Here is a 72,089-nt window from a genome sequence, read left to right as displayed (position 1 = left end):
ATGCACTTTATTCTTTATAAGTTTCTAGCCCATTTTCTGCCCTTTGTTCCCTTCTATACTCTCTCCCTCTATTCCTCTCATTCTCCATCTTTTCTCTTCTCTTCTTTTCTCTTTCTTCTTTACTCTGTACTATTTCTCTCTCTCTCTCTCTCTCTCGCAGATGAATTTCGTTTCGAGCAGGATTTTTATCTTCATCTTACGCTCTTTAATCTGACATAAAGTTAACATATTTCTCTGTTGCATTATGGTGTGTTTTTACATTAGAACCAATAAAATTTGTTATGTTGGATTAATCCCAATTGATATACTTTCTTATCTAATGAAATAATGCATAGAATGTATAAATAAAATAACTATAGCTGAAATGAAAAAACAAAAAAATAAAATTTCAAAAATTGTAAAAACATATTACAGAAATAATAATCCATTTGAAATCTTTTAATTAAGCCACGATAAGTATTTATCCGTCACAAGACTTTAGCGCACATCCGATTGCTACGTGGACAAACTCTATTGGCAAATGCCTTTTTTCCCCCTCACTCCATTGACGCATTCTTCTCATGTATTCTCTATGACCATTAGGCTTAAAGAACCGGCATCACCAGATGAAGTGGCGTTTACGAGTTTGTGCTATTAGTAAGCTATCTGGATAAAGATATTGTCGTTACTAAGGTTAAAGTAATACTAGACAGTAGTATTGTAGCTATATTTAGTGTGAAAAAGACTGAATACTTACCCCTTATGGGGACTCCTTGCCGCTCCAGCCTGCCGGGTGTACTCCTGTGAACAGCGGCAGCCCAGAGAGAAGGAAGCGGCTGCGCTTTCGCGTAGTCCCCGTCCTCTGCGTGACCTAGTGCACCGTCCACACCCAGCACATCATGGGAGAGCTCCTGGGCTGATCATGCGCACTGCAACTGGATACTTGCAGCACAGATGAAGCGAATGGCAGGAGCTTGTGCAATTTCTCTTGCGTAGCGTACTACACTCAGCAATTTGCCTTGCGCAGATCAGAAAATCGAATCTACTACTACTACTCCTCTCTCTATCTCTCTCTCTCTCTCTCTCTCTCTCTCTCTCTCTCTCTCTCTCTCTCTCTCCCTCCCTTCCTCTCTCTCCCTCTCTCTGTCGTTCAAGATTTGGGAAGGTGATCGCCAATGTTCTTTTCTCTCATTAAAATCCCTCCACTGATAATTTAGCTACCTGTTTAAGTGTCTCGCTTACTTTTGGTAGCAACCATTTCTTTTCTTTCTGTTCCTTTCGGTTTTCCCCCCTCCCCCTTGCTCGAGGGCTTTGCCCTTTGGTCTTTCGACTACCAACACGTGTAGGGGCCTTGGGGTCGTTTTTTGTCAATGTCCTTCAGAAAACCTGGAGTCTTCACATCCCTGACTCCTACTGTCATGCCCTCCAGCCAAGCCTTGCCAATGCTGCAGTGCGCTTTTGTCGTGTGTTGTTCGCTCTCTCTCTCTCTCTCTCTCTCTCTCTCTCTCTCTCTCTCTCTCTTTCTCTCTCTCTCTCTCTCTCTCTCTCCCAAGAGAGGATATGCTTTGCGGAGAGCCCCTGATGTGGGCTGTGCCCGGGTCTCAAGCAGTGATGCTTATTGGAGAAATGGGAACGCTCCCATCTTGGACTACGGGGAGGATATATGCTGGTCGAAACTGTCGAAAAAGGATGACATAAAAGGCTTAGACCGGTTTTGAATGAGGAGTACAAAATATGGAGGTGATAGTGTACGATATTCGAGAGGAAGGATACAAAAGGAAGACTCTCTTTCCCTCCTCTCTTCTCCCCCCCCCCAGGTTCTGCATTTACAAGTGTATCATGTCTTCTCTTTTAAAGCAAGCTCTTTTGAGGTGAAATGAGATAAAATGTCTCGTCAGGCGCATATAGCGAACAATGAACTTAATGTCATAAAACAGGTGCGATAAATAACGAATGCCACAATAAATGGATTTGCTAAAATTAGCGATAGTAAAATAGCAATAAAATAATAGAACGTAGCTGACTACAGATTTATGCTTTGCATTCTTTTGTTAATTATCTAGCCATATTTTGAGAATGTTGGTGTTTTTTTTAAATACATAGGTGTGTGTGTGTGTGTGTGTGTGTGTGTGTGTGTGTGTGTGTGTGTGTGTGTGTGTGTGTGTGTGTGTGTGTGTGTGTGTGTGTGTGTGTGTGTGTGTGTGTGTGTGTGTGTGTGTGTGTGTGTGTGTGTGTGTGTGTGTGTGTGTGTGTGTGTGTGTGTGTGTGTGTGTGCAGGAAATGAGGATGAATCGATTTTTTTCAGTTCAAATGGCTATTCGAACATCTTTATCCGTTGCAAGCTATACGATGCACCTTTCTCTTCTACTACGTACGTATGGGTCTTCTTTCGATTGATCACTGATTCATTGTAGAAATTTCTTCTCGTAAAGGCGCAAATGTCAGCGGTTCGTTGGCTTCTCTGTGTCGCAGCCTGGTAGTGTGCCTAAATGGAAGCGTCGATGTTTCTGTATTAATTGAAATCGGTCTCTCTGTATGCTTACTCGAGTGTCTAATCTGCTTTGATCAATTGAGAGACAAAATCAAAACTTAGAATAGTTTCAATTTTAATTCTCTCGTTCACAGAAGGTCAGTTAATGTACACATTATCCATAGTTCCTTGCCATCGTTGCGTTTAAGTTATTGCGAGCTCACCAACCCCTGTAAATGGTGCCGCAGTGCAAGACATCAGGTATTGCGTGTAAGCTACAGTACGGTACTCTGTCATTATATATTTGAAAGCAACCTAGAAAAAGAGCTCCCGGGGAGGGAGAAAATGAAAGAATTATCTGATATGGTATTTCTAGCAAAATAAAAGGACATTAATTAAATAAATGTGTACATGTCTATATTGTGAATAGTGCATTAGTGGACATAACTACCTGTTCTGTCACTTATTTTTCTTGTAAATGAAGTATTATTACAATATTTATTTTGATGACTGTTCAGCTTACCTTTTTGCTGTCGAAGCATTTCATTTCGCATATTAATTTACGTTTTCTGTTAATGAAAAATTGAAACAATGATGCATTCATGTCATTATGGAAGTATATGAAACATGGTAATGTCAAACACGCTATACCCTAGCGTATCGCATAACACGCCATTCCAATTACACTGATTCTAGTGTAGTTCGGTTTTTTTTTTTGTTCCTCTCATCAATGGTATTGTACTTTCTATTATATGAAATATTTCTTCAATGATATATATACATCAACGATATTTTGGAACTTTTTCTCGCATTAGAAGGACATTTTTGAATTTCTTTATGTGTATTTAACAAAAACTGAATTCAAGATAATTTTACACCTAGCTCAAAGAATTTTTATTTTTTTTTATTTTTACGAAACTGAATTTTATTATTGAGATAGTTACATATGTTGGTTTAAGAATTAGTCAAAATTCTAGCTTCTGAATTGGTGTTATTTCATTTCTTTGAATATAAAGCAATAAAGACACACGTACATGCACAAAAGAACGAGTTAGGAGGAGAAAGATAAAAAAAAAGAAACAAATTGATAAGTACAGAGAGAACGAAAGAGAAAAGGAGGTTGTGTGTGAGTGAGAGAGAGAGAGAGAGAGAGAGTTTAAAGATTTTAATATTGAGAGAGATAGAGAGAGAGAGAGAGAGAGAGAGAGAGAGAGAGAGGGTGGGAAAGAGAGATTAAGTGAGTGATTGGTATTAATAAAGAAGGAGAGATTGAGTGAAAATTAAAGAGAGATTTAAGGAAGGAAAGAGAAAGAGAGAGAGGGAAAGGAGAGATTTTTGCAAAATTGTGTTTGAGAAAGAAAAGATAGAGAATGGTTGAGTGAAATTTGGAGAGAGAAAGAGAGATGTTGAAAGATTGTATTTGAGAGAGAAAATAGATTGCATGATTGAAAGATTGAGATTAAAAGAGAGAAAGAGAGAGAGAGAGAGAGGGCATATATGAAAATCTTGTCAAATAGAGACGGCATAGAAAACTTAATAAATTTGGAAGATATTGAAATAAATGACAGAAAAAAATGACAGATCTCTCTCTCTCTCTGTATATATATATATATATATATAGAGAGAGAGAGAGAGAGAGAGAGAGAGATGTGGTTCCAGCTATAATATTTTGCAGCAAAAACCTGATTAAAAAATCTTATGCTTTTCTGTTTTCTTTAAATGAATGGAATTATCCTTGTATCCCTCACTCCAAAAAAAAATAAAGAAACCGCATGAAACATAAGATAGCAAGAACAATAAGAAAGGAGTGCATCCAAAAGGAAAATGGTGCAAATGTGCGCGCGCGCACCTCCACTCTCTCTCTCTCTCTCTCACACACACCCTTAATAATGCCTATCGTAGACAAAAGATAAATATGAACAGCTCGTAAGGACAGCCATATGACAGAAACAGAATAGTATCAAATGCAAGAACTACTAGACGAAATTAGAACAGTCTGCTGTTTTTTTTCTTTCAGACTAGATTCAGCAGCCACACAACATCTTTATCACTGCCCAAACAACTCCCTTGAGATCCATTCTTCTTCCACTTCTAGATCGTCGTCAACTTAGTTGCTCCCAAAGGAACTGTTTCTCCCTGTCTTCATTCATCTGATCGCTGCAAGATGCGGGCCTTACTCTACGATAAAGATATACAACGTTTACATATTTTTGAGATCACTGCTTCGTTTCTCTTGCTATTTATGTGTTTTAGTTACAAATATTTAAAAATATCTGATCAGTAAAAATAGTCCGTGTGTTTGAAAATATACTGAGATACCCTGCATCAAAAAAAAAAAAAAAAATTAAAATCAGTCTGGGTATCTATTAATGATAACCACCAGCGGAGTGAAGCCACGATTAGATCACATTAGATCATATGCTATTTTGCCTAATTGTTAAAGAAGATACACACAAGGTCTGTTCAAAAGATTATCTGTATTGATATAAGTCATAAAGGATAAGTGGCTTACGGGATTAAGCCATTAAAATAAACTCTTCTGTAAAAATTTGTTTTGGGGGCTGTCTGATTCTGTCTTTAGTTTTCTTTGAAGTTCTTGATCTCATCAAATCCGTAGCGTTTCAAAACCTATATGAGCGAGGAACAAATTAGGAGTCACAGGAAGCCAAACACGATGGATATAGAGGTTGCTATACTTGTGGAAGAGAACATAAGGGAAAGTTTGATTTGTTTAACCGAAAATGCTCGATGGGTGACTACTTCAACTCTTTTCATGATTAGATCATATATTTTCATTTTCATACATATACTCTAAGAATATAATAAAAATTTGCAACCTATCTAACCCTTTGTTTAAGAGTGATCTTGACTTAAGTAGAAATAAAATTTCTTGGAATAGCGAATAATACTCGTCATAAATCCTATGAAGTGTATATTGCTCTGCATTATGACAGCCATATTCATACTGATTTCGATCTTTGTTAAGGTGTCATCATGGAAAGCTAATTCTATAAAGATATTAAGAGCTACCTCAATGGGCGTTTTTTATGTGATTCCCATCTAAAAAATGTTATAAACCTGTAGTACATTAGTACCATGTTTGGACAAATGATTTTTTCTGTTTTATTAAATTTATGTTATTTTTAATTTATTTTTTCTTAATCCGAAACCCCTGCTCTAGAGGCCCACCATGGAACTTTTTCAAGTCAAATTAAACCTCCAATAAGCAGGGAGGTGATCTCACAATGGAAATGAAATTCATCTCCCACCTGAGGAGAGTCACAAACATTCATGCCAATGATGAGATTCGAAACCGCAGCCTGTTGTTTGGAGAACAGGTACGCTAACCACTCGGCCATCCAAATGAATAAAATAACGCTTTCCATATAGATATTGTAAAATGTGTATAATAATGTATTGCATTTTCTGAAGTAGGATACCTTTAATCTGATACTTAGCTCACCACAGTTCTAATTTGTTATATATTTATAAAATTTCGTGGATGAGATTATTATTAAAACAAAGTAGGGAGAAAAGCTGCTCATGTGGACATTGCAATTTAAACCGGAAGTTTTTATGTTTTTTACATTTGGTTACACAAGAATTCCTTGTATAACCAAGTGGAAAAAAATATAAAAACTTTCAACACCTTTCTCTAATTGGAGGATTTTAATAATAAGGTGAGTCACCTTTTGGTAACTCATATAAGAAAGTATGACTTCTGCATTACTTCAAACTAGACACCTCTGAGTCTAGCTACTACTGAAGAGACCTCAATAAAGGTCGAAACCGGTTTGGGTAGTGACCCTTCCCATAATGCATAGCATTATACATGTCCGCAAGGAGATGTGCTTTGCATTATGGGATACTAAGGAAAGTGATCAGAACTCAGTCCACCTTTGCCACGAGTTGCTCCAGTCCTGAAAATACTTCAGGTGCATAATTTGTATGCTTACGCTTGGATAAAGGATTAACTGTATGCAATTTAAACTGTTAAGGGTGAAACATTGATGATGTATAACCTCATGTTTTACATCATGTTCTAGTTAAGTTTATTGACGTCTTCATAACTCTGTTTTAAGAAATCCATTTCCTTTGGACTGAAAAGATTAAAGTTTGAATTCCATCTAGGATTCTAGAAAGAGTTATAATGATTTTTCAACTGAAAGTGGCTTGTATCCAACGATTACTAAGATTTTTCTTCCTAAAGCAGCTAGCAAACACGCAGTTATTTATCAGATGTGCTATACTCAACTCATAGGTTTAGTTGCTTTTTCTTCATTCATCGTAAATAACGGCTACTCAAGACTTAACAATTTTATTGCTAATTATTTGAAATTTGGGTTAAATTGCATAAAGATAATGCAGTATATACAGTTATCAAAGTACTTTAATTTAGTTTCCATATTTCATAGACTACTACTATAACCCACCTTTTCGTTAAGAAGCGATATTCAAACTGCACCGAATTTGAAAGTTATTGTTTAGTAATTGCACCCAAAAATGTTTTTGGGTACAATTACTGTGATAATAAATAACTAATTACACGATATTGTTATATTACGCATTGAATTCTCTGTGAATATACAATATTAACTTTTTACTTGAAAAGCAAATCCTGGATGTTGTATATTCATAAAGGATTTTAACATATACTCGAGAGTTGCCATAACTCCTGCCTTGATCACCACATGCGTATGTTATCGACCATATAAAGCCGATTCGATAGCTGAATGCAATTTGTGTTTGGTGTTTTGTACTCTTCCCACCCCCCCCCAGTACTTTCATTTTCGAGTGATATTCAACAGCAGAACTTAACCGATATTATCTCATTTTCCCATTATTTCGAAGATTTAGTGGAGCACTGCTATGGCGTCTTTTTGGATGGGACCATTACTTAATTGATTGATTGTATTGAAATATACGATATTTATCTTTTCTTCAGGCAATAATAAATAAATACGATGGGCTTTGGATTTCTAAAATGCTGTCTGATGCATATTTCAGTCCGTTTCATTTAACACTGTTCATTTAATAACATTTGCTTTTATTTATTATATATCTATGACTCATAAACTAGTTATATATTTAACTATCTAAAATAACTAGTTAGATTTATGCACTTTTGACATTTGGGTTCAAATTTACAAATGATCAATTTCTGAACAAGAAAGCCTGAAATATTTCTGTTCATTTAAGTTAGAGACAAAATGAGCGTGTAATTCGACTATTTAACGATCACAAATAAATATTTGGTATTCAACTAAATTCATCACCATTTACACATATTCAGAATTGACCTCTCCTCTTTTTGATGGTACTACTTCAGATAGCAGCTACAAAGAATCCGGTGCGTCTTAACTATCCATGCTACACCTTATGATTCTTTCCGCCAGTGGGAGTGGCGCGTGTCGTTTTGAGATTTACCATTCCACGCTAGAGCTTCCTTGACTTAAGATTTCTTGTATATTCTATAGTCTAACTATTTAGTTTAAGATTTCTTGTACTATTCTACAACATTCCTTTGCCATCTTTATCATTCTCTAAATTCTGAAAAATCGTCCGATTCTCTTCAACGTCTTAATTGAAAAGCCTGACTTTCTATAGTCTAATTATTCAGTCAGTGCAGTCATCTTTCTCGACGTCAATGTCCATAATTGCTTTTCCGTTTCTGATCATGGTCGAAGAGATGTCGAAGTATCTACTGTAAGCGGTGTTCTTATGCGAATTGTTCATGTTCTGTTTGGTACATGAACACTTTTGTTCATGTTCGCTTTAGTATATGAAAGTAGAGACAGATAACTGTCTCTACTTTCCTATCGTAACCGGTTATTCATCCAAGTACATTGTAAAAGTTTAAAGTTACCTTTCCTCTCGGTAACTTAGAACAATCTTAAATAACTTAATGTCTTCTGTTATTGATAGTAAATTCGTAACTATAATTAAAAACTGTACTCTGGAATCATCACTCGGCCTGTATCGTCTATACAAACATTTTCATTCATTTCTAATTTATTCCACGATATGGTAAAGTTTGGAGAAACGTGTGCTATTCCTTTTGACATTCCCAGGATATTTGATTGGATTTAGAAAAGAGGCAGTTTGCTCAACAACCTTCCGTTGAATTCCTTCAACGGAATTCATATAACTTCAATAACTTCAAACCTAATATATAACATTAACAATGCGTTTTCTCTTACATTTCACCAAACTTATAGGTCAAATACCCTATATCCTAAGCTTCAAAATCTTATAGAATTAATGCCTTAAACATTTATCGTCGTTCTATTCTCTGATGAAGGTGCGAGAAAATCACCTTCAATGCAATAAAAACACAGTCCAGCTTTCTTTCTTTTCAAATAGATTCTCTCATTCCTCCTCTCCTTACCTTTGAATTAATATTAAAATTGCTAGATAAAATTAAAAAAGGATTTTTCTCCATCAAAACGGTTAAGTAGCCTTTGTGAATTCTCGACATTAAAAAAAAAAATCTTTCATGGTCTTAAATATCTCGATGCTTGTTTTATTTCCATTCTGTTTTACATAAACTTTTCAACCAATTGTGCAGTTTTTGCCAAGAAGTTGGCAGAAATTAAGCATTAAAAAAGATAAATTGCTAGTCAAAGCACTTTTAATAAATAATAATGCAAAATACTAATTCAACAATCCAGTGATTAGTCGTTTATGCCCGATGCTTTCTCGGAGATAAAAATCTTAAAAATGAGGAGTGAGGTCGGTATAAAAATATAAATCCTCTTCACAAAAAAAAATAAGTGGAAATAAATGAAGAAAGAAAGGAAAAGAAAAGAAAAGAAAAGAAAAGAAAAGAAAAGAAAAGAAAGTTGTGAAATAGCAGTATAATCACAATTTTGATTTTCAACATTCTTATTTATTATTATGATGGATCACGCATTTATTTATGTTGAAGCAGTCATTCCTATTAGTGGTTTTCAAGAATTCTGCAGGTTATTTAAATTTCTTCTCTAAGTATCTAAAATAATGTCAAAATTAATGAATATTAATCTTGACATGAATATATTTAAAACATTAAAATGAATATATTTTAAAGACGTACATCTTCCCTTTAATAATATATTAACAGATGAATTTTTCATCAAAATGGAATCCTAGTAGCCACTATGATTCAGTTTTTTCTTTATTATTTGTAATAATTTGACATTCTTGGAAATGACTTTGAAATTTATCTTGAAGGTCATTAGGATGAGTTGGTTTTGGTGGCTTCCTTTCCATGCTAAAAGTTTGCTCTCGTCTTACGCATAGCCTATCTTCTTTGTACAAAGTAGGAGGCAAAAGGTTTTTGAGATCCTTCGACTTCAATGAAAAATGGGAAAAAAATGTAGAATGTAAAAATGAGCACTTTTTATTTCCTTTCTTTAAATGTCGATTTTTTCATTGTAAGCCTTGCTACCAGAATATCAAAAACTCTCTACACATGCAAATTCTAGATATCTTCCTCTCTGGAGGAAGAGATCTAGAGTTTTTTTGTTTCATCTTCCAGGCATTTCAGGCCATTTCTTCTTTCTTATTCTCGTATGGAGCAAACTTCATACAGCCGCTCTTATCCGGTTTTGTCTGCCACTGTTAGAATGCCAAGTTTGGAATGTCTTCGTACCTCATTTCTATGATGACTGGATTACTGTTTTCAGTCTTTTGATCCAATGATCAAACCATTTGCTGACTGCATCGCTGAAATAATTCTTTTTGTATTGAAGCATTCACTAATTCCACTTTAATTCCTAATCTAAGCAGTGGTTCTCTCCAAAAGTGTGATGTTTCACGAGAATTGGTCATGCTGCAATTGGCATTCATTTAAATTTCAATATTCTTTTCCCATCCATATTAAAGCTGGAAATAGCTGTAAGTAAATTGTCAACAAATCTGAATTTGATTTCGATTTTGGACAAATGCAAAATACATGAATCACGTCCAAATGGTAGTCATGCCATCTGAACGTTCCAAAGATATTGATTATAAATATATCCAACAGTGCTTTCACTTCTTTTGCACTTATAAGGCTTTATTATATCTTTGCAACTAATTCTGGGTACGTCAGATCTCTCTTCGTTTCTGCTTCTTCATTTGACTATAAATTCAAGCCATAGTTTTGCTAATGACAACACATCACATTCCTCTTTCTTATTTGATAAACTTGGCCCTACACAAAGCATCAAAACTTCCAGTATTTTAACTTCTGTAACTGTAAATCTGGATCTCCATGCTATAAACCATTTCACTGGGAGTTCTAATAAACCTTATTAACCACAGTAATTGTAAAGCTCAATCCATATTATTTCTGACAAACAAATCATTTATTCTAGCCTTACCCTCACATCCTCACGATATGATATGGAACGTTTTATGGTATCCGCTTCAGCTTTAGAACTTCTAAAGCTGTATATGTAGACAAGACGATAGTTCTTAGAATAAGTTAATCTTCACTTGACAGAGACATGCTGGAAGTAGTCTCTTTTGTATTCAATAAACCAGGTTTTCTGTTTCACTTCATTACCACTGAATAATTATTAACTTTATACAAATCATCACGCATCCGATCTACCATTGAATACTCTTCTCACATTTAGAATGGTGGCCATAATAGCTTCTTAAAATACTTCACTCGTTACAGAAAAGTATTTTAATACTTCTCTGTATGGCGGTTGAATAATGAGAGGCGTCAAGCCAATTCATTCCAAAGATATTCACTTTTGCTGCTGCTTGCATATTCTACAAATATTTTCATGATCACTGTTCATTAGAAATGGCATCGTCAATTCACTCACTCTCCTTTAAATTCGTTGAAACATGTATAGTATATATTCAACACCCCCTTCATAATTCACCTCCAAACTTACAACAAACATATTACCATTAAATTAAGATTAACAGTTCTGCTTATTAAAGCTATAATTTGTAGAAGACTGCAAGTTCTTTTTTTCTAATTTAATATCATCATAAACCTTATATGGTACAATTAAAAGCATTTATCTGTTCTGATATTTTACTATCTAACTCAACATTTAGAAGAAGAAATCTAACATCAGAAGAACTGAAGATAGGAACCATCAACATAAAGTATATTAATGGAAAGCAAATCGAACTTGCAGAAGAATTGGAAAAGTACTATGTGTACATAGTTAGCATTACTAAGATAAAGAAGATAAGAATAGCTCAGATCTTACTAAATAATAAGTATAGGAGGTTATTTTCAGGCAATAATCATCAAAGAAAGGAAGAAGTAGCGATAGCATTCAACACCGAACATGAAGATAAACTTCTTTATTGAAAGGTAGTTTCAAGCAGAGTTATGTGGACAAACTTCAAAATGGAGACATGGAAAACGAAACTTATTTGTGCCTGTGGTCCAGAAGGTTCTTCTAAGAAAGAAGTGGAGAAATGTTTTGAATAATTAGAACAGGTAGCTGACATAAAAATGAAAAAAGTGGTCCTTGTTGGAGATCTAAACAGCAGGTTAATACAAGTAGTGATAGAAACATACTAGAAATTTTTCAAGAGGAATGTAAAGTGAAGTACATATCAATACTTGAGGTAGAAAAAGCTATTAAAAACTTGAAATGTGGTAAGGCAGCTAGAGTAAAGTATATTACACCAGAAATACTTAAGTATGGAGATATAAAAGTTTTGCAGTGGCTGCACTTTGTAATCCAGAGGGCCTGGTCAGAAGTTCGAATTACCAATGATTGGAGCAGAGCTCTCGGAATACCCATCTGTAAAAAAAGGGAATAAAACTGAATGTGAGAATTAGAGAATTACAGAGGAAATTTCTCTACTAAGTGTTCCAGATATATGCAAGCATACTTGAAAAGAGGTTGAGATAGATCGTGGAAGAGAAATTTGGAGAAGGACAAACTGGGTTCAGGTCAAATAGAGGTTGTCAAGATCAGATTTACACTTTAAGACAAATATTTGAGAAATCATGGAAATATGACAAGAATCTGTACTTAATTTTTGTAGACCTGAAAAAGGCATACGACAAGGTGCCAGAAAAAAGCTTTTCAGAACACTACATTAGGGTGAATGACACGTTATACAGAGCAATACATAGTCTAAGTTGTCAGTCAGCAGTTAGAATTGAAGGAAATACACGAAGACTTTTTGATGTAAAATCAGGGGTGAGACAAGGATGCACATTAACTCCACTCTTATTTATAATCTATATGGGTCACATTATGAAAGAAAGTGGCATTAAGCCTGATATTAGAATTCGAGATGTCAAACTCTTTGATGTTTGCTTTATGCAGATATTGTACTCCTAAACATATCTAGTGCAAGTCTCCAGGATTCACTAACTAAATTTAATAACAGCTGTAACAAATTTGGCATGAAAAACAGCCATAAAGAGACCAAAACTATGAAAATAAGCAACAGCATAGAAAACTTCAGCTGCATTCTGATTGGAGATCCTATAGTACAAGTAAACTATTTCAGCTATTTAGGCACAGTTGTTTTGTGAAGATGGCAAGTTAAATCTGGAAATAGACAGCAGAATAAACAAAGCTGGTATGGTGGGTAGCCAGGTGAATAAATTATGTGGAATAAGAAAGAAATTAGCCAAAACCCCGAACTAGAAGTATACAAGACAGTGTTCAAACCAATTTTAAGTTATGGATCTAAGAGTAGGCTTAGAAATAGAGCAATAGAAATAGAAATAGACTACAGACCACAGATATGAGGATTCTGAAAAAAATTAAGGGTGTGAAGCGATGGCATCAATGACAGCATCATATTAAAAATCAAGATATTATTAGCATTCAAGAATGTGTCAGCAGAGCTAATCTAAAGGTGGTATGGTCACTTAAATAGAATGGGTGAAGAAAGGTTCGCAAAACAAGTGTTTGATGCCAAGATGGTAGGAAAAAGACCAAGAGGAAGACAAGGCCTAGGTGGATGATTCAGTCAGAAGTGCATTAGAAGCACGAAATGTTATATGTGACAATATTGGAGTGTTCACAAGTGATAGATTGATTTGGAGGAAAATTGTTGATAGGAGATTAATAATAATCTAAACTTAATCATATAGTGTTGTCATAGAAACCTAAACACCCTTTGAGGATACATAACAGGAAATTGATAATAATAATAATAATAATAATAATTTTTTTATTGTTTTTATTGTTTTTATTATTATTATTTCTCACATAAATTACACACATTATATGAACACAATTATGCATAACAAATACTTTCTCGTACATAAATAATGTACGAGACGTAACGTACATAATAATGTTTCTTTGCAATTTTACAATACAATATCAATGGATATAATAACTCTATATTGCATACTTTTGTCAGAGTTATTACATATATTTCATTACATTTGATACATTACTTGCATTTGTTTACATATGATACTTATTTTACATACATTTGTTTACATATAATACATACATTAAATACTTAGGTTTACATGTGATACGTACATTACATGCACTTGGTTACATATGATACATCTTGGATGAGAACTAATTTCTCTGCTTTCATCCTCGAAGCTTATATGTAAGCTTATCTGAGGATGACACCAGTTGGTTATTATTATTATTATTATTATTATTATTTTTGCTATTGTTGGGAAGCTACGAAATCTATGATTGAGATAATAATAATAATAATAATAATAATAATAATAATAATAATAATAATAATAATAATACTTTTTTTTTTTTTTTTACATTTTATTATGTCTCAGTATAAGTTACATACAATAATAATATTTACAGTATTTACAATGAGGATTATACAGAATTTTTTTTTTTATGTCTCAGATGAATTGCATACATAGTTGCTGTAGTAATTATATGTATATAATATTTATAACGCATTACAAGTGTGTATAACAGATACACATTACAAGTGTGTATAACAGATAATAATAATAATAATAATAATAATAATAATAATAATAATAATAATAATAATAATAATAATAATAATGTATGTTTTACTTCTAACCGGAATTTATAAAAATGTCATCTCCCTGATATTTTTTTATTATATATTGTTCTAATTAAATGATACACTGATGTTTGCATGTTATTTTTCTGTTTGATATTACCGTTGCAAATATTAATATTTTTTTATTTATTATGTGAGTTTCTATGCCTTAATTATCTAGACTATTCCATTGCAAATATTAAACGTTATATGAGATTAATTTCAAAAAAATTCTGTACGCTGTATTACTGTTGTTAAACCAAGCATTTATTTAGCAAAATGCAGTTACATGCCTTCAATATAGCTCCATATGCTATCACTTCTCATCAATATTTGGGTAAGTCGTGTAAATCCGTCAGCAAAGTTTTTTGTTGATATATCTGATAAGTCTGGTCACTTCAGCAGAATTAGTGGAAGCGCTTCCCACGGAGTAGTTCTTTCAGCTTGTGGAACAGATCGAAGTCTGCAGGATCGCGACTGTACATGGGGCATGGGTAAGCACTTGATGTGGTGATATCACAGCACGATGTACGAACGCTGGTCATTGCATGATATCTGCCCTGAATCGGATGCTTCCACCATTTTGAAATCTTATTTCGCCAAAAAAGAACACCAGAAAGAGAAAATAAACACGCTGCATTTTAATTAGAATTGGCTGATAACTGAACGAGAAAGTGGAAACCTACGTCTACATCTTGTATGAGCTATGCATGCACTGTCTGCAGAACTTTTGAAGTGATACTCGTAATTTTGCTTCGAGAATAAAAATGTATTTTTTCAATAAAGAAAACAAATGTTGAACTGAGTGTCAAGACAACCTACTAAACTGAAGAAATTTTGAAAAATCAGTTTTCGTATAGCTAAAAGTGTTATAAAGAGAGATAAAGCACATAAATTGATAACAGTTGCAATAAGATGGGTCAAATACTACAATGTTTAATCATGGATTTCTTCAGTTTTTGATCTGTCTTCTATTCACAACAGGTTGCAAACCTATAGCACATTAATAGCCTGGGCGGGCTAGGGAATTTTTTAATCAATTTTAATATTTTTTTAAATACTTTTATATAGTCCACAAACCCTGCTCTAGAGACCAAACATGGAACTATTTCAATCTCCTTCAGGTCTCTAATAAACGTGCTGGTAATCTCATACCAAGCGATGAAAATCATCTCTCACCTAAAGACAATCACAAACACTCATGCTCACGACTGGATTCGAACCCAATGCCCGATGAATGTAGAGAAGGCATAATTATCACTCGGCCAACCAACATATTTGATTAGATTTTCTTGACATTTCATTATGCACCTTTGAATTTACATTTTTACATTTTTCTTAAGAAAAAAAATATTTTAACGCAATCTGATGATGTTTACCAATTTCAATAATTTTGAATGATAAATTGGGTCTTTCAAATGAGTTTTTAGATTTTTCAGTGACTTTGAGTATTTCTATGAGCATATCAAATTTAAACTCTTTGCAATGTCATGAAGTGTCTAAAAATTTTATAGCATGCGAAGTTTATTAAGGCTCATTTCCAGATGAGTTAATTTTTATGCAAAGGTCAACTGTCTGTTCAACTAATGCCTCTTTTCCTAATTAGATAAAATACAAATAAAAACAATCCCCTTAACGCAATTGGTTTATTTAGAAAAACATGCACACAAAGTGGCTATAATTTGCCAGTGAATAATACTGCATTTTGATATACTATTTGCAACAGGTATTGCGCATGTGCGATAATGTTGTTCTCATTCTCGCCAACAGTAATTACTTAAAAGCATAATCTCCGACGGTTGTTTTGAGCCATAGGTAATGCATCCTAAAACATGTTACAAAATATCTGTTTACCTCCAAATTGTTCTGTTGTTGTATCAAATGGCTATTTTGACATTTCTAATAAAAGGAAGTCACTTTGACGTGTTGTATGTGTGTTTAAAAAGAAGTTAGCTCGCAATATCTAAATGTTACTATGAGCTTTTGTTTTCCATGCACATTATTTTGAAGAAAATAGACTTAATGCATTCATATTACACACAAAAAAGTCCTGTAAAAAAAGCTAAATACTAAAACTAGTATTTCAAATATACCACGAAAAAAAATAAATATAATAAATATAATGATACATTTGTCTGGAGTTCTCACTGGGGATCTTATACATTTTTAGTGTGCATACATGCGTGGAAACAAAGAATATTTAAAAGAACTTCTTAACAAAAGTGAGTTAGCCAGACTCATATGGAGATTGCAGGGGAAATTATTTGCTTGTTTTGAGCGAAAAAAAACTACAAGGTTTTTGAGAGTTCCACATTCTTCAAAACAGGTAAATTGGCCAGTTAATTGAGCACTAATTCTGGCCTCACTAGCTTTAGTTGCTTCGCACGTAAAGTTAATTAACAACATTTATTCATAACACAACTAAGAAAATGTACAATAATCACTCCATGCATTAAAATGAATACAAAATATTTCGCTTATGAAGTAAGGAACTTTTATTAAAAAATGTAATTGTTAATGACAAGTTCCTTACTTCACTTCCATACTTCAGAAAAGAGTACGTACATATAAAACACAGCAATTTAGGTGAAATAATAAAAATTCACAACAAAAATAAGTATGTAAAATCCAGTCTTCAAAGATATGCAGTCATGGGAAAAAAGTATTTGAAAAATATGAATGCATTTAGTAAAAAGAAAGTTGTCATTACATGTTTGTAATAATGGCAGCACTGGTACTTCTACTAGTACTAATAATAATATGATTAATATGATGAGATATTACTGTTCTTATTATTTGTTTTATTTTATTATTATTAGCTCAACCACGCTACCAAAACCAACAAGGTTCTAGCAGCATGATTAAAATCTAATTAAAAGAGTAATGGGCATTTTTCCTAAAAGCTTTTGAAACAGGCGGTGTTACTAAACTTTGTCAATATTCATAAGTAAAACGTGGTCCTGGCGAACACTGAAGAATAGAAAGAAAAATAGAGATCAAACTTCATAACCAATATGTGCATGTTACATATTGGTGACAAATCACAGACTGTATGTGGTACTGAAGCAAGTTTTATGTATCAATAACATTTATTTTGAGACTGAAATTTATGAGTTAGAAAAAGGACACTTTGTGTCTCTGTGAATTCAGCTGATACTTTTTTATGGGTGTATGTGGAGGGTGTAGAAGAAAATCACCACATGGACACACAAACAAGATAGTAAAACAAACTTATTGTTTGCATTTTGGATGTCATTTGAGAAATAAAGATAGAATTTGTCACTTTGTGTATGTTGTCTACCTAATGAGATATATGAACCTGGTGAAAAGTATAAAATAGAAGAAGAAAGGGATGCTGTTTGTCATTTTAAGTGATGATGTGCAGCCAATCATCGTGAACTCTGATATTTTTGTCTTATAAACCCCAAACTTATTTTGCAATGAGAAGCAAAAGCGTGTCGGTAATGACTCCTTTGTCTCACGGAGATCTTTCTGTTTCTCTTTTATCCTTCTTTCAAAGAAAGTTAAGACTTCGTCATTAAGACTGTTCTTAAAAATAGGAGAACTGTATGGAAGATTCAACAACGTCGTCTGATATAAGTTACATTTTTATAATAATCTCACTCAAGAAAGTTGGAAACGAATAGTACATTCCATGAGTGAAAATCTGGAAGCCCTACTATGGAGAAATAAAAATTGAAATATAACAAACATCCATGTCACAGTCGTATTTGAACTCACAGCCGATTCGTTGGAGAGCAGATACATTATCCACCCGGCCAGTCGAGCAGGAAACCATATTTGCTACCGTAATGTAAACTTATGGCGCCACGATTCTAAATTAATTTATTTTAAAAGGAGTCCATCTCTCCAAGTAAAATGGTGTCTTATAAAAGAAACATTGTTTTCTAGAGTAAAACATGAAAAATAGTTACGTTTTGTAAAGGTAAACGTTGTATCTTTAAGTTAGATTTGCAAGAAAGAAAAATAAAGTTAATATAAATATGATTATTTATTATTAATCTACATTTTTATATAAAATACCAGAAAATAAAATTTGGAAAATTAAAAATTTAGTGAATTTAGAATTATATTATTATATAGAATTAAATTTAGAAATTATATATAATTTTATAAACATTTAAAAGAAAATTTTAAACGGATTGACAATTCAAAAGATGTAAATACTAATGCCATACGTGCCTACAGCTCTCTATAGCTTAAAATCTTGTGGCAGATGAACATGTAGCTCACAAATAAATTCAACCAAGTTTATTAGAAGAAATAGATAATGATAATTTTTTGTATATCTACGTATTCTACACCTATTTACAGTAGTAATTTTTCCCAAACATCTCTTACCATAGAATTAACCCCTTCATCTCCTTTTTTCATTATTTGTTACACAAAATAGCCTGTCACAACTAACTTGGCTATATAGAAACCAAACGAATGCTAAGATGTGGTGGTTAATCTTATCTGCAAAGTCTGTATGTCTGTGAATTACATTTCTGTTTTACGCAATGAAAAACCAGAATTTTCAAGGAAAAAACTTTGCTATCTCCGTATGAGACTGTCTAACTCATATTTAGCTGAAAGGTGACATAGGAGTTAAACGCAGGTTTTTCTAGTCAAGCTTGAAAAATAAATATTATGAATTTTATACACACTTATGAGCCAAAATATTATGATAGCCTATCTAGAAGCGTGTTGGGTTTCCTTTCGCCAAGATAATCGTTTGTACCTGTCTTGACCACGGAAGATATCCTAGAGCAGAGATTCTCAACCTATGGTACGCGTACCACTGGTGGTACGTGAGCCACTGCCTTACTGGTACATCTAATATCTTGAATTAAATATAGTGTTACGCCACTGGAAAAGGTTGAGAACCGCTGTCCTAGAGTATTCTGGACCTACTAGACAGAATAATGTCCGGAGTCACTAGCGTCGACCAGGTGATGCTGCGTTCCACATTATCTCATAACTATTCGATGTCATCCAGAAGAATTAGATGGTAGTGGTACACACGGAATGCTTGGATATGATTGCATTCTTAGAACTATTCTTGCACAATTCCGGCCTTGTCACATGGCGGGTGTTGTCATGATAGAAGGGTCCAGCTCTATTGGCCACAGTATCACTAAATAAGAAATAATCTCCAGGTAAGAATAAAGGGTCAGAGCATATCAGTGTGGATGAGAGAACCAAGTGATATCCATGAGAACAATCACACCAGCATACCGCCAGCACCGGACTGTTTTCTGCCAACCGTATAGTCTGGTAGACCAGAAAGACTTAGGTGGCCATAACGTTTTGGCTCATGAGTGTTCAATGATTTTGTTTCTGCCCAGTATTCAAATGTTGACCGTTTTTGCCATATTTATATTGTAAATGACTTTTCCATTTGATTATGGAAAGGCAATCATCTGCGTTTCAATCCAAAACTTAGAACTCATTGAAGGAGAGTAATCTATTCATTTTATGTGGGTTTAGGCATATTTCGCAAAATGCATTACACTTATTATATTCAAGTTGTTCGTCTTTTGAAAGTTATTCCTCTGCTTTGGCTAAGCGAATTATATTAAAATTTTGTATTTGGATTTTATACATTTATTGAGCTATTTCGAGTTTGTCGCACGTCACAATCATAAATTTAGTGACAGAATTAGGCAAAAGCGACTGGCAAAAAATTGGTTCAGACTGGATGGAATACAACGAAATTTAGTATTTGGAACGTACATTAGAACTGTCGAGACATCAGCGTCAAGATCTGGCAAAATGCCAATATATATTTGTTACGAACGACAATAATTAAACTGGATTATAGCCAAATACAACTCTAAGTTCAGTTGTTTTGAATACGGTCATAACTCTCAGAGAATCCTATTATGAAACTCCTTATTATTATATTATCATTAATTTCAATACTTTTTTATGTTGAATCCATCCACGAGAGATTGGTAAATCTATAATATACTAGTACCGAGGATGGGCAAGAAGGAACTTTTCACATTCATCTTGGAGCCATGGATTGTATTCCTTGGGAAACACATAAGATGACAGATTGTTCCAGAAGGCAGCAGTGGAATGGATAAACGAAGAGAGAGAGAGAGAGACAGAGAGAGAGAGAGAGAGAATAAGAGAAATTTGTTCTGTGAGTTTGGAGAGATGCACTCTGAGGAAGTGTTGATTAGTTGCTGCACAATTTTGAAAGGATTTGACAGAGAGTGTGAAGGAATTATCGATGTTAATTCTGAAGAACAGTGGCCGTATTTTCTTTCCCTATGAGAGAGGGATCATTAATCAGTCTGACCACCCTTTTCTGTAGTGTCAAGTATCTTTAGGGTGCTCTTAGGGAACCATCCCAGATGTGAGAGCAATATTCATTAGTCGGACGGATTTATGATTTGTATAAAGTTAGAATTTGTTTGGAGTTAAACTAACGTCTCGAGCGAAAAAGAAAGTTAATTTTTTTTTGAAGAAGAAGAGAAGGTAATATTTGTGATATGTTTGTGCCAAGAGAGATTTAAGATTTGTATTATCCCAAGAAGATAGATCTTATCTTGCTGATAAATACCATGAAAATTGTTACGGTTGTGGTCACAACAGTGATTTCTAAACAAACCGCTTTCCATCTGCCATCTGTTTAGTGAAACATTTTCATCATAAATCTCCTCTTCTATCCATTAAACAGTTTCAGAAATAACTACTGTAATAAGTATTTTACCTTTTTAAATTTAACAGATTATATACTTAAGAACTAATGTTTTACAAAAACTTATAGAAAAGATTGTTTATATATCACTCCAACACACACACACACACACACACACACACACACACACACACACACACACACACACACACACACACACACACACACACACACACACACACACACACACACACACACACACACACACACACACACACACACACACACACACACACACACACACACACACAGAGGTTATAAGGCGTATAGCAAATAAATGTCGTGTGTGGACGATCAATAGCAAACTAATCTGTTGATATTCTTCTTATGTCTGGAGGTTGTAGTCCTTGTAATACATCGTGGGGAAGATTTTTCCACAGAAAACACTAATTCATACATTTAACACATCGCTTATTTCAAATAAATTTGTATGAGCAAACTATACGAATATTGATTACAATAGATGAGGCTTGTTTTTCCAAGTTCAACTTCTCGTATCGCAGGATTTTGATTTTCAGATTGACAAGCATTATGAAATATTTGAAAGGGTGGAAGGTTCCTGTGTGGTCCTGTAGATGTGATATTTACACCCGAAGTGCAAGGCTGCCCGAAGAAAGACCGTTATAAGTTTGATTCTGGTTGCCATCTACAGGGACTTTCTCTAAGCTTTTTTTCCAGCTGTTCTCTAGTTAGTCGATCTTTGTCACGGCAACAATGTTTTTTCCTTTCGGAAACGTGGATGTTTAACCCCTTATCTCCAACAACGACTGTAGAACTCGTATTATTATAGACAATTATACGACGATTAGGATTTAGGGCCACGAGATGGCTGTAGTTTACCGTACTCTACTCTCTGTCTCTCTCTCTCTCTCTCTCTCTATCGCTAAAAGCATTGACTCACTATCAGTGAAAGCATGAATGAAAGAGAATGACTGCTTATTTATCGTAAAAAAATTAAGATTAGGGCTTTCAGTTTATTCCTTTTGGGAATAAAAAAAGGTTTAGAGCATTTTTTTTGCAATGTTGGAAGTGTAGGATTGGATTGTTTGAAATCAATACTTGCAAACCTAACTTTGATGCTTGTACTTACTGTCTACTAATTGCGAACATTTCTCTGCTCGGTTTTTACCTGTTTTGCTGAATGTAAAACTCTGTGACTCTGCATAAGGCTAACTTGCCTTCAGTTGAAAAGCTCTTATGAAAGTTACTCGTATCCTAGATGGAAGTCGAACCCAGATCTTTCCATCCAAAGGTCTCGACGACCTTCCATGTATTGGAGCCCCAGCAGTAACTATTTACATTAAATAAAAATATAATGCAGTTTACCTTCGATACATTTTGTTTGCTCTACCTTTCATTTATAATTTTCGACATTCAATTCCATTAATATCACAGGTTCCTATCTACCGCTGAAAAACAAAATCAACGAATTTAAAACAGTATGATGTCTGATAGGGGAAACTTAAAAATGTCTTCATAAAAGGCGAATAAGCGTACTCTTCGGAATTCTTATCTTTCATTATTTATTATATTACCACAGTAAATGAGGAAGATCGTAAGCATTCAAGATCTCAAGGTCACAGAGCTACTGCTGTTGCCGTATTTGACTTTACATTTTACGATTGAAGTAAAAACTAAATATATTCATAGAAGATTACAAAATCTTAAATATAACATGTTACGTATAGCACTGGCAATTTATTCATCTGCAAGGAGCATAATTGAAGTTGTTAGTTGGATATCGCCTTTGCCCTCCAGAGTTTTAAAAACATATGGTTTTTGTTTTTTCTATCTCTTTTTTTCTGTGTCGATTTTAAAAAATCGACACAGAAAAAATTAATCAGTTTTTTAAAAAAATGTTTAAAAAAACATTTTTTTAAAATGTTTTAAAATCATTTTTAAAACAGATTTAAGAATTTTAAAATCATTTTTAAATGATTTTAAATCAGTTTTTAAAAAAATCAATCAGTTTTTTTTAAAAAAAATGCTATGACATAATTTTATCCTAAAAGAAGGAAAAAAAAACGAACGTACAATTTTTTCCAGTAAAATTTAAGTCTATTAATCCATAAATGGGTAAATGTGTTTTTTACGAAGCGGAGTTATATTAAAAATTATAGAACTTTCTAATAGCGAATACAAAGATAGAATACGCTTGTTTTTTAGAACCTTTCGTAGGTGTCAAGCAATCAAGCGTTTACTAACTGCAAGAAGGATAAGTCGAAATACTGTCTTTTAGTGCTTAAGAATTCTGCAAATAGCGAGACAACCAAAATAGCTGATAATAAAAAAGAGAGCAAAACCAATCATAGATATTCAAGTGATAGTGATGAGTACGAACATTGAGCTATGGTAAGTTAAGTATAGTGAATCACGTAATACTCTTTTATTACAAGATTCATGAAAGAGAAAATTCGACTTTCTATAACCCTTAAGTTTGAATATGATTTTAAAAAATTAAAGAGCACGTGATACGGGGTTAAATATAAAAATAATAAAATAATGTATTTTAAAAGAAGTACATTGACTAGGAATGATGAATAAATTTATAAATAAGGAAATATATCCATAGAACATGTGGAAACACCTACGTGAGACGATAGGGAAAAGAAGAAGAAGGAAGTTAAACATCATTAAATAACAGGCTACATGTTTTACTGTCGTATGGATATTGATGGTTTTCACTACTACCCAGGAAAAATTGGTAAGCACATTTTGTACCGTAGATTTTGTACCGCTAAGGGTTGAATCATCCCAAAATTCCACTGTAATGGAATTTTGGGATGATGATAGTAGCTTGTAAACTACAATTCCCTTGCAGTTGACAAGCTACTTAGTTCTCCAGTTAGTGGAATGGTGGTCTCATACTGCAAAAGACAAAACTATCTACCTCTCTCTACCAATATGCCGAAAGTTTCTTACATCTCAGACAGAACTTGAATTAAGGTCTTGACAACTGAAAGATAAATGTAAATTTCCTCCCAAAGTGTTACCAAGCACTGACTCAGAAGAATCGAGATGAATTGTAAACGGTTGTTATGATACATTTATTAATTTTAAATTCAGGGATACAATTAGAATAATATTTGATTTTTATGGCCGATATTATTCAAATGCCTTCAGAGTAAACCTTTTTGAAATATGTTTACGTATTAAGCATTTTATCAATGCATACAGACTTGTGTGTTCAAAATAGTTTTAATAAATATTTTCATTTTATTCATGCCGAAGTTTTCTGGAACAAAAAACTACTTAGAACTGGAATGAAAATAAATAATATGCTATATATTTACACCTTAACGCTTCAACGCTCAAACTGTCACTGTCAAAAGTACTTTACTGACACATACACTCAACGAAGTGTCCTTGTTCTCGAGGTGAGTGATATGACCTCGAGAACAAGAACAATCATCGAAGAGGGGGGGGGGGAGTTTGTCGTTCTGAATGTACTTGTTGTGTTCTCTTTTTCAAACTAAAGTAGTCTACCCTGTCTGTCCAAATACTACTGGGTCCTACAATGGCCGAGGATACTGAAGACACCTCGGAAGGAGAGCGAGCGAGCGAGCGAGAGAGAGAGAGCAAAGAGAAGTGGAGGGAATCTTGGACTCCTTGATTTGTCTAAGGATGGTGGAAACATTGTTCAGAGATTTAAACTGTTCTAATTCTATTTTGTTTTAGGAGCAAACTAGCACAACATGTTTGGGATAAATACTATTTTATCAGGTGAAAGAAAGATATGCTACTATACAAATCCCAATTTAAAGCACAGAGAACATCGTAACATCCTTGGAAGCGGTTCAAATCATACAGAATCCTACAAACTACAACAGAACCAGTGGTGTGATTCCACAAATTTTGGAGCACCGCTTTATCTTCCGTCCTCCAATATGCTATATAAGATCTCAGATTACCACGAAGAGCTCCATTGTTGCTTTCATGCTCTTGTTCTCGAAGTCATTTCATTTTCAGTTTTTGTTAAGTGTGTATCTTCAAACTGCTTTTGATAATGCTAGATTGATCTGACGAAATGTCGTCATCTGAATATTCAATGTAATTAGTAAATTAATTATTCAGTTTCTTTTTCAGAAAACTTCGACAACAATAAATGAAACAGCTTAGGAATTTTGAAAATGGAAATAAATGCTATCATAAAAATAGCATTGCTTATGTATTTTGCTATTTTTGTTTAAAAATATGAACAATTTTATGTTTACAAGGGCTGATCAAAAATATCATCATCAGTTTCTGATAGTAACCACTAGGGATCTACCGGATGTTGTGATATTATTATTATTATTATTATTATTATTATTATTATTATTATTATTATTATTATTATTATTATTATTATTATTATTATTATTATTATAACTAGAGCTTATAATATTATTATTATAAGCTCTAGGTACCCTCCCTGGATGAGTCTTTGGACTCATCGAGGAAGAGTACCTAGAGATATTACAAAGCAGTTAACTTTACGTTATTACTGGCTTTTTGTCGGCTGCTTTCAAAGTAATCTGGTAAAACCTCTGTGGTTTTGACGATTCCCTCTAGTTGGAAACATCTGAATTGGAAAATCCTGCCGAGAACACGATAGCAGGGCTTTTTAGATGAAAGTGAGTTAACCGTTCTTACAGGATTACTTGGAAGTGGCAGGATTTTTTGCTCCGGAAAGTTGCGTTTTTTCCGCAAAATAGGCAAACCGACCAAAAGAACACGCACAAATCACAGCTGTAAATACACCACACGAACAGAATTAACCCTAAATATCATTAACCCATGTTGTAAAGAAGCCATGTTACATGGCCACGTCAGGCCATTGAACGTTGCATGTAATAAAAAATAATGGAATTAATATATTGGCAGTCTTCAGTATTGTCAGAACTTACATTTTGACCTTCTAATGCAATATTAACTGCAACAATCCACCTAGATCTTGTTCTTCCTCTGGTTGTTTTTTCCTAATATGAAAATCCTGTTTTGCTAACTTTACCACTCCATTCTGTTTAAGAGATCATACCACCTATCTAAGATTCATACCATCATGGATATTCTGGATGATGTCGATGTTATATATGCGTTGCTGCCTGCCATCAGATTTTATCATAATATAAAAATAAAAATAAAAAAAAAAATAAAAAAACCAGAAGATTGTGAATCTTGATCTTCTTTGGAAGAACGTACTTGTTAAAAATTTAGTTGAATATATAAAATATAAATTACTAAAAAAATTAAATATTATAAATAAAAATAAAGTACAATTCGTGAAAGACTTTCAGGTATTCTTAAGTAAGCAGATTTCAATTTATTTTGATACATTTCAGTATAAAAATAATCATTGTAGTTACTTTTTTTTTTTCAGAAATTAGCGCGTCATAGACAGTAGGGTAGAAATTTTCCCTTCCTTGGAAAATATGCAAACAAATTAGAAAATATAATCTTAATTTAAACATCATCCAAACAACACGACACATCCCTTTGTACTATAGAGAAATAATTCATGTCATTTTATTCTTGTTAAGATAAATAAAAGCCAGTCAAAGCGCTAACCCTACATTACACTTATTCCTAACAATACGATATTACTATAGACAGAACTGTTTTCAACCATCTTCTTGAAGAACTGAATGAATTTATAATTGGGTGTTAAATACATGTAATAAATCGTATAAGTATGCAATTTTGATTAGTTTAAAACAGGGTTTGTTTTTCAAACAAAAACAGCGAAATAAAGTCTTGGTTTCCAGTTAACTTTCTTCTCCAGATAATACTCTGTCGGAGTATTTTTGAATGTGCTTTTTTCCAGCTGTTCCCTAGGGGCTATTATAGTTAGATGATCGGTAGTGAAGAAATCGTAGGACTTACTGACTCCTATAAGTGATTAAAACGTTGCATTGACCAACTGACTAACAAGAACTGAAAGTACAGTAATAATAGAAAACGAACATCTGTGATATCAAGAAGAAAAGCTAGACCGAATCGAGTCCTAAGTATATGAAATCACCGTGTGAGCTCCCTTCGCTTAATGAGCTATTAAGAAATACTGTGCGCTTTGATTCAAGCCTACCGAAGAGACTGCCAAATGTTCGACGAGATCTCATCACGTGATCTCCTCCCCGACCCTCGGTGGTCTGTTATAACAAAAACGCTATTCCGAAGCACTCGAGAATTTTTGGTCTAGTGGAAGGAGAAGCGAATTAATGCAGGATTCGCCAAAGGTCCTTGTCTAGACATAGGGAGAAAGGAACCATAATAAATATAGTTTATGAATTTAATAAACACTAACAAAAGATATGCAATGGAGTGAAAGAAACAGCAGAACAAAGAGAACAATAGTACAAATGGAATCTTAAGTCGAAATCAGAAACGTAACTTTCCGCCACCAGCATTGTTAATATCCGTTCTGTATGATGAATAGCTCAATTTAATATAAGAATTCAAAGCAAAACAGAAGGCCTAAAGAAGAGAAACGATCTATTCGATACAATTGTGCTTTAGGTTGTATTTTTTGAATGAAGATAGACACGAATGCAAGAAATGTCCACAATTAATATTCTCTTTTACTGACATTAAAAAAAATCCTGAGATAAATCAATGAGAAACAAAAAGAGCCAAAAAAAAACATGAATTTTGTTATCTGCTCATTCATATTGAAGCATCCTCTCACTAGCACTAATTCACTAATAGGCCTCATGAAAAACACTATAAACGACTTTGGTCATAAAATACGTGTTTGATTCTGATCAATGACCCGGAAACTATTTTTTCCCAAATAAAGTAGACTTTTAAATGTAAAAAAGGGGCAGAGGATATTTTTTCCATAAACTCGAGTTTTTAATCCAGCAAACAGAAAAATAGGATTGAGGGGGGAAAAAGAGGAAGGATATCGGGATCATTGAAGGGTGCGATCAGTCGAGTGGAAGATGCAAATCTAGGTAATTGTGTGTTTTGAACGATGAAGAAGAATTCTGGATTAGAGTTCTGGAGTCAGAACTGAACCTGAATATGGAAGAGGCTCGAGGATTATACATAATAGTTCGACACTCGTAAGACAGTCACGGATGCAATCCAGCTAAGTTGTCATACTTCAAAAACATCAAATTATCCTTTGATAAATTACTTTCAAAGTTAGCATCGTTTACTTTTGAATCCCCGCACTATTATCAAATCTTTGTCTTTTCAAGTTGTTTATCCCTTTGTAAAATAGCCAAACGTCATTCGTAAGAAAGTTAGGTAAACTAAGATAAGTGATACTTATTTTGGTGCCCAAAGCTTTGAGGCAAATCCATTCCATTGATTCAGTCAAAGTTAAATTTTATTTGAGTCGCACAGAATACTTTACCAGTTCCAAGTTTGTAAATAGTATTCATAAATGCTTCATAAATGATGCATCGATATCAAAGAAATAAAGCATTCTTAATTTTTTTTTACTAAGATCCGTGCTTTTTTCGGAGAAGTATTGAAGAGATTTTGAATCTCTCCACCATGGATTGTCTGTGCGTTTCTGAATCGCTAACAGCACAATTTTCACCAGTGGTGAAAGTTTTCATACAGGCCCAATATTTTGGGCTTTTATGGAAATGATCAGAATTTATAGACGTTCTCTCTTTTTGTTTAGCACTTAATCTTTGTGGCCCAATTACTGTAGAAATTTTTCTCATACCATTTTTCGGATTTCTAGAGCTCTGCTTGCCTTCTCTTCTGTCACAAAGTGACACACAGTATAATATAATATACTATATATGATATACTCTATATATGTCATTTCCGCAGTTTCTCGAATTCGCATAAAATTAAATGTTAATTCTTGGGTCTAAATAACATTTTTTTTTACTTCAGCGCTGTAGAATATGCATTTTTTTATTATGGTTAAGAGACTGACTGATCCAATTCATGGAGATAATTTTTCTAGTACAAATCTGCATATGTTTCAGAACAACACTGGTACTCACAGCGACGAATTGATTCTCTCACGAGAGCTACAATACTTGGTATATACAGCCCACTTATAAACAACATTGGGGGATGTCCATTGTTGGTTTGTTGCTGAGTAAATTTTGCCTGCTTGTTTTCTTTCTTATTACTATTACTGCTCGTATTTTGTTAATATGTTTTGTTTGTTGTTGTTTTTTATATTTCTAATTATTTGTATTTTAACTTTATATTTTATTTCATTATTACATGGTTGTTGGTGCATTTATTTTCATCTATTTACTTACTTGGCTATCTAGAGAATTTATATTTCGAGAGATAGATAAATAGATAGATAGACAGACATACAGAGAGAGAGAGAGAGAGAGAGAGAATAGCAAGTACCTGCCTCATTATTTGTATAGAATTAACATGGCTTGGAATAAATTAGAAGCCTCTTCATCGAGGTGCAAAGTAAATAAAAAGAAAATAATAACAATGATACAAATTAATAAAAATAAATAAAATAAATACAAATATGATCATACTGCAAAATTTGTTGGGAAATAAAACTTCTCGGCTACAGAAACAAAAGCAGCTAGCCTTAAGACAATAAACAGAAGCGCAACAACCCGCTGTCAGAAACGGTACATTATTAGCAGTACAAATTCTATCAGCGGAGCCATAATGATATTAACCACAAGGGGGCGTGGCTGTTGATATTCCGAATAAAAGCCACCTCTACGAATTATCAACGAGAGAGAGAGAGAGAGAGAGGTCGAAATGGATGCTGTTATCGAAATGAGGTAGCTGAATGGCCACGAGACTTGACCTTTAACAAGGGTACGACCGAAGCGACCTCCCAGGAGTGTACAGCGACCGACAACCCAGCACCGCATTAGCCTTGTGACCTCAATGGACACGGTTAATGTTGCGTGTCGGCAGCCACATGCTCTCTCTCTCTCTCTCTCTCTCTCTCTCTCTTCGTTTCCACTAATGCTTAATTAAGTCTACGACTGAATGGAACTGCTATTAATATGAATGATTTTGGCATTGCTATTAATATGAATATTTTGTCACTGCCACAAAAAGGATATTCTACATTCTATCATCATCAAGTGATTGCCGTGGATAAAGGTACTCTGCCCTTTGAACGACAATAATTCAGATAAGAAAAGCTACAAAAATAGTGAATTGACGCCATGAACGTATTATAAATAACAGTGTTTAATCCTGGACTTCACAAAGAATTTCCCAATACAGGAAATCACTTTTCTAGACAATATGATTGATCATTTGCTCACCAGGTGGCGCATTAGCATCGGTGGAGTCATTTGGATAATAGGCTTGTTTTGATAAATGAGCAGACATGAAGAAGTATATTTGGGGACACAAAGTCCCCTTAACTGCCTCGATGCCATCATTCATTCAACGTGGATCTTCATGAAGGTGTTTTTGGCTACGCCCTTTCTGCCACCGGAGCGCTGTGGTCTTCGACATCACTTAGGAAAACATATCTACGGTATGCACACTGGTTACACCCCTTACTTTATTTTGCTAATGGCAATGACACCTTATCATTTTGTTTCTTCTTTTTTTTTTTTTTCAGAGTTCAGCAAATGTTGAATAGAAAGCAGAACAGGAGTTGCTTTATTGTATTTGAAAGCTCTAAATATATAAGCACGACTCCTATGCCAAAAAGTATTATTTTGTTGTTATAAATTATATGTATATACAACACGCTCCTGAAGTAGGTATGGGTCGAATATAATCTATTGATTTATTTCAAAATTATAGCTTGCGGAATGTGATTGTGTGTTATTGTGTAATGCAGTTTTCACTTTTTAAAAAATAGCAGACTTCAAAACCAAAAAAAATACCGTAAATTGTTTTTGAGATGCTAAACTTGAGATGAAGCACTGAGCATAATTTAAATATTTTTATTCATTGTTTAAATTCAAAAGTGGAGTGATTAGACGGAACATCCCAATAGTCTAGCAAAATGGATGAAAATGTGGAGCAGCTTATGGAACTTGACCATGAACACAAATGTGTTATTGTTATTATCGGCCAGTTAGTTGATCAACTGGGAGTCGTATTTAGATCATGCCAAAGGACATGACAAAGCGCTCTCTGCTTCGCGTGTACTAGAATTATAGCCGAAAACGACGCAATTGTGATTCCACACTTGTCTGCCCAAAATCTGAGTCTTCAATTATTTCTTTAAAAAAAATAAATAAATAAATAACATATATATATATATATATATATATGTCAAATCACAAGGGAATAGCATGGAAGAGCATGAAAAATGCTATTCTCTTAAACAAGACAATAAAAACCAGAAATTTCCAATCACACGGCTTTTTTAAGTGAAGGTGAGTTAGCTAGTCTCATGTGGAATGACAGGATTCTTTCTCCCTGAAACTCGGGTTTTTCGTGTAGAAAAAAAAAAGAGAAAAGAGAAAGAAAAAACGGGCCACATGTAACTTGTAGACAGCAGATAGGATTAATCAGCATAAAATGCAGATAGGATTAATCCCCATATACCAAGCAGTAATCAGGCTTCTAACATACCAAATTACTTGACCCTGAACAAGCCAGTGAGCCTAACACGAGATTAAGATGGAATGGGGTGGGATGAGAATTTCTGATCGCACTTCTCAAATCACACCTACAGTCAGATTTTCGATATATGTATACTCGTATATGGTAGCATTATAAATCCTGCCGCTAAAAATAGTTTCGTTCTTCCGTTTCGTTCTACATATCTTATTCAGCATTTATGTTGCCTTTCTCGAAGCCCTTCAATACCATTATCTGATTTTTCCATTCTTGTAGATTAAATACAATTTATAAATATACACCCTATCTAAATAATAGCGTACGTTCATTTTTATAGTAATATCGCCATAAAAATTAAGTACACTAACAGAGTTGCTGAGTCAAAGCCTCAGCAACTCTTTTAAACAACAGTCATTGCAACACCACCACCACCACCACGGGTGGGTAGGTTAGGTAATATCCACCATGATTTATGACTTGGATTTATGACTTTTATGACTTGGAGAATCTATTGAAAGGCATGATGAAGTATAAATAAATTTTGATTTCATTAGTATTTTACTAGCATGTCAAAAAGAGAGAGTCGGGGGGGGGGGGGATTTTGTGGTCGCTGACGCTTCATAAAGCTCTGGGTTACAAAAATGCTTCCTTCCCTATGTTTTAAGTATATTATTGGTTTAATTTTATGACTTTTATGACTTGCAAAGTCTATTGAAAGCCATGATGAAGTATAAATAAATTTTGACTTCTGAAATTTATTCGTATATTTCGAAAAATCAAGATATACAGAGTATAAACAAGGGGGTGTAAAACGTTTTTGCTAAAAGTTATTTTATTAGCGTGTAGGCATACAAACGGGCCCAAGGTGATTTCGCTGCTCCAGTTTTTTATAGTTTTAAAGTGGTTCTAACTCCTGTTTTTAATTTGAAAGTGTTCTCAAGTAACTCTACTTGTCACGCCGAAGACAGTGATAGAAAAAATTCACCGAAATCGCTTAAGAAGAAACCAAAGTTTGAGTGCTGAAAATTGAATAGAGATGACTGTGGTCAACAACGAGCGAAGAACAAAGGACGTCGCCATCTTTACAATCACACTACAGTTGGACAAAGGAAGAAAGGCGAGTCATGAAGTGCATCAAATGCCTGAAGGATTTATCGTCCGACGGATATATAACCAGTAGGAAATGCCACAGGAATCTACACTTTACAAGTGCTGGCCTTTCAGAAACAACCTGGCAACGTAAACCCAATGCAACACGCGAGGAATGGAAGTGCCTACTCTGCAAGGAGAGCAAAGTAGGCAGCCACGCATCTAAGGCAGCTGAGGAAGCCACCTATGGCACAGTCAATTATACCGGAGGGAAAATCAGATGACGAACTGAACAGACAAAAAAATACAGGTAAGTTCTGTAATTTGAACTCCTTAAATATGCTAATAGAAAATGGCCTAGAGGACTATAAAAGTCGGCTTAGTAGATCTTGTGCAAGAACTCTTTGATAAATAGAACAAACAAATAACAACCAAATCTAGCGAATATGAGGATTTGGTCAAACATAATAATTTAGCAGTGATAGAAGTGTTGCAAACGGTAAAAGACATCATAATCAGCATTAACACACTAAATGACAGGCGACAGAATTTGATGAAAGAGACATCCGAACTCTGTCAAGAACTTAATTCCCTAAAAGTACAATGCCACAGTGAAAAAGAGTCTCCCAATTAGTTTAAAAAGAAGACCACAATAAAACAATGAATGTGATGCACCAGACAGCTGTAATAACACCAGAATAAATTGGCAATTTCACTTTGATCAGACCTTTCAGATCATTCATTTGACCTCTCAAACATCAGCCTACTTCCAACACAGCAATCAAATTAATAAAAGGATATCTAATAGTTGTCATCTCCTCAGATAAGCTTACTAAAAGCTTCGAGGATGCAAGTTGAGACATTATCTCAACCGAGATCAACAGAAAGAAAAAAAAATTCCATTTATTACATTGAAGAACTAGAACAACATGTTTTGTAAATGCATAATATATAATCATAATTTTAATAATAAAAATCATTGAATTTTTTAAAAAAAATACTATTATTATTATGTATGTAATTTTTATAATTTTTAAATTTTGTAATTTCTATAATTTTAGAATGTAATTATTATATGTATGCAAGACATAATAAAGTGCTTTTTTTAAAAAAAAATATTATTTTATTATTATTATTAAATCATGCATCTATCAAATCCAAGCTTTTATTTATTACCGTTTCCAAATATGTTGTTGTCTTTCACCAGCGTTGCACTAGCAAGTGTCAGATTCTGTATAAATTTTTTAAATAGAAAATTACCAATGAACTTTAAGAGAAATACATATAGAGATGTTCTTTCGTGAGTGTAATTGTTTTTTAAATCGGTGATGAGTGGTAAAAATATCTTGGTTTAATAGGTCCCAGGCCATATTGACACTGAATTTCTCAATTTCTCATTGAGGAGTCATTGTTTGTCATTGAGCTTTTTAAAGAAGGAAGTACCGTAACAAAATTTTGTTGTCGGGCTAGTTGACCTTGTAGACAGAGTCTTTGCTTTCTTCTTTAAGAGTACAGGATGGCCTTAGGTTGATATTTCTGGGTGATTTTTATCTAGCTCAGAGTTTGCTTTTGCATTATTTAGTACCACAAGTAGGCCAAGAGCTTTCTTGTGGTACTAATACGATATTGGTTAACGACCTTTTGACATTAAAATATGTCTAAGAAATGTTATATTGCTTTCTCATTTTTACTTACCGGATCCTTTTTCACGTGACTTCCCAAAATGTTAATTCAAAGACCGACTGTTTTCCAAACAGGAAGAGATGAATGCTTGAGTTCAAATGAACGTAGCAAGAAATTTTGAATTCTTGTAGAGATAAAATATGGTAACACATTTTAAGGTGGCTTGGATGATCTTTTTTTTCCTACGATTTTTGTGCAAGAATTTGCTTATGGAAACACACCAGGGAAACGTAACATAGGTGAGCACAGTCAGGTATTAACTGTATTTCCAACCATGTCCACATAGTGTGAGATAAACATGTATAAGATCTGGATGAAAATGCTTTCAAGTAATTACATTTAAGTTGTTGATTACAGCATCAAATACACAATGCTGTAAACGTATGTTTGGAATAATAAAAAGTATGACTTTGAGAATGTTTTCATTCGATGGACATTCGTTAAGAAAAATATTGCTGTATATAGCTTGGGATTGCATTTCTTAAATGGGATGGCTCTTAAAGTTGTACCAAATTCGATGTCGGAATGCGAAAACATTCTGGCAATTTTAAGCATATGGACTTATTCCCTACTACCAGGCATGCTATAGTGGGAGTTCTTACATTTTTCAATACCATAATAAAGCACCTGTCATATTAGCACAGCTTTTCCTTGAATTCGAGTTCATCTTTGACATTTTATAATACCATTACGGTATTAAGATACTATATATGTTCAAGGAAACAAAAATATCTGGCTTGGATATATACAGGGTGTTCGGGATAAATTTGACATATTTATAATTAATTATATTTTTCCGTAAGTTACATGTATTAACACACACTTCTCTTCATTTAAAAGTTTGGACCCTTCTTCATTCATATACAAGATGTCAGAAAGGATGGATAGCTGGAACCCACCTGAATCATGGAAGAGAATAACTTGTATCATGATGATTCGTGCCCGCCATCAAAATAAGGATATTACGACTGCTGCCCAATGCTCCCTGAATACAGTAAAAACAATCAGGCATGAACTAGAGACTTGCAATGGTGACTACGAGGATGTAGCAAGAAGAAAGATCCCTAGCAGACGATCTGATTGCGTTCGTACAGCAGAATTCCTCGCAAATCTGCAGGAACAGGTGTTGAAGAACCCTGGCATTGGAATTCGGGCTTTGTTCGTGGAGTTGCTAACTGTAGTCAAGCCCTGGATAACAAGGGTAGCCAATGGTAGGCCGTATGTATGGCAGCAGGATTCGGCCCCTTGCCACACCTCTGGGAAAAGTCAAAAATGGTTGTCTGAAAATTTCTACGACTTCACCAGTCCAAATGTTTGGCCTCCAAACTCCACAGACCTTAACCCCATGGATTATTTTGTATGGGGCGCAGTTGAAAAAGACACCAATCGCACTTCCAGTAATACAAAAGCCCAGTTAATGGATAAAATTAAAACAGTTTTTGCGGCCCTTCCCAGGGAGACTGTAGCATCAGCTTGTTCGAGGTTCCGAAGCAGAATTGAAGCTGTGATCGATGCTAATGGTGGTTATTTTGAGTAAATCTTGTTGATAGTATGGTAATTAACTCTGCCTGTAATGTTTTTTTGTCAATTCATTAAATTTAATAGATACAAAGAAGATTTTCTTTTTCCTTACGAAACTGTCAAATTTATCCCGAACACCCTGTATTTGGATATCAGCTGTGAATTCATTATTGTGCCAAATATGGCTGGGGGGATATAAAAAAGTTAACCCATAACTGGTTGCTATATATATATATATCAGTCTACTATTGCAAATCATTAAAACTGAACGTGGCAATTTTTAACTCTGGAGTTTTATAAATGTTTGTTTTAAAATTGGTAAAATGGCTGGGGAAATAGTTTACCGAAACGGTATCACATTTTCACCGATGTTTCTGTTGGATTTACAAACCCCGTGAGTGTTTTTATGTCAATTTAAAGAGAGAGAGAGAGAGAGAGAATTTTAGAATATGGAGGTGGTTAGTCTTATGCCTAAATATGTACTGTAGAAATATATACAAAATAATAATATACACAAAAATGTATATTTTTATGTGTTAATTACGTGTGGTCTCCTAGTCAGTTTGAAAAACCAGAGTTTCTGGGATGAAAAATCCTTCAAACTCGTTGTTGCAATTATGAGACAAATTAACTCACCTTCATTTGAAAAGCCTAAAAGATTTTTCGCGTCCTAGATGGAATTCGAACCCAGATCTTTCCAACCAAATGCAATCGAAAACTGGCTGAGCTGCGGAGCCTCTTAAGTAATATACAGTAATACATATTCGCTGAAATTTTGAGGGTTTTTTTTTTTGTTCCAAGGCTTTTGTTGAAAAATTTTGAAAGTTTACATATTTTATGATTTTGAGATCATTACGATAAGTTTCAAAGACACTTGGATATCTTTAAACTGGATTTCGAAAAATGTTAGAGTTGCAACAACGAGTAAAGATTGTAGCTGAAGAAGTAGACTAGCTCCAATAAATATCTTTACTCGTTGTTGCAACTCTGAACAACATGAATAAACATAAAATACTTTCAGTTAAACTTAGTGGTAATTGCTTAACTCTGTTTAAATGACAAAAATAGGGAAAGGAAGGTAATAAAGAAAGAAAGAATAGTGTGGTTACTACATATTTGTCAATGTCAAAATAACGTTGACAATGTCAAAATAAAATTGAGTGGTAAATAACTAATTAAATAATGAGTAAAATATAAATAAGTAATAATTTTCAAAAGATTCATAATTTTCAAACCAACAAAAGTAAATAATGACCATAAATAATACATAAATAATATTTAGAATGTTAACTATCAAAAATAAATAACGATCACAAACAATAAATATGATTTTTAAAAAATAATACTTTTAAAACCATAAAAAATTATAATCATCATTAATAATAAATACATTATAATTAAATATTTAATCATTTTTAAACCATCAAAAATAAATAATAAGTGAATAATGACAAGCTGAATGAATTACTGGGGCTGTCATGTGGTATGCACTCTGAACAAGAAGTGGTATGCAGATCGAGAAATGGTGTGACGCACCATTAGCAGCTTCTACTTCATTCATGGAAATTGATCGACAGTTCGGGCTTGCTTCGATTACCGCTCCAGAACATTCTAGATATATCCTACGCGACTGAGATGGAAGCTGTGGGCAGGACACGCAAAGGCATTCGATGCTTGTGCATTCATAAGGTAGGCCAAGACACTTTCCATTTTATTCTCCATCCATCCAATTGCAACGATTACTTCTACAAAGAACTCCATCAGCGCAGGTGTATCAAAATTGTTAAGAAGGTAATGAAGACTTCTGCGTTTTTGTTTCTTGCATCGCCTGTTCTAAACTATGTGAAGAAATTCTAGTGCTGTTTGCTACAACTTCACTGTATTTTCTGCTACTCAGCGCCTGCATAATCATCAGTGTTTTAATCTCTGAATTACAACAATTATTAGTTGGAAAACTTTGCAGTTTGTAATCTGCGCTTGTGAATAAATACATTGTTTCAGATACAAAAGTATTTGTCTGTCCAGGTATAAAAATATTCATCGATCCAGAAGTTGTTCCTGTTTATCTCTTAGTCATCCCTATGAACTGTGTCACCTTTTGATGGTTATCTACTGGGATACATTAGCATGTTAACATCTCTCACAAGTTGGTTCTGATCTTTTCTTTGACTCATGAACTTCTGTACAATACAATGATGATAATTCAGATTCTGTACTTGTCTACTGGAGCTCAAAATTCAAACTTTTCTTATGTTGGCTTAGTTTTGAGACAGTCTTATTTTGATTTCATCTTCAAAGCTTTTCTTTCTGTCATTAAAATACCTTTCTTAATAGTGCCACGGCTGAAATGACATCCCACTATGTCTTTTGATTCATCGTAATGGCAAAAGTACATAATTTCATTGAATATATTTTATTCGATATCTAGAAGATATCGAATAAAATCTTTAAATCATGAATTACTATTCAAATCCTCAGTATAATAGAATATTGGGATGTAATAGATAATTAACATAACATATATATATATATATATATATATATATAATTTAAACAATGATTCCAAGAAGGTAACTTCAACTGCATTAAAGGGTGTGTTTTGGTTAACATCCTATAAATAATAATAAAATAAAAATAGTAAAAGTAATGACTGAATGGTAAATAAATAAATATGTTTAAAATATAAATTTAACATATAAACGAAGTTGAAAATTTATTAAACAAAATGCTATTTCTACTTATAATATAAGAAATAATCCATGATATTTTTCTTGTCGAAAAGGAAAAGATGTACATCAAGGGGCTTGGCATGTTCAGTATTTAGCCCTATTTTTAAGTATAATGGTTCTGTATGGATGGTATTCAAATTTGATATATGGAATATTTACTATGATATGTGGAGCTGTTTCAGTTTTTGACTTAAATTGAACAACTTTTCCTATCGAAATTATATAAGAATATAACACGTGATACTCTCAATTATATGAGAGTATGTTACAGAACATTAAAATGGCTGACATGTAATCGTTACATTAATCTATGACACTATCGTGCAAGAGTGTCATTGCAATGTTATAGTAGTTGTTGTTCAGTGAACTGATGACTAAGTTAATTCTAGGTTCCTTAATACTCGAAGTATACTATAAACAGAAGTGGCTGCTTTGAAAAGTTGGATTAGTAAGATATAAAGTACGACATATATATTTAGGACTTTCACAGATCATATCTATAAATCTTTTTCGTAGGATTGATTTAGTCTTAATGGGTTGAAATTGGTTGCATTTATCAAGCAACTAAGGGCATGAAGCCAGCTTGTTAAGTTTGTAAACTGCGTGTATTCGTCTGGCTAATTTGTTTGTTTTGTGGGACGAATATACGCAGTTTACAAACTTAACAAGCTGGATTCATGCCCGAATAATATGAATTCGACCTATCAAGGACTCGAAACTTGTATGATATAATGCGTGCTAAGGGTTAGGTAATTCATCAATCCTGCAAAAGATAACTTTATCAGCGTGTTGATGTATTATTTTAATTAACTGATACCACAATTTAAAAAAATTAAATAACAGGGAAGTGGTCTCACACTGGGAGACGAAATTCATCTAAGTCATCATCCACTCCACTCTGAGATTTAAATAGGAGATGACATCTACCAGAACGTAAATGGGGCATTTCAAGCCGAATACTGGACAAAGGTATATTAATGTGAAAACCCTGGGTTAAACATGTCTTCATTATTCAGGAATATGGCGATTATTTGAGCAATAGACATTCATCAAATTCGCTGTCACCACTGTTGTAAGGACTAGACAGAAATTATTTTATTAAACTATCAGTTGCACTAATTAAAAAAAGAATAATTGTAGTAAAGTATTATTGGATTTGAGGAAGCCAATCGTACAAACAGATGTTTATTTCATCATCTGCTACTTTTCGTACTAAAGAATAAGCAGAATAATAAACAATCGGTCTATGTCTATTGTCAAACACCCTACATCAACATTACTTTTACAAAATCGCGATAAAGGATGCATTTAGCATAGAAAATAAGTCTGTCGACACATTCAGAGAGTCTCTTATGAAAGTAATAGCTTCCTTTTCTGAAAAACAGATACATCGGTCAGAAAAATAACCACTTGACAGACGTAATACATCACCTCATACATCACCAAATTGAGAATATACCATTTCGAACTTAACAGTGTTAAATAGTAGACTTTTTGATGAGTAGTTGATAATGTCGTTCTTAGACGAGAACTCATATCGATTGCATATCACGGCTGCTCTTAAAGAAGCCAATTCGCAAATTAGAACATTGATCAGACCCTCCAAATTGCTACTGCTATGGGTATTGGAGCTACGGAAGCAAAAAAAAAAAAAAAAAAAAAAAAAAAACAGATGCAGAATAGGATGTGAAGTATAAAACAGGACAGCACGTGACATTCAGAAAGAAATGCGACTTCATTTAAGATTCAGCTATGATATTCGAACCATAAGCGCGACTTCCTATCCACAGAGGTCATTCTTGTGGGGGAAAAATCTGAATCAATAACGAGCAGTTTATATTAATCTCCATATAAGGAATAGCGCATTACAGAGACAAAATTCATTCCAATATAGGAATTAATAATATGAATCAATTATTAATCAATAAATTAAAATTAAATGAACCTACATTTGTTCATTTATTATTATTTTTTATTTTTTTGCCATTTCAAACTTTTGTGAATGAAGATGCCATTACAAAAGAAGAGCTCATAAAAAGCACAGCTGTGAAGTGAAATTAGAAGTAATTAAAATTATTGGGAAAAGGCCAAGGTCATCGTGGAGTTGCCTGATTGTTATGCATGTCTCGTTCGGCCATTTCGAGTTGCGTCAACCAATTTCAAAGCCTACAAAACAGCAGCCCTTTAATTCTAATTACAACTAAAATTGTCTCTTCCCTTCTTTCCAACTAATAATTCATGAACCGTGCATATTTAATTTTATTGCTTTTTTTTATTGTGTCATCGTTAATTCATCAATACTATGATGAAGTTATCTTTAGATTATTTAACATAAAAGGAAAGTTGTAACTCTTTATCACAGCATAGACATTTATGGAAAAACAAACTCAGCCACCTTTTACAGAAATTCATTTCTGTCGAATATTGGATCTTTCTTTATGAGAAAGAATGTTTGAAATTCTTTTAGCTACTCGTTTTAAAAGAATTTAATTAGATTATCAGTAGTACCTAACGATAATTTTATTGAAATAAGAAAAAACAATTATAAAATTAGATGTTAAGGAAATTATATAATATTATAAGAAAAATATACATTTGTAATTATTTTCTACGTAATTTGTTTCGAATTTTCCACGCATTTGACAACTAAAATTTCTAGAATTATATCAAAAATGTAAGAATTAGATGCCATGGTTAGAATTACGACTGAAGCAGCAAGTATTATGTCTGTTAAATTTCCAGTATTCTTCGAAGAAGTATGCCAGTTGAAAAGCTTTTAGGAGATAAACCCTACTATCTAAATAACTCACCTTTTTAATTTGAAAATTCCTTTTATAGATTCTTCGCGTCTTAGAAGGGACTCGAACCTAGGATTTTATCCAACCAAAGCGCATCATCCATACTGACTAAACTAAGGCGGCTCCCTATATAATTGGATATTGTAATATAAGCCACGTTATTATTAGACTGGATGCAATAAATATTAAAAAACTATTAAAACAGATAAGTCACCACTTCATTTGGGAAGACGATATGATCAAAGTGAAGAGCATTTTCCTATACATATGTTAAGTAATAATGTTAAGAAATAATCATTTGTGCACTGCACTGAAAGCTGTCCAATTTAAATTATATGGTCCAACAAATTTTAGTAATCATTTCAAGCAAGAAACTTTCAACAAAATCTGTCCATCCAGAGCTGCCCTTTTATATGTACACTGATCATATAAAACGATTCTAATAAGTACTTAAGGATCTTTGGAAAAGTATTAAATTCAGATCTTTTGAATGGACCATCTAGTTTTCTTCTGAAGCAACAAATTGCATGTAGTGTGTGATGCAGACTATGCAATGCGTGCTTTTCTTGAAAATGCAAATAGGGCATGCTATAAACTCCGATTTAAATCAATGAGGAGTATTCTCAAACAGGCATTCTTTATGAAATCATCTTTTTTAATAAATCTCGTGTACGCAAGTATTCGTGTTATCGTACTGTTATTGATCTTTCAATGGATCATATTACAAAGAAAACTAACATCAAACGTGATATCGGTGATACAAATGGTGTTATATTCCTAAATAAACTCACAACAAGTCTTCGGGATTCTTTAACGAAATTAGATAACTGTTGCAACAAATTTAATATTAAAATCAGCAATAACAAGATGAAAACTGTAAAAATTGGCAGGAATATTGAAAACATAAACTGCTTTCTCAGTGAAATCTAGAGAACATGTAAAACATTTCAGCTAATTCGTGAACAATTTTCGTTAAGATGGCAAATTACATATGGAAATACTGTAAAGAACACAAAACTGATATGCTCGCAAGCTATAAGAATAAATTAAGATGGAATAAGAGAAATATCAAACTAAACACTGTAGCAGTATACAAAAGTGCTTAAATAAATTTTAAATGGTTTATTCTTAAGCTGAATTAGAAACAAATCAGTTAATCAAAAACTAGAGAACATAGATATGAGAATTCTGAGGAAGACTGTGTGAAAATGAGAACATTAATGGAATTAGGATATAAAAAATTAAGATACTGGAAATGGATTTGATATCACACTTTCAGAAAGATAATCAGAGGTACAGTCATTCAAAGAGAATGAGAGAGAAAAGTTTAACAAAAGAGGTGCGTGATGTCTTGATGCCAGAGAAAAGACCCAGAGGAAGAACAAGATCTAGGTGTTGATGCAGTTTAGAAGTGCCTTCGCAAACTGAAATGTAATATGTGAAAGTACAGGACACTAGTAATACTAGATTAATTTTTGATAGCATAAAAAAATTTGAAAAATAACTAATAATAATGTAAATGTTTATTATTGTAGTACTGTTGTAGTATTCTACTCATTATATTACTTATTGCGGGGCATTAAATATGGAGCAGTCTTTGTAAAATATCGCAAGCGACTAGAATGGAAGCTAGCATTAACCATGTTGTAAAAAAGTAAAAGATCAAAGTAATTCCTTAGACAGCAAGAAATGCCAAACTCCATCAAAACTAACTCTGTCCTTTACTTTGAAATGTGAAGGAAGGAAGTGCATACCTTCATGAATTAGTAAGATTAAGATCATCTCCATTACAATCGACAGTAAATGGTTGAAATACAGAGTTACACTTATATCGTTTCAAAATACGTTTCAAACTGGCAGAATTGGAAAATTATTTCATTTACTTTAATTATAACGATCTGTTCAAGTGTGTACGCAGTCTCTCCCCCCCCCCCTCTCTCTCTCCCCTCTCTCTCACGACATTGTTAATTATCTTGATTCCTTTATTTGAAACTGCTTCAGGAAGTTATAAAATATCAACATTTCTTCCGTTGATTTGCATTTCGATCATTGTCCGCGCGGTTAGCCGAGTACGGAACGCGCTCCGCAACCATATGTCTGGGAAAGGAGTGTCCTGCGTTCGATTCTCGTCGCCGACGTGAAGAGCTAAGGATCTTTCTCAGATATAGCCAAGTTAGCCGGTCTTGAGCGTGGAATGCAGGGTTTTCCTTCTCAGTTTATCTGGGAAGATAAACCCTGTTTTGGTTAATCAAGGGTTTTTCCTCTCGCAAAGCAGACAAACCGGTCTTAAAAGCACAACGCTTCACAAACAATTACACATGGTTGAGCGTGGAGGGTAACGACCCCAAAAATGGGAAGCCAAGGCCCCACATGGGGCTGTAGTTTCAAAGAAGAAGAAGAACAACAACAAATTACTAACGAAATACAAAAGTTGTTTATCGAATGATAATCAAACTGAATTGAAAAAAAATAAAAAAAGAAAGGTGGTCTCTCTCTCACTCTCTCTTTCTTTCTCCCTTAAAAAATGAAATAAAACTGTACTCTCTAGTTTAATATGTGTGTAAGTATCCTTTGTTAATTAGAAAAAATACACTGTATAGTAACATTTTTTTCCAAAGGTAGTATTTAGTATTTCATTTTAGAGAGATAGGAGAAACAGAGGGGACGTTGAAGGATGCACATGTATTTAAAATAATCTGGATATCAACAAGGCGCAAGGACTGGAGGAGATTTTTGTCATACGTTTGACAGTATGCGATATGGAACAGACTCTGCCAATGGTCTGGTTGTTCTGTGGAGTTTTGGACATGGAAATATCCTTAAGAAGTGGAAGGAATGTAAAACAGTGCAGTTGCATAATACCTTGTAAAATGGAATCATCAAATTACATACTGATTTACATATCTTCAGCGGTAGGTGATTAAAATTAAGATTTTGAAAAAATTTCGCAAATTTGATAGGATGCCAAATGACAGAATAAGTTGCAACGAAAGAATTTTGATATCAGTACAGAGGATCGGATTGAAAATTAGCTGTCTGGTAGAAAAGAAATTGTGTGTGAGGGATAATATCAAGGGAGGGGGGGGGGAAGATTACAAATAGAATTTCGCCAGGCTGACTATTCAGCATTTAATATTCAGCCGCTTGGTTGTTTATGGATGATTGAAACCTGAAGAAAGTTATTATTATTATTATTATTAGTAGTAGTAGTAGTAGTAGTAGTAGTAGTAGTAGTAGTAGTAGTAGTAGTACGGGCAACTCCAAGGAGTCCTTAGACTCATCGAGGGAGGCCCTAACATCATGTCAAGAACAACTATTCAACATTCACACAGAATCTATCATACTTCGCCTTGAACTCATTCACAGTCATGGCACCCACAACAGACTGGCAGCTTATTTTACTCATTCACCACTCCCCAAGTAAAAACACCTAGCTCTAACACCCTTGCTAACCACACTCTTTCCCAGCTTCCATGGATGGCCCCTAGTCCTCCCACCACAAGTCCTGTTCTCAAAATATCCTCTGAATTAATCTTATAGAAACTCTTCTGTAATTTGAATGTTTCAATCATATCACCCCTTTTCCGCCTATCAACCAATTTCTGTAACCCACAAATCTTCAACCTTTTCTCATAAGGTTCATTCCATAGACCTGTTATCATCTTGGTCACTCGTCTCTAGATCCTCTCCACCTTCTCCCCATCAAGAAGAAACCTTGGCGCCCAAATTTGTGCGCAGTAGTCTAGGTGGGATCTTATCAAGGCTGGATACAAAAGAACAATAACCTGTTTGTCTCTGCTCGTCAAAGTATTTTTCAGCAACCAAGTGATTTGATGAGCTGAAGTTGTTAGAAATGTAACTGATTTGGTTGCTTTTCTGAAGGATTTGAACAGGCTTAAAAGTTGAGGAAATGAGTTAGGCTCCACTTTAGTAAAACTATGTGTAAGTTGCTGAACTTTGGGATTGTTCCATTTGTGGATCCCAGGAATGTATTTTAATTGAGGAGAGTACACTAGAAAGACAAGTATACTCTTTGAATAATGATGGATAGGAAATTGAAGGTGAGGCGACACACTTGCAAAACTAAAGAAGATGAGTCCGAAGACCCACAATAGTGAGAAGAATATTGTCTACATATGTCGCTATTATACTTTTATAAATCTCTGATCAGAACACGCATTTACTGGTGTATACAAATTTAGTTTTCTGGTTTCTGAGTGGAAAAGTTTTGAAGTAGGTAGTATACAGGAGAAGAGAAAATATGATATTAAGAATTGTATAGTGTCGGATATGAGCATATACTGAGAGTGTGAAATTTGCAGATCATGCATAGTCCTCTAGAAACAAGGATCAAAACTGGGAGGATGATACAATTGAAACTATATCTCCATCAAACCTAAGTGTTGACTTACAACTTAAATATAGACTTTCTGCTCAACATAGCATCCAGTATACCATATAATTGTAGTGGTTTGAACAGCTTTTCTGTTGGAACTATGTCTCCGCATAACTTAAATACATAACCTTTTTTATATTCGAATGATTCTTGTACTATTTAAGTTAACCTGAAAATCTGATCATAATAACTCTTATTTGGCCCGAGCTCAACTTGTTATTCTCCAAGTTTCTATTCAATAATTTTCTTAACCGCTTTTCAAGTTTACTTGCATACATTTTACAGGAAATATTCAGCAGGGAAATTGTTCTATAATTCTCATATTCACTTTCAAAGTAATTACTGCCTTTTTATAAATTAGTATTATGAGAGCTCAACTCCAATTATCTGGAATTCTAACCTTCAGACCAGACCTTCTGAATGATTAGTGCACGAGCACTCCATGGAGTCCCAAGACTCATCGCAAGAGACACAAACTATCAAACAATATCTATCGTACTTCTACTTGTTGATATCGTACTTCTTCTTCTTCTACATTAACAAACAAAGCATTTACAGCTGACTCAGGCAACGCATTCACCACTCTCCAAACGAAATATCTAGTCCTCATGCCTTGCTAACCACACGCTTACCCAACTTTCAGGGATGACTTCTTCTTCCTCCCCTTCTAGGTAACCTTATAAATTCAGAGGCGAGCAACCAAGTTACCATCTTGGTTGCTCGCCTCTGAATCCTCTCCACCACTTCCTCATCCCCAAGAAATCCAGGACCAGACCTGAACACGGCAATCCAGATGTGATCGTATCAAGGGTTTATATAGTGGAATTATAACTCCCTTATCTCTGCTTGTTAGTGTGTTCTTCAATAACCAAGTAATCATGTGAGATAACCTGGCTACTTTAGCAATATACCCTCTAAACTCCAACTCTCTGTCTTTTACTGCTACCCCAAAATTCCTGACTTCAACAATTTCCTGGAGTACAGTTTCCTCAATGGTGGCACACAGTTTGTAATCTTTTTATCCCAAAATGCATACCTTTATACTTTTCCACATTAAATTGACATCCATTATGTTTTACCCATACTGCGAAGCTATTTAAATCATCCTGCAAGTTGATGCAAAATGCTGTGGCACACCATTAGTCACTTGCATCCTTCTGGATTCTGCTCCTCCATATCTCCATCAGCCATTCTTTTATCCATATCACCAGTTTCATATCCATTCCCATTTTCTGCAGTTTGCATAATATAGTTCTATGTGGTATCCTGTCAAACGATTTTGCAAAATACAGGTTTTTTCATCGTATAGCCATTCCCTTTATCCAACTCATCTGCCACCCTATTATTAAAAGTTAATACGTATATTAATAAGGCCTGACCTACCCTTCACAAAGCTATCATGCTGCCCCTCTTAGAGTATTATATTCTTATCCACACATTTCTGAATTCTCTTTTTGACCAATTTTGCCAGTAGTTTTACCACTGCTCCTGAAATACTGATCGGTCTATAATTTGTAACCACAGATCCTCCTTTATGTAAAAGAATTATTTTGTCCTCCTTCCCTTTTCTTGGAACTTTGCCAGAACTGAGACGTAAATTAAACAGTCTAATCAGTGATATCGCCAGTTCCCCTGCACATTCTGTTAAAATGCGAACGATATTCCATTCGACCTCATAGCTGTATTTGCATTCAGATTCTGCAATATCTTAAGTATGCAATATCCAATTCATAAGCTTCTGTTCTCTCATCAGTCCCTCGCCTCTGTCATAACAATATCGTCACTTGGATCATATACCCTTGCAAAATGGTCACTCAGTATCCTAAAATTTTCCTCTGCCTCTGTTACCTCTCTACCATCTTGCCTTATCCTTGTGCTGTTCATGAGTTATCTGGTCATCTTTTCTGCAGCTCATGCTTAGTGATACTACTCATCCATCTAACTCTTACCCGATTTATCCCCCCCCCTGACTTGGATATATAGTGTGATATTGCTTCACCCAAATATCCCTTGCATGATATCCCCCATGCACTGTGAAAATCTTTCCTTTGCAGAACTTTATGTCATGGTCTTCTCTCTTTATGCCTTCTCACTGCCTCCTAAGTGTAAATTATGAAGTGCAGCCACTGTGAACTTTTTCAGCATTTCTGGTCGAATATTATCTATTCTACTTACCTTCCTCTTTCAGGTCTGATGGAGTTTTCTGCCTCAAGCATTGTTATATGCTGCTGATTTCAGTCCTCTTAAATATTTTCTATCGTCATTCCGTAGACACGTCTTGATTCATTTAATAATCTTTCAAAGTAATTACTCCAGATATAAATATCTTTATCTTCAGTTTTCATGTGACATTTCTGATTGCTTTCACATTTCTCTTTCCTCTACTTCTAAGAACCTTTTTTAAGAACCTCAGGTATATTTTTGCTTTGTTCCTGATATTTATCTTGCATATTGTTGCCAACTTTTTGAACTTCAACATGTTCCGTTTATACTATATAATTGAACCGTCTTCCTATGACTTTGCTTAGTTATTTTTACACACTGCTTCTCTTTCTTATATTTTTTCTATATTCTTTCATAACACTTTTTTATATCACTCCCATATACAAGAGATGTCGTAAGGTCTATAAGCAAGTAAATGTCATGTGTGGGAGGTCAATAGCAAAGTAATCGTTCAATATTCTTCTTACGAAGATTGAGGTTGTAGTTCTCGAAGAATACTTCACGCAAGACGCTCTTCCACAGAACTGAGGTAAATGGAATAAAAGACGACTGGGAGTACCAGATTCGGTGAATCTGCAGTTTAACTGCAAAAGTGTTTAAGCAGATGTCGTTCGTGTTCCTGTAGGTTTAGCAGAAATAGGGGCAATGGCAGATGCCAATTCTGTTTGCCCATGGAAATATCTATAGAAGAGAGACAATGTGGCAATTGATAGTCTATGAGACATGGCCATAAATCAAACAAACCCTTCTCCTCTGAACTGAGTCAAGAATTTTAAGAGGGTCTTAGGTGCATCCCTTCCTCAAATGTGAGACTATTCCATGGTTGAGTGGATTTGAGATTTGTACAGAGTAAGTAACTGTATAGAAGAGAAAAGGATTCCAAGTTTACACAAATTACTTGCTAGAACTTTCGAAACGCTTTCTTCTTTTTCACGACGGCCTGGAATCTTGAGTCGTTCATTGAGTTCTGATTTTTTTCTAGCCGTGCAGACATTATCACATGCATCTCTGGCTAAATAAATGTCTTTTTCAGAGTCTATTACTCAGAGTTTGATTCTCTTTCATTTTTGTCCAAAAATATTTGTATATGTCATTTTACACGTAACTTCTGAAAGCTGTTCTACGTTGATATATTCACATTTTTTTGCATATTTTATTTTCAATATAATATTCAATTTCATCCTGCTCAAAAATAAATGAGGTTAACACTTTGGTTCAAGTAAAAATTGAAATGGCTCAAATTCCTATTTATTTTCATAATGAATTCATCTTTTACCATATAAATTCAAATATTATCATTTCAGTTCATATCATATGCCATTTTAAATAAAGTATTTATAGTTATTTAGAACGACGGTACATTGCGCCCTTCGATTGGAATAGGCCTAAGTTCGATTCTCGTCGTGACGGGAGGAATCTTTATCTGGTCGATTTCAATTCGAAGGTGAGTTAGCCGATCTCATACGGAGGTAACAGGGTTTTTTTCTCCCGGAAACTCGGGTTTTTCATCCCGCATACATACAAATCGGCCCTTCAGAACACACGCAATTTACAGACAAAAAAAATTACTAGTTGTGGTGGTGTTGGAGGTGGGCGGTAGATGGCGTTGATGGAGATGATTCGTAGTAGCGGTTAGGTGTAGAGACAGTTGTAGATGTCCTCCCGCGATGAGTCTTCGGACTCCTTGGAGGTATCAGGAATAATAATAATAATAATAATAATAATAATAATAATAATAATAATAATAATAATATTTGATCTGTATTAATATCCAAGCCGCATGAAATGCTTAGTTTATTATTTTACATATATTCAGCCGCTTGCAATTATTCAATTATTCGATCTAATTGGATCATAAAATGACTGATATGAATTATTAGTTAAATTTAGATTAATCAGAACAAACCTTACTCCAACTGACAAACATTTTAGAGCACGTATTCATATTTAAGTTACGCTTAAATTTGAATTAAATTTTTCATTACACGTAATGTGTGTATATTGTATAATTCAATCATTTCAATTTCTACTGGTGATTTCTCTGTCTAATCTTTATTAAACCATTTAGTCTATAGAATCACGCATCCTTTATAGAACGTGTGAAGAAACTAAAGGAATGTGAAGAAACGAAGCCGCTGAAAATATAGTGAATTAAACTAAAAACAACCACATAATCATCACTGTAAGCTTTCCAATATCTTTCTTGTTTTGATAATATAATGCACTATTACAGCAACTGAACCTAAATTGGATTGTAAACTATACACACTTTATTTACGCCATTCGTGATATATACGAATAAGTTTGTGTCGGTAGAAACAGTTTTCTTATGCTGCTAAAACGGTTCGTTTTAAACCCAAATTGAGATCATTCTACAAGTTTTAGTGAGCCTAAATATCAAACAACTTCACTGAATTCATTCCATAATTATTTATTTACACAATTTCGAGACATTTTGCTCCTTAAAATGTTTCGATGTTTACTAAACTAGGGTTGTAGAACTCGATCTTAGTTATAGATACTAAATCCAAACAATTTATTTAGTTCAGTCCAACAAAAGTAGAGTTAGAGAATTTTGTGAAACCTACTTAAAAATTAGGAATCAAGATCAAAAGATTATTATTATTATTATTATTATTATTATTATTATTATTATTATTATTATTATTATTATTATTATTATTATTATTATTATTATTATTATTATTATTATTATTATAAGGGAACCTCCATGGAGTCCGAAGACTCATTGCGGGAGACCCAATCTATCCACACAATCTATCACACTTCTCCTTGAACCCATTAACAGATAAAACACTCTCACAACTGACTCTGGCAATACAATTCACTAATTCACCACTCTCCAAGCAAAAAATCTAGCCTTCACACCCCTACTGACCACACCTTTATTCAACTTCCAGAGATGACCCCTTGTTCTGGTCCTTCTAGTCGAATGCTGAAACATTTCACCTTCATCTATCCTATAAAATCCTTTAAGCAACTTAAATGTTTCTATCATATCCCCTCTATTTCTCCTATCAACCAACTTCTCCGATCCACGCACCTTCAATCTATCCTCGTAGAGCACATTCTACAGGCCACTCGCCATCTTGGTCACATGCCTCTGAATCCTCTCCACCGCTTCCACATCTGCAAGAAACCCAGGGGACAAGACCTAAGTTCAGTAATCCAGATGTAGGTATATCAAGGCCTTATAAAGAATAATTACAACTTCCTTATCTCTGCTTTTTCATGTGTTTTTCACTAGCCAAGTAATCTTATGTGTTACCTTAGCAACCTTAGCAATATGTCCTGCAAAGTTTAACTCTCTGTCTACCACCACCTTTAAACCTCTAGTTTCATCTGTTTCCTGGAGTACAGTGCCATCAATGTGACACACAGCTTGTAATCTTTTTTTTTTCCAAAATGCATAACTTTATATTTCTCGACATCAAACTGAAACCCATTATCATTTGCCCATACTCACAGCCTATTTAAATGATCCTGAAAACTCACCAGTCACCTTGATTAACTATTACTCGACCTAATTTCGCATCATCAGCAAACAACTGAATATTTCATTTCAAGTTATTTCCTATATCATGTATGTACAAATTAAACAGCAGTGGTCCCAGCACTGATGCGGCATACCACCAGTCACCTGTTTCTACCTCGATTCTGCTCCTCCATATACCACTTTTTTGATATCTGTCCAGCAGCCACCCTCTTATCCACTTAAACAGTGTCATATCCATCCCCATTTGTTCTAATTTGAGTAACAGTGTTCCATGTGGTATTCTGTCAAATGCTTTGAAAAATCCAGCAAAATCATGATGTAGCCATTTCCTTTATCCAACTTACTGTTACTCTATTATAAAAAGTTAGTAAATTACTAAGGCATGGCCGACCTTTCACAAAGCCATGATGACCTTCGTACAGTGTCATATTTTTATCTACACATTCTTGAATTCTCTTTTCTATAAATTTTTCTAGTACTTTTACCACCACCCATGAGATACTGATTGGTCTATAATTTGCTACTGTAGTCTTAGAACCTCTCTTATGCAAAGGAATAATTTTGCCCTCTTTCCACCTCCTTATAACTCTACCAGAGCTGAGACTTAAATTAAACAGCTTAGTGACAGTAATGAAGACGTTTTGAAATTCATTTGAATGTCAGTCATTTAAGAGGGGAGTTGGCTGCACATCCACAGTTTTTTCCATAATTTTCATTATAGAGTGAAACCAAACAATGTTAGATGATAGATGAATTTTATCACGAGAAGCGACAAGTACAGTACGATATAACTACTGTTCTTATTAAGGATATGAAAAGATCAAAACCATGTTTGGACTCAAGAGCACGGTTTTGAGTTTACCACCTCCTACAATGCAAAGCAATATAACTGATATTTTCAGAGTATGATGGGTAATAAAGGGTCTTAACAATCCTTTTCGACTTTAAAATAGTTGTTTTGCAGACAGGCTATTTCAACAAATGTTGGGTTGAACCATAATTGTAATAGTGATTTAGAATAAGATGACAAAGAAGGGAACGGTATGTTTTGCATTCATCTCTCAACTTCAACGTTTTTATCACGTACAATAATGTTGGATTACATGCACTAAAAAGCATTATAGTAAAAGCTTTCCAATCATTGAAATTGGGACTCTTTAGTTAGATCTCAGTAGCATGCATTTTAATAAATAGGTGGAATCTTCAAATTTTTCAATTTCTAACAGAAACATTTTTCCTAATGGAAAGTGAAATATTAGTTGGTATGTATCCCGGATTCTACAGTATATTGGTATTTTTCTGAATAATATTAAAATAACACCCGAATAGTACACTTCTTAATAACATGAATTATTCTGAGTTTTTTTTTCTATGATTTTTTGACTTTCTTTGTCAACTCGCAAACTCGTCCAACCGATCCGGTTGGATAGCTGGACAAGTGGACAGAGTATCAGTTCTCCAGTAGGCTGTAGTTTCATATTTTATCGTGTGCACGGATATTTGTGAAATGCTATTGGGTGGTGGAAGAATTTCGTGGCTGCCGCCCTGCTTACTGCTAAATGAAATGGCTTGAAAACATTTCATATACTTTGTACCCAGAGATGGTTTACAATATTATCTAACTTTTAAATAACCCTTGCCCTCGCCCCACGATACTAATGTAGGATACATGGTACTAGGAAATTGGAAATGTCAACAGTCCTGATTCAGTTGATTCCCTTTTAAAAAAAAACTGTCCCGATATTATGAAAAATCAGGTAATCCTAACTCACAGAATTCAAATTTCTTGAATCCTTCCTTATCAATAAACCTTCTAAGTATACTACAGATGTTTGTTGTTCTCTACGCACTTCAGATCATATTTTGATAGCGATTTCGCCTCCTACTGAACACTACTTGCACAGCCACTGTCAAGTTTGTGTTGTCTCATTATGTAAGAAAACTAAGTCAGATGGACTTTAGAATTTCTAGTATTTATTTCTTTGGCTGCAGTCATATTCTAATGCACAGATTTATAATCACCTCATCGCTGAAACTATTAACATATATTCATAATCCATTTTTGCTCATCTAGGCTTTGGTTCTCAATGCCTTATATGAATCAAAGCTGTTCAAGATAAAAAGCAAAGATATCAAAACCAGCTTTAATTTATACTCCTTCAGCTTCCTTTTCTTCGTGTACAAAGTTTGCAATAGTTTGAAACAAAGTTTTGAAAGAAATTTGAAAAATTGAAAAAAGAAAACTCATAACCACATATTCAAATAGTAATCGCTTTTTGTCATTTTCCAAAGCTACAGGCTACAACGCCTATCTTACCTTATTTCCACTTTATTTTCTATCATGTCGGTTTTGTAGCAACATTTCCCATTCGTGAAGTAAAATTTCTTATCTTTCATTTTTACTTCTACTCCTATATGTCACAGTGCAATTTCACAGTTAATTCGATGTTTCTTCAGATATTTCGCCAGAAAGAGGATCGCAAGCATTTTGATTAATTTGGTTACCAAAAAACCACCTGATCCTGATGACATTTCTCAGATTGTTCCATACGTTTATAGAAAATGGTCTCCCATTTTCCAACTGTACTTCCTTTAGATTCCTAAGAAGATAGGTAAATTTTTAATCTCAGATTATTTTCACCCGCTACCAACTTCTTCACCACATTGAGGCCTATCAGCTAATCAGTCACAAGCAGAAGCGATTATTCTACTCAGTTCACAGCCGATCTCTAGTAATCACCACCCACTTTTAGGTCCAAGCTATGGAAAGGTTCGGAGAAACTAATTGGTTGCCCTGGCATTTCTAGAGCACTCAATCGCATCTGGTATAAATTTGCCAAGATTTGCCAAGGTATTTGACAGAATACCACATGGAAAACTATTACAAAAACTGGAGAAGATGGGGATGGATATGAGGCTATTAGCATGTATAAGGGAAGGGCTGACGGCGAGACACCAAAGATTAGTTTATGTGGAATGGAGTGTATGAGAATGATGGTGACTAGTGGAGTACCTCAGGATTTTGTACTTGGGCCACTACACTTTAATTTGCATGTCAATGATATAGGAAAATATTGATGATATAGGAAAAAATTTAAGGGATTATATTCAGTTGTTTGCTGATGATGCAAAACTGGAGAGAGAGAGAGAGAGAGCAATAGTTGATAAAGGTGATGTAGATATTCTGCAGAATGATTTAAATAAATTTGCATTGTGGGCAAATGATAATGATTATCAATTTAATGTTGCAAAATGCAAGGTTATGCACTTTGGGTTGAAAAAGTTGCATATGGTGTATCATATTGATGGTATTGGTTTGCAGGAAATTGACAAGGCTAGGGACTCGGGGATAATGGTAGACAAAGAATTGAAGTCTACCATTATCCCCAAAAAGAGGACATATTGCAAAGGTTTGGTAAAATAGCTCAACGAATTACTTGGATGTTGAAAAGCACGCTAACAAGTAAAGATAAGGAAGTTATTGTCCCTGTTTGTAGGGCATGCTTCGGCCACATCTTGACTACTGTGCACAGATTTGGTCACCTGGGTCTCTTGGGGACCAGGTGGTGGTTGAAAATTCAGATATGAGTGACCAAGATGGTGATAGAACTGTGGAATACTCCCTACGAGGATAGGATGAAGGTTTGTGGGTTACGAAGTTTAGTTGATAGGCGGAAAAGAGGGGATATGATAGAAACTTTTAAGGTATTAAACTGGTTTTATAAAATTGATGCAAGTAAAATTTTTCAATATGTGTCAAATAGTCAGAGAACTAGGGACCATCCGTGGAAGTTGTGTAAGAGTGTGGTTAGTAAGGGTGTGCGGACCAGATATTTTGCGTGGAGAGTGGTCAGTGAGTGGAATGGATTGCCAGTATTTCTTGTGAATTCTCTTATGGTGAATGAATTCATGGAGAGGTATGATAGGATTTGTGTTTAGGATGGTTGGTCTGGGTCTCCCGCGATGAATCTTTGCACTCCATGGAGATGCCATAAATAATAATACTAATAAAGGCTCATTCATCACATTATCATTTTTGATCTGCCTTCTACCCTGTAATTGGATTGTGAGCTTCATTTCTAGCCATTCACTATATATTCTGGTTGAATTCCTCTAATCAGATTTCTCCACAATGCTGGAGCACCTCAAGGCTTCCTTCATCCTGTACATAAATTTCCTTCTTTCACATCCTCTCCATCATTATGCTGGTGAGTTCCATTCCTCTTCTGAATTTTGACACACTCTATAGTTCACAATCATTAAACGAATCAAGATCTTTCATAACCAATACCTTAAGGTCCGATCTCCTGCTATCCTTTAGTTGACTAGGCTTCTTGTGAACTCCAATGTCACCCAAACACAGCCCTGCCTCATCTCGTGCAAATCTACTCATCTCCTAGCACAAAGACATCGTGGCTATAGTTTCTTCATCATCCAAGAAACTTGATATACATTTCTGCTGATGTCCCTATGATTTCTAATATTGTATAAATTCCAAATCCTTCCAATCTTGGAATACAAAGCAGACATTTGGTTGGCACACCTAAAAATACCCGAAGATTTCTTGATGTTATCTAGAAGCGGACACTCCAATTAATTGATGATCTCTCTCTCTCTCTCTCTCTCTCTCTCTCTCTCTCTCTCTCTCTCTCTCTCTCTCTCTCATCGACGTTCTGTTTCCTTGTCTCCTCTGTTAGGTATTTCCATGTTCTATGAACATAATTGCTCCACTTTCTTCCAAAACTTTAAAAACATACGCAGATGCTTAACATAATCCATTTAGTGCTCAGATTCAAACTTATAAATCAGCTTCTCTTCTTCCTGCTTCATTCCATCAATTGCTGTTGTTTGGAAAGTCTTCCTCACCCTGTATTCTCCAAAGACTACAATCTTCAGCTGCTTAAGAAACACGCCAACAGAGGTCTGCGCTCCTCTTACTCCAGTTCGCATGCGACGCTGAAGTACCGTAGATCTTTACAACCTCTCGTGTGTGCGAATGTGATATAATTATATAAAAATACTCTTTTGGTGTCCCCTTTTCCCCAATATAATATAGAAATTCAGCAGTAGCATTCAACTGCTGCACTACCTGGCAACCTCTCAACTAATAACGATAGTCAGTATGTATTCCACCACGATCGATCCATGAGGAATATTTTGTCTATATCGCCGATTTGAGAACAAATGCCATAGAAAAGTCTGTGGAAAACCAAGTATTTATTGATATATCTAAAGCATTTAATCGAGTGGGGCATAAAGTCTTCTTATGAAGTTCCCATCTTATAGAATGTCTTCGAAGTTTGTGAAGTTATCTTGCTAGTTTTCTTTCTATATGGTTGCACACCACGTGATGTGACGTACAACCATAGAAGAACATATATCCTGAAAGTTTACTATTAATACTGAAATAAAACAGGGCATCGCCCTCGTTATGTCAATGATGTCCTACAGTGGTAGCAAATATAAAAACTTACTGGACAACAGCCAAAGTTTCCAGCGCCCACACCGAGCCGGCTACTATTTAGAGGTTTACGCTTACTCTATTATTATTATTATTATTATTATTAGAGATGATTCAGGAACTAATAGAGGGGTGCCATACATCGCCCCATCAACTATCATACCTTCTCTTAAACTCATTCATACCAGATGCACTCAACAAGAAAACTGTTCCATTCACTTGCTGCGTGTTACAGAAAATTTTAACATTCATTTATTTTCTTTCTTAATAAAATGCAAATTTAGCTTCCATGGATATCCCCTTTGTCATCTTCCCACCTTTCAAATAACTAAAACTTTCATTAACCGATATCTTATAACATCCCTTCAGAAGTTTATAGACTTCTATCATATCACCCCCCCCATTTTTTTCTGTTTACTACACTCAACAGGAAACCAGTCTGCAGTCCAGTCCACATACTTTCAAACTGTCCTCATATCCACATTCCATAATCCATATCATCTTTGTTAATTGTTTGCACCCTATCCATAGCTTTCTTTATCTCCTCAGAACCCAGGAATCCAAATATACGCACAATAATCCAGGCGTGATTGTATCAAGGCTGTGTAAGGAGGAAAAATCACTTCCTTATTTTTGCATGTCTATCTTAGTTTCTACATCATAATAATATTCTAAGTCGTATTTGCATTTGTTTTTGCTATGTGATTTACCTTCCTAATTTCTCCAAGCATAACCCCACTTGTTTAATATGCTGCTGGAAATCTCTTCACGGCGAAGGGCATAATTTTACACTTAACAACATTGAACTGACTGATAGCTATTATCATTTACTCACAGTTCCAGCCTATTCAGGTCATTCTGTAAGTGCTGTATATCAGTAACATCTCTTATTGTCCTGCCTGTCTTTGGTTATCAACAAACAGTTGAACATATCCTGTTAGGTTCTCATACCATTAATGTATAGTTTGATCAATAATGGTCAAAAGACTAATCCTTAGGATACACTACTGGTCACCTTAAATCGGCTAATTCACGCCCCCCCCCCATACTACTTTCTGAGACTTATCCATCATCGCTCGCTTATCCGAGTCAATAGTTTAAATTACGATCCCATATCCTCCAGTTAATGCAACAGTCTTTCATCTGGCATCCTATGAAATGCTTTACCAAAGTGCAATCATATGAGATCCATCTCCTGTATCTAACTCAGCTGTAATATTATTATAAAATATGAGCAACTTATTCAGTATTCAGCCGTGACCTCCCAATCATTCTTACTGATAAAATAATAATATGCCATAATTCTCGTTGGCCATTTCTCGGCCAACCAGGCCGGCTATGCCTGGTTGGTCGAGTGGTCAGCGTATCCGCTCTCCATCCAAAAGGCTGCGGGCTCGAATCCCGCCCTGGGTATGGATGTTTGTAATTGTCTGTGAAAGCACTAGTGGTGGTAGTCGGCGATAGATGGCGTTGGTATTAGATGATGAAGGTTGGTGGAGTAGTGAGACGAAGAGTTGTAGAGTTGATGCTCTCCCTCGATGAGTCTTTGGACTCCCTGGAGGTGTGATATAATAATAATAATAATAATAATAATAATAATAATAATAATAATAATAATAATAATAATAATAACCATTACATGTACAAGTACACTTCCTCAACATCCAAAACAAGTTGGTCCTCTTTCGTCTCCGAAAATTTATACGGATCTAGCCACTGTTCTTGAGGATTGACTTCGGTAATTCTGATAATGTCTTCTAAATTTGTTGCTTTTAAATTAAGATGGGTGAAGCAACTAACACACTGCGAGCACGGATGTTGATGAATGACATTAGATGGCGAATAATTTTCACCGTCCTGAGTGTGACACCACTAGTCCTTCTTGGAAGCCTGAAGTTGATTGAAAAGTCCCATTTTGATCTTTTAAACAGAGTTTTCGGATTATCTCATCCACCGACGGTACTAATATTTAAGGATATACAACCTTTCGGTGATATTCACATTAAATTAATTTTAAAAAAGAAATTAAATAAAACCTGTTACTAATGCGCAGTTGAATCTCAACTCACAAAGCAAATTATATTATCTTTCTTTATCTACGTTATTCTCTGAAATAGCTTCGCTTCTTATATTTCAATATTAACAAGCTCCTTTTCCCATTGAACTTTCAGCTCATTCATGATACTGGTGCATAAATCGATAAACCTGTAGTCTTGAAAATTATTTCAAAAATGATAAAATAATTTAAAATTAAGTTTATGATGAGAAGTCTGAGCAAGTGCAGTTAATTTAATTGTTGCATCCATTCTCTTTTAACAGAAAAATTGTTCTTTAAATTTGAAATAGTAAAAGAACCCGCAAGCTATTCTCTTCTTGATTTCATACATATGCAAGCCAGCCATGGTTACTATAATCCCATAAACGGTATTGACAATTGTAGGTTCTGCCTTCTTTTATTTAAGGGATTAATATTTCAAAATAAATAAATAAATGGTTTGACGAAAGGAAAAATTCATCCTGAAAATTTAAAAAGAATCCTGCCTTCTCTTTTCTTCTTGTCAAATTGTGATGTAATGCATGAATTCCTCTAATATGTCGAAATACTAAGATAAGTGTAATATTATAGTGATACTAAATCATAATATTAAATAATATTATGATGTAGTATCACTTAGACAATTACATCGATATGAAGACTTATATAATAATATGGTACAGGATAAATTAGTTTTTTGATTCATTCGCAATACAGAAAAGGATTGTGAATAATTAGATAAATCTCTCGACCAATGTTATCAGTTAGCAGTTCTAAAAGCTGGAATATAAGTTTCGGATAATGAGATTATACAAAAGCAATAAAATTTTTACAGAATGATTTTGTGTAAATTAAATATATAATATGTTTTATAAAACCGATATCTAATAATAATAAATAGTGCTGTGTTTGGTTTACATATATATATAAAATAATAATAATGTTTTAGGAACATTTTAAATTAAAATATTCAATTCCATATTTGAAATATATTTGGCTTGAGAATACACAAAAATATGAAATTAAAAGGAGACCCTGAAATTGTTAAAAGAATCCATTCTAGAAGTTTCCATATCCTTGGAACAGACGGGCATGGAAGTCACACACACACACACACACGGAGTCCCGTAACAAATAAATGTAAACTTAATGGCGACAATGTCGTTGCTGTTTCACCTCGAATGAAGAGGTCAAATGTCTCTTATGACGATTCAGTAGATTGGTATATAAATCCCGACATATTCCTTATCAGGAATAAATGAAGAAAACGCCGTAAAAAGTCGCCTTTTTTTTTTTCCTTTTTTTTTTTTTTTTTTTACCTTTACCTGTGTACGTCGTATCGCGAAAAGCGATAAAGGTTAAACAGAGTTTTTTTTTTCTGTTTTAATACATCAATCCATGCAGGCCGCAAAGTACGGAAAGATCCTGTTACTTACCTACGTCTACCTGTACACTGTGTTAATCCTCCTCTCCAAGTTTCCAGTTCATCCTCGCCGTCTTTGCTGCCGTGACCTTTCACATTTTGTCCGGCATACCACGTGACATGTTTGCGCCGATTCAATGGAAAAGAGATGGCGGATAGGCGAATTTCGTAGAAAACGGATAATGAAGAAGATACTTATAAGAACACAGATGCCCACTGAATTTCGGAGAAGAGCGAACTGGGAGAATGCAGCCCGGTTACATTATAACATCCCCTAGAACCCACTGGAGATCTTCTAATTTCTAGGAAAATTCCTCTTAACTGGGCTAGTTTACAGGTATCGTTACGATGCAAAAATACAAAGGTAGAAAAGATAGAGAAAATCGAATAGATAAATAAAATAGTGAGGGAGAAAAGGGGATAAAATGATAGACGTAGTTATCAAACCAACATAAATATTTTTATTTTTTTTTAATAATATATTTGACTGAACCTTCAATGCTAATTAAGCAAACAGATAGGCAGGAAGCTTTATTGATTGTTACTAAATAGATAGATGTGTGTGAGAGATAATACAGATAGACAACTAAATTCATTACGGCTCAATTGACTGATAATAAATAGACAGTTGATGGATTGTTTGTTGGTAAGGTATACAGACATAATCCTAGAAAGTTTAATGTTCTTTCCATAGTAATTATCACAAACTGACTAAATATTTTCGTGTAATATATACCTGTGGAGGGAATGTAGAGAGAGTAGATCTGTTGTTAAGCTTGTACTGGTAGAAACATATTAAGATACTTTCAAAGAACGAATTTATTAAAAAAAAAAAAAATAGAAAAACTATGACATCGTAAGACAAAGTCAACATTGTCTACCAGATATTTTGAAGAGACTTTTTTTAATCAGCAAATCCTCTTAATCTGTAAAGGGTAGCATCAATAAATTAAATACATAGTTTCCTCTTATCACAACTTAAAAGCGTTTGGCCAAATCTTAGGATAAATAGGAGTTGCCTCGGTATTGCTAACTGTATTATGGGTTTCATACCCATAATACAGTTAGGCTGCAATAATTAAAATGTAATGTGGTCTTATCCTTGCAGTAAGATTCCGAAAATGCTTTTTTTTTTTTAGAATTTTCAATTAATTAGAAATATTTCAAATACCTACATTTAAATTTAAATTTAGATTCATATACGGGTAGGTAGGTAGAGAGGGACAGAACTTGTTTGCAGTATAATTAAAGTGAATTATTGTATTGAATTCTTACAGAGACTGTTTCAGAATTGCCTCGATGCGTCTATTCCTCACAAAATTTGGATAGGATCCAAACGAATGGAGCAGACAGTCTGCAGAGACCCAGACAAATGACCCTTAAGACACTATAGAGGTCAACATAATGGTTTCTACGGTAACTTGCCAATATACTACGAAATAAAGAAAACAAAATGATGTCGCCATATATATGGACTTTCCAGATAATGTTGGATCATCGTAGCATAGAAATGCAGGCGTGGATTTAGACAACCGGGATTTTTTGTACAGATCAATATAATGGGCAATCCTCATTCAAATTATGTAAGACTCTCTCACTCTCTCTGTGCATGTGTATGTCTTGCCTAACAGTTTGTCACTTAATGGAAAAATTAAAATCGCGAACGATAATTCTCTAGTATAATCTGCGTGTGTATCAGATGCACACAGAATTTACATGTATAGATGGATGTCATCCATATTATGAAAAGACTCTGTGATAGTTTAGGCGGAGGGAAGGAAGGAAAAGGGACAAACCAGAAATTATCAAACGAGGTGAAGTGGAAAAAAATTATTAATCAATATTTTTATTAATCGTTATGCACTAATGTTTCAATTACAAGCCTTGTTGCCTCGGTGGAAAGCGTCTACATTATCCAGTAGACTGCGAATTGGATTCCCCAGTGGGCATGGATGTTTGTGATTGTCTTAAGTGGAAGATGAATTTCACCATCCGGTGCGAGACTACGGCTCCGTTTATTGGAATCCTGAAATGGCTTGAAAGGTTCCACGTTTCTGGCTTGTGTAAAATAAATAAAAAAGAAAAAAAAAGAAAGCACTTAGCCTACCAACAATACTTTATGTAATGTAGATTTATAACGTTTTGTGGTTGAGAGTCATAAAAATTAATGTGTATGTTAATGTATAAAAATAAAATGAATTCATATTTGAAAGAATGCTTTGAAAATGCAGTAAACTTCATCAGTAGGACATCAATTTATTAATAAGTATAACGAAATAAATTAATGTTTTTATAATTATAACTGCAATAAAAATTAATAGTATAATCTAAGCCTAATTTTGTCTGATGCTCATTTACCTATCTTTCGACTTCAGACGAATTGAATGACCTTCTTCTTTTTCTCTGCCATTGGTTTTTGTATACCAAAAGTGCATCGCTAATTGAGTAGTATGACATTTATGCTTTCTTAATGGTTATTATAATTCAACGAATAGAAATTAAGCATAAAGTAATTTATTATAAATAAAAGTCTTTGTTCTTTTGTGCAGTCGAAAAAAAATGTACTGTTCTTAATAATTCAAAATTTTGATTGTCTCCTTCATATATTATAATTGTTAATGTCCAATAGTCGGTTTCGAATCTTTGGTTGTAAACTTGTATTCGAATCTCGTCTAGAATGCGAAGAACCTTTATCATGGCTTTTCATTTGAAGGTGAGCAAGTAGGTTTCATACCAGAAGGGTGTTTCCTTCTGGAAACTCGTGTTTTTTTTTTTTTTTTTGTTCTACCGCCAGGAGAACATATAGTTTACAAGAGAATAAAAAATTATCCACTATCCTAACCTCCTAGAAGTGTGATAATGAAAACCAATCTTAAAATTTGGTATTCTGAATCCCTACAAAAATGCATTAAGTACTCTAAATTTTTGTTTCATTTGGATCATTTTAAAGCAAGGTTTCCCAAAGTTTTTTTTCCTTGGCCCGGTTATTTTAATACTTCATCTTCGTGACTCACTAAAACGTTTATGGCCAATAGGTAAAATAAAACAGATTTGAATATTCATAGAGTTACTTTACCGCGAACAAAGAGACTGTGAAATGGCGACGCGGACGGAGAGCGTTTTTCGTCTCTATTAATTAAATTATTTATTCATTAGTCCCGATGATTAAACGCTATTCATTTGTATTTTAGAGTTTCGTGGAAAAAAAAGAAAACCCAAAATCGAAACACCTAGGTTTTCGAGAGTTTTTTTAGGCGACCCGGCATTTAGCTTTCGTGACCCACCATTTGGGAAAAGCTGATTTAAAGGAATAATAACTGCAGTCTCGCTGGATGAAATTTAGCAATGTTTGGTAGTGGATGGACACACTAAATAGATCCATGTAATTCAATATTGGTTTCAGTCAGATCAGATTGTGTTTATCGTAAAATGATTGCAAGTGATAGTACTCTTTCTACAATGGATAAATGAAATCTTTCGAAATTTCACAGAGATCCTAAATTAATATTTAGGATCTCTATGAAAATTTTCATGTCGTTTCAGTTTCATATATACGACATACGACATAAAATAGGAATTTTTTAAAAATATCTTGATGCTAATCAAAATTTGGTATCCATATCCAAGTACGTGGATATGGATACCTTCACTTGAGGTGCCTGTGTAGCTCAGCGGATGTGGCGTGTGCACACCGCCGCGTTTGGCCGCACGAAGGAAGACTTGGTTTCGAGTCTAGTCGGCGACTAGAGGAAATTTTTCTAAGCCTTTTTTCGACCGGTTCCCGAGTTAGTCGATCTCTGGCACGGGCAAGCAGGTTTTTCCTGCCGGAAACTCGGGTTTTTCGTCCTGTAAACTCAAGAAAATCGACCGTAGAACCCACATTATTTCAGACATTAAATATATTGTGTTAGGGTTAGGGACCACGAGATGGCGGCACATTTGAGCCGTCTCTCTTCACTGCGTACCGCTTAATTAGTGATAGCCTTGGGCCATCTGTCTCTGATTGGGTACCAGTGGAGATTGAACTGCCCACTCAGTCTCCAAAAAAGTTAGATAGGGCTAAATGGCCTCGCCTACTCCCCGTATACGGGAATAAAAAGGCGTTAGCTGATTTTATTATTATTATTATTATTATTATTACGGGCAACTCCAATGAGTCCTTAGACTCATCGAGGGAGACCCTAAACATCATATCAAGAACAACTATTCGGCATTCGCACAGTATCTATCATACTTGCTTTGAACTCATTTACAGTCATGGCACCCACAACAAATTTATAATAAACAGGAAAAATCTTCAGGAAAATATAAAAAATATTTGAAAATTCCACGTTGCGTTTCCTCAAGATTTCTCGAAGAAATGGACAATAAAAAAAACTATAATAAACATTCTTCAAACTTTCAGTAGCATATAATAAAAACCTAATCTCTTGGAATAAAGCCAGTGCAAAAATATAGCTGGCACTGAAGAATATCAAAGAAAAACATTTTGTGAAGAATACGAAAATAAAACAAGAAACGGATTTTCTGTGTAAAAATAAAAAAAATAAAATAAAAATCAAAACGCACTATTCGTATAAGAGCCAATTTGATTGAGGAGAAGAAAAAGTGAATATCGAATGTGTATTCAAAACTGTAATAAACGTAAGAATTCAACTTAAAACAAAATATCTGTATTTAATTTACTGTTAAGAAGTTAAGAATATTGCAAATCTCTCTTTTTTTAATTGTGTAAGTCCGAACTTTATTTAAATAAAAAAAAAAAAGCGTAAATTATTAGTAATTGTCATGCTAATGACAGTAGTATAATTATTACAACATAATTTGGTAAAAATGATTAAAAAAAACACTTTTTATTTGAAATTTGGATAAAAGTGAAAAAAAAACACACCTCTAATTCAAATTTTATTATATTTCTCCTTATTATCAAACGTCTAGTAAAACTGCTTGATTTTTATACCAAATTACGTTGCGATTATAATGAAAAATGTTGAAATATAAATACACTACGATATTTTCAAAATAATACAATACATTTAGTTGTTAATTTTTATTATTCTCCATATTAATCATGCTAAGAGGAACTTTTAACCTAATGATTTTAATAAAACTTTGACAAGATTTATACATTTAATGAAATATCAAGTTACAGTTGCAGAGAAACTCAAAACTTTCATTAAAAAAATTAAAAAAAATGCTATTCGTGCTTCAGTTTCGACCATTCATCCACTGAATTTGGTACCGAATGCGCGCGCACCCACACACACACACACATGTGCACACATGAGTGTTTTTTGAAAGGGAAGAAAGGGTGCGTCGGAAAGGGCATGTTTGTATCCTTTTACTGATACCTGAGAAAACTTCATCTTTTTTTTTTTTTTGAGTAATTTTTAATTACTCAGAATAAGAATTTTATTCAAACATTATAAGTTATAAAGAAATAAATAATATGTTAAATAAATTTATTTTTATTTACAGGTTATTTATATATACAGAAATAACTTAGTAACGTTTTATGATAAGATGACTAGTGTATTGGATCAAGGAGATGCGTATATAGCGATTTATTAGGATTTTGCTAAAGCATTTGACAGAGTAACAAATGATAAACTAGTGTTGGAACTGAGAATGTGGGGATGGAATAGTCATTTAGTAGTTTGGTTACAAGGATGGTTGACTAATAGGAGCCAGCGAGTTGTGTATAGAGGTGCAGTGTCCTACTTCAGAAACGAAGATGATGAGTGGAGTACCAGAGTTCTGATCTAGAACTCTGGTACCCCAACTGCTTTTTAACTTGTGTTATCAATGATATAGTTCGGGGTATGAGAGGAGATATTCAGTTGTCTGCTGATTATGCTAAATTAGGAAAAATGTCAGGAAATTCTGATGCGTTGTTGTTACAAGAGAATTTGAATAGGGTGGTGCTTTGGTCTGAAGAATAGGATTGTCGTTTCAATGTTGTTAAGTGTAAAGTTATGCACTTTTGACTAAAAAAGATGGAATGAGGTTTAACACATTGGAAGAATTTATTGTAGGTGGTGAAGGAAACAAGGGATCTGAACATCTTGATAGATAGGGAAGTGAAGTTCAGGGAACACATATCAAAATTTGTAAAGGGTACTAGAAATTTGCTGCCGAAATGCGAAAATCCAGACTTCTTCTTCTTCTTCTTCGCGTTATTCCCGCTTCCTATGCAGGGTCCGCGTGTTACTCAAATGCGACTACCCTGTTAGTACTACTCCCAACCGACCCGTCGCCTGGTCTGCCGCTGGGGGGATATATTTTTGACTGTAGAGGTGTATGTTCACGGGGCCGGTTTGCCTGTTTGCGGGATGAAAAACGCCAGATAAACTGGCGGAAAAAACCCTACTGACCGTGCCCAAGACCGGCTAACTTGGCTATGCCTGAGGAAGATCCTCAAAGTTAGCCGGTCTTGGGCGCGGTCAGTAGGGTTTTTTCCGCCAAAATCCAGACGAATACGGAAAATGTGATAGTTCTGTATAAGACACTAATCAGGACACATTTGTATGCACAGATCTGGTTGCCTGGTGATAGGTACACATTGGAGAGAGAGAGAGAGAGAGAGAGAGAGAGAGAGAGATTAATAACTAAAACACTCTCAGGACTCTGGAATGGTGAGTATAAGAAGAAATTGATGGATTGTAGTCTACAGAAATTGGTAGGTACGAGAAGGACGACATGTAATATGATTGCCATATACGAGAGGGGAGAGAGGGACCTATCAGATAGACAGGGAACAGTTGCGCCTAGTAATGGATGTTGGGAGGACAACAGGTCATTTCTAGAAACTGTATAAAAATCAAGTGAATAAGGAGGTGGAAAGGAGATTCTTTGCATGGCGAGTGGTTAATGAGTGGAATGCATTGCTGGATTGGGCGGTCAGTGCTCCAACATTGAATGTCTTCAAAGTAAGATACGCTAGTTATTTGAGTATAAATATATTTGTATCAGTTTTCGGACTCCATGGAAGCATGGAAGTAATAATACTAATACAAATAATAAATTGTCATTCCTAAAGGAATTAGGAAAACGGTTAGAATCTCTGAGTTGTAGAGAAAGCAATTATTCTTACATAATCGTATCAGATGATCCGCGGCATAATGGTAACCTTATTATAATCACGGTTCTAAATGGTATCCTCGAAGCTACTTGGGTTTCCATTTTGCACTTAATAAAACTTTCATAATTAGTGACAATTTATTATCACTTTAATCGTATCACATGATTAATTTTCAGGATTTCTCATCTACTTATAATTTCTGTAGGAATATTCCATAGAGCGTCCTTAAGATCTCTGTAAATGGAAATCGTTCGCCGGGTCATCGGAAGTGCCTTTAACATAGAAGGCATACTGGAGCTTTTTACTGCTTCGCCACGGATATTATTGACCGTTAGAAATGTATTGCTCTGTGTATTGAAGAGCAATGCACTTTGTTCTCGGGTTGTGTGTTCTTTTTGTATTGCCGTTGCATTACCATGTAATGTCGTAGAGAAGGAATATTTAGAACTTTCTATGTCGTGTCATCTGCTTGCTTTCTATTGGCTGTGGAGAGTTGTTTACGTTGATAATTTGTCATTATCTCACACAATTTTCTCTCTCTCTCTCTCTCACCACACACACACACATACATACACACAGATTGTCCAGCAATTTGGCATTAGTACAATTCTCTCTCTCTCTCTCTCTCTCTCTCTCTCTCTCTCTCTCTCTCTCTCTCTAGGCGATGGTCTCCCACCTAACGATAATCACGAACATCTATCCCCACATCAGGATTCGAACACACAGTCTGTTGGCTGGAGAGCGGATACATACTGAAGTGGGTGACAGAAACTTGTGTGAGTGCACTGAGTTCTCTGCCTACACTTGTGCATTGATTTCTTCCTGAGAATTAGTTATTGAACCATTTAATTAATTTGCCATCGATTTCTATTGCTGTTAGTTTTCTAACTGGGATGATGTTATCTACTGTATATCAACAGTCTTAGTTTTAGTCCATAAGCATGAGTATTGCATCATTTCTTTTTGTCAAAGAGTCATTTATTCATTTTTCTCTTTCTGGAAAGTGTACTGTTTTGGATTATGATTTGACGCTTAATATTCTTGAAGCCTGTTATTGACGATTCTGTCCATTACGTAGGAAGAATGGAGATGAGACTGTATTCGTACATGTCCTTGAAATAATGGCTACTGTTTTTAAGTGAATAACACATCCTGTTTCGAATTAATTGGTGATGGATGTGTTAAAAATTCTGAAATTATTCTTTATATCGGTGGAGCTGATTCCATCCAATCTTCGACTGGGTTAATTTTTAGGGCATTTGAGTTACCAACACTGTTTCTTCCATTATAACGGAAGGAAAAAAGGTGCAAATTTATGGCTGTGGGATGCCATCTTGCTCACATGTGATACATCGGTGTTGGTTTTGATTTAAGTTCGCAATTATTATTATCAATAATGGTTTTGTGAAGTATTGCCCATCTGTGGGTTTGTATCTTTGGGATAAAACATTTTAGTAGTAATCCTTGGGTGCTCTCTTTTTTCTGTTATTATTCGGTTTTTTTTTTATTATTATTTTTTTTAATATCTTATTTACTAAGTGAAAATAGGTGTTATGATAGAATCGGTTGTTGCTTTGTAATCGCCTGATTACGAAGCAACAGAAAACGAAATCCAAAACACTTTGGTGCACTACCATACCAAATGGTGGTGTACCACATTTGGTGCACCATCATACCAAAATGTGGTGTAAATTGTGCAGTTTCTGATTAAGCAAGACAACATTTGGTACGGTGGTGTACAATAGAGCAACAATGAAATGAGAAGACTGCGAAAAACGTAGGGTTGATGTAATTCGTAGCGAGAAACGTAATTCTTATACATAGGGATGTATAAGAATTACCACAAAGATCACGTTACAGAAATCAACACAGTATGTTCAAAAATATGATCAAATAACATTAATAAGATATATGATAACTGTAACGGCTGGGAAAGCCTGACAGAGGTTACTCATGCTCAATATATGTCATGAGATTCTGTAGCAACAAGTTCCATTATTCCACAAGAGTAAACTTCAGCTCACCAAGTGACCTGGGCGATGATTATCGGCATGCAATGCGACGCCCAAGAATTGATCGGGTTTAAGTCTGGTGATCGTGGTGGCCACGGCAATCATTGGATATCTTCAATTTCAAGCTACTCCCCAATACCTGAGAATCTATTTTCTTGGTACCTTTGAACATTTTCGGTATCTCTTATAGATATCGAATATTGCATCAAATATTCACCTTTGGAGACACTCTTAAAAATAAAATATTCTTAAAAAATTTTGTTCTACTAATTTTATCGAACAGAGTACTTATGATTTGAATTATTCTGCGAATGATATTGTCTATTACTCGCAAAGAGTTTCATAGAGTAAACTGTTCCAATTAGTGTTCTGGATATGTTGTTTTTATTGAATCTATAATATAATGTCTGCTCTGGGTGGTCTGTAGCAGTTCTTTCTTTAGTAACTTCATATTTAATGATATAAAGAAGTGTCAGCCAGTTTTCTTTTAATGGTATAGGTGTGGTCGCGAATACGTTAGTGTGATCGATGCGTCAGCTAACCAAGAGATTTTTTTTATTTTATTTCTAGTGACATCTGTTATGGTAACTGCAAAGTTGTAGCTGGCCAATTGACTTAGTATTTCGATGTAGACAAGAAGTCTTGGTCATCTGTATTAATGTTCACATCACCAATTATATCAACTTGATTATTGTGATTTAAGATGACTGCTTCACCAATTTCTGTTTTGTGATGGAAAACATTTCGCTTTGGTTTTGGGACAGTATAATTCTAGTCAAGTTAAGATTCTCCAATATGCTTGCTCTATTTTCAGAAGTTTCTATTCTGATGCAATAAATCGAACACTTCCTTCTATCACACTCTAGGCTGGATTAATGCAGATATTTATTTGTTGTTCTGTAGTAAATAATTGGCCTGATAGTTATTCAGTGAGTAAATATTTATTTCCCATTCTGTAAAAGCGATTTTTTCAGTTAGGATTAAGATAGTTGTATGTTCCATAATACTGTGGAGATAGCAGCAGTAATCGCTAGCTCTGATTCCACATCAGAGATTCACCATTAGATTCTTAGGCATCGTGTGTGTGTGTGTGGGGGGGGTGTTTCTGAAGCAAATGCAGAAGTATATATCTGTAATATTGCCAACAGAGAAACAAATTACTATGCAATAAAAGATTAGCGACATCCAAAGATAAGCTTAACACAAGCTCTGAGGATGCTTTTAATTAATTCTTCATCTAAGAACAATATTATTAAAAATGAAAAAAGATTTCATTTATTATAAAAAAATTAAATTAATTTATTGCATTGCATTATAATTATAATCATTATCAGTACAGAGTCTGTGTAGCTCAGTAGAAGTGGCGTTTGAACTCCTCAGCGCTAGGCTTCCAGAATAATCGCCTACGTTCGATTCTAATCGGTGACTAGAGGAACTTTTTCTAAGCCTTTCTTCTATCGCTTCCGAAGTTAGTCGATCTCTGGCATGGGCAAGCAGGTTTTTTCTCCCTAAAACTCGAGTTTTTCGTCCTGCTGTAAACTCATGAAAATCGGCCATAAACATTAGGGTTAACGACCAGTTGTTAGCTTTTACAGGACGCCACTTATAATTAGTGATAGTTTTGTGCCTGCAATCTCTGATTGGCTACCAATGGAGATGGAAATGCCCACTCAGTCTCCAAAAGTTAGATAAGAATAAAACAGCCTAGCGTACTCTCTATTAGGGAATAATAGGCATTGGTTGATTTTTTTAATTATCAGTATTATTATATTGACACATTCAGGGAGTCCAAGATTCATCGTGGATGGTCTACTCAAACACATAATATCCATAATTACAACAAATAGAAACAATGTTCAGGGATAATCATTAACACACACACACAATACTGGTCACACAACTCCTTAAACTCATTCACCAATCATACCACTTTCTCTGGCAACATATTCCACTTGCACTCAACTCGTCATGAGAAAAATCTGCTTGCCACTCCACTGTCCACCGACAAGGAAGACAATTTGAATTTTTCTTCATTTTCTTCATATATATATATATATATATATATATATATATATATATATATATATATATATATATATATATATATATATATATATATATATATATATATATATATATATATATATATGATCTGTTGATCAATAAGGTTTCTCAGCATGAATTAAGAGACCTATTCTTCCAAACGCTAGTCCTTTCATAAAGGCATTGCAGGGACTGAGTGTAATCAAGTGAATATGATGCAAGCGCAGTTATAATTAATTAGCGCCCTCTTTCTAAGGTAATTTTATTTGAGTCTTGTCAAGCTGTTAATATACACCTTATGTCCAAAAACAAAACAAACTTTTCAAAAATAGAAGAAACTAGTTGCGCCTCCTGTTGTATCTTTTTGTTGTCGAAAGCGGCAACCTTCATTAGTGTTGTGTCAACTGTTTATGACATTTGTTTCATTAGAAGCCGAGTTATAGTGCCAAGAGTGACAGTGTGTTT

This window comes from Typopeltis vanoorti, chromosome 23 (genome assembly GCF_054136105.1).
Source record: "Typopeltis vanoorti isolate ZY-2024b chromosome 23, IOZ_Tvanoo_1.0, whole genome shotgun sequence".
NCBI lineage: Eukaryota > Metazoa > Arthropoda > Arachnida > Uropygi > Thelyphonidae > Typopeltis > Typopeltis vanoorti.
Note: the sequence above shows the minus strand (reverse complement) of the source record.